General features: G+C 41.1%; 6 protein-coding genes and 1 long non-coding RNA gene across 11 annotated transcripts in view; 5 read left to right on the top strand and 2 right to left on the bottom strand.

Moving 5' to 3' along the window:
* The first annotated feature begins 13,389 nt into the window (after nt 1-13,389).
* LOC146520462 (uncharacterized) lies at nt 13,390-14,139 on the top strand. Its single transcript, XR_014873873.1, has 3 exons — nt 13,390-13,660; nt 13,765-13,851; nt 14,028-14,139. It is a non-coding gene; the product is annotated as an uncharacterized LOC146520462 (long non-coding RNA).
* A 5,328-nt stretch (nt 14,140-19,467) lies between these two features.
* Nucleotides 19,468-24,456, bottom strand: bud31 (BUD31 spliceosome associated protein). The gene is made up of 4 exons (XM_085157515.1): nt 24,133-24,456; nt 23,556-23,678; nt 22,144-22,310; nt 19,468-19,937 (listed from the first exon to the last, which is right to left on the bottom strand). The coding sequence occupies exons 1-4, from the start codon at nt 24,224-24,226 to the stop codon at nt 19,887-19,889; spliced, it is 435 nt and encodes a 144-aa protein (XP_085013641.1). The 5' UTR covers nt 24,227-24,456; the 3' UTR covers nt 19,468-19,886.
* Nucleotides 24,457-24,702: 246 nt separating this feature from the next.
* Nucleotides 24,703-29,306, top strand: pdap1b (pdgfa associated protein 1b). The gene is made up of 6 exons (XM_085157513.1): nt 24,703-24,848; nt 25,115-25,206; nt 25,858-25,962; nt 26,100-26,221; nt 26,501-26,652; nt 28,597-29,306. Exons 1-6 carry the CDS (start codon nt 24,836-24,838, stop codon nt 28,659-28,661), a joined length of 549 nt encoding a protein of 182 aa, XP_085013639.1. The 5' UTR covers nt 24,703-24,835; the 3' UTR covers nt 28,662-29,306.
* Nucleotides 29,307-30,923: 1,617 nt separating this feature from the next.
* Nucleotides 30,924-36,937, top strand: shmt1 (serine hydroxymethyltransferase 1 (soluble)). Of its 3 annotated transcripts, none has more exons than XM_085157512.1 (12): nt 30,924-31,141; nt 31,779-31,921; nt 32,060-32,212; nt 32,311-32,419; nt 32,528-32,688; nt 33,417-33,498; nt 33,648-33,860; nt 33,982-34,095; nt 34,187-34,309; nt 35,619-35,735; nt 36,203-36,313; nt 36,401-36,937. In XM_085157512.1, exons 2-12 carry the CDS (start codon nt 31,829-31,831, stop codon nt 36,571-36,573), a joined length of 1,449 nt encoding a protein of 482 aa, XP_085013638.1. In that variant the 5' UTR covers nt 30,924-31,141; nt 31,779-31,828; the 3' UTR covers nt 36,574-36,937. The 3 variants fall into 3 exon arrangements, with proteins under 3 accessions (XP_085013638.1, XP_085013637.1, XP_085013636.1); XM_085157511.1 differs by having other exon boundaries at nt 30,931-31,141; nt 31,792-31,921; nt 32,060-32,205; nt 32,304-32,419; XM_085157510.1 differs by having other exon boundaries at nt 30,932-31,141; nt 32,060-32,205; nt 32,304-32,419.
* Nucleotides 36,938-39,794: 2,857 nt separating this feature from the next.
* On the top strand, nt 39,795-43,419 carry cpsf4 (cleavage and polyadenylation specific factor 4). Its single transcript, XM_085157179.1, has 8 exons — nt 39,795-40,222; nt 40,364-40,414; nt 40,867-41,019; nt 41,120-41,215; nt 41,351-41,444; nt 41,677-41,749; nt 41,904-42,062; nt 42,813-43,419. The coding sequence occupies exons 1-8, from the start codon at nt 40,120-40,122 to the stop codon at nt 42,879-42,881; spliced, it is 798 nt and encodes a 265-aa protein (XP_085013305.1). The 5' UTR covers nt 39,795-40,119; the 3' UTR covers nt 42,882-43,419.
* Nucleotides 43,420-43,518: 99 nt separating this feature from the next.
* Nucleotides 43,519-46,342, bottom strand: atp5mf (ATP synthase membrane subunit f). 2 transcript variants are annotated; one of them, XM_085157180.1, is made up of 4 exons: nt 46,304-46,342; nt 45,275-45,382; nt 43,744-43,860; nt 43,519-43,631 (listed from the first exon to the last, which is right to left on the bottom strand). In XM_085157180.1, exons 1-4 carry the CDS (start codon nt 46,317-46,319, stop codon nt 43,603-43,605), a joined length of 270 nt encoding a protein of 89 aa, XP_085013306.1. In that variant the 5' UTR covers nt 46,320-46,342; the 3' UTR covers nt 43,519-43,602. The 2 variants fall into 2 exon arrangements, with proteins under 2 accessions (XP_085013306.1, XP_085013308.1); XM_085157182.1 differs by lacking the exon at nt 46,304-46,342 and adding an exon at nt 45,770-45,958.
* Nucleotides 46,343-67,194: 20,852 nt separating this feature from the next.
* The window catches only part of slc29a4a (solute carrier family 29 member 4a), a 21,097-nt gene continuing 18,466 nt past the window's right edge, over nt 67,195-69,825 (top strand). Inside the window, exons 1-2 of one of the 2 annotated variants that reach the window (XM_085157178.1) lie at nt 67,195-67,450; nt 69,214-69,579. In XM_085157178.1, coding sequence (XP_085013304.1) covers nt 69,357-69,579 — 223 coding nt within the window. In that variant the 5' untranslated portion in view covers nt 67,195-67,450; nt 69,214-69,356. The remainder of the gene's footprint in view (nt 67,451-69,213; nt 69,580-69,825) is intronic. The other variant, XM_085157177.1, reaches the window with a different exon arrangement.

Here is a 69,825-nt window from a genome sequence, read left to right as displayed (position 1 = left end):
CCCCGGGGCCTCCTCCCAGTGGGACATGCCCGGAACACCTCACCCAGGAGGCATCCTTGTCAGATGCCGACAACCTCAACTGGCTCCTTTCGATGTGAAGGAGCAGCGGCTCTACTCTGAGCCCCTGTTGTGGTGAAACACAGAAAATACAGGATCAGTCTCCTGCCCTTCTTCAGCCACTTTGGCCAAGCTATCTCAAAGTACGTTAAAGTAGAAAGTACAGATATTTGTTTTAAAATGTCAGGAGTAAAAGTAGAAGTTGTCAAGAACTACTCAAGTAAAGTACAAATACCTGAAAATTCTACTTAAGTACATTTCCCACCTCTGTAAGTTCCTCAAAATCTCTTGGTTGACCTCGTCACAGTGTTGCACACTGTCTTTCGCCTCCCTTGTGGCTAGATGTGCGACCCTACTAAGATGGAGGGGTGCTCTTTTGCCCACCCATGCTCAATGGTTGAGGGACCTTATGTACAGGGGTGCACATAAGTGGTCCGCAGGTGCGCGTGCACTGTCAAAATAAAACATATCTTAATGTACATAAGATTTCCTGGAGGAGACATTTGTTTAGAACTGGGGGGTCCAAACAGCTGCGTTCCTCCATCCCCAAACCTTGAAGTCAGAAGAGGTGGAGGTTCAATCTCACATGGTTGTTGGGCGATTGTCCCAGTCCCAGTTTTTCTGTTTGCCCTCGGCATCACCCGGACCTGCCGGTTAGTGTGTGATTTCCTAGCGTAGCTGTAATGGGAGATTACTGAGTGTCTTTGAGCAAAATGTTTCTCGAGGTTTAAGTTTAAGGTTGTTTCACCTTGCAGTGTTTCTCCTCTGCAGACCCTCTTGCAAACATGAGACTCTAAGACTGATCCGCAACTTGTAACACCACTCACTGTGTTGCGACTTTCATCCGTAAATAAAGCCGCGGCCGGCTGAGTTGGTTGTGTCCCTGTGACGCGCCTCCAATAATCCATAATGAGTCGTACTTGTACTTTGCGCATTTATTTTAAGAACGAAACAAAAACAAATGTTTGCGCTTTCAATCAATTAACAAATAGCGCATGGATTAACTGATGTGCCAAACAGACACAGGTAAGGCTATACACCTGTGCCACCATAACAAAAAGGCAAAACATAAACATTGACTTTGGCTCTTACACACTGATACTCACTTTTAGATGCATATGAATAAAAGAAGGAGTAATATAAAAGTGACATGCTGAATGCTGCCACTCTAAATGAGAGCCGTTAACTTGCTCCTTGGTTTTTACAGTAAAAAGGGGCTCGTTTGTCTATTTTCTTAACATTTAGTCTTGTTCAAATGATCTAAAGCTCATCACAAATAAAAGCACCCTCTTTCATTGCTCTAGCTTTTCTCTGAAGTGTGAGTCCACACAAGGATGTGAAGCATTAAGCACAACAAGGAAAGTGAGTGAATCAACTATGTGATGCATGCTTGGATGAGTTACTATGCATTAGAGTCAGGCCAGCTCCTTATGTCCTCGAAGCCACAGTTGCCCCTTGACGACAGCTAGGCAGCTAGACTTCTTCACCTCCGCCCAATAGTTATGTGACCTACAAATACAAGCCGAGGAGGGTCACCGCACTGTTCATACATTTGTGTTTTATTCTGATAGTTAAAAACTACCAAATGAAAACACCTGAAAATTAAGATCTATCAATATTATATAGTATGATCAATATTATCTGTGATTTGGCTTTTTAAAACTACATTTCTTCACTTTCACTGATGACTTGACTTTTCATAGATGTCTGTAACCAGAGTTTTAGCAGCAAGCAGCAAATCAGATGATATTGCTTATGAAGGCATTGTGTGGCAGCATGTTTGTTTTGTGCTCAGGTGTGCTCTGTGTGGTCACACTTGTGCTTCTGAAATCACTTTCATGAAATTGAACATGAACTGATGTTATTTCATAATGCCGATTCTCCTCTCATTAAACTTGAGTTTGTTAAAGAAAACAGTGGAAATCATCTGCAGTTTTTTAATCACCAAGTTTAAAACTTCTTGATCTTTACAATGTAAAGAGCAAAATAATAAAGATGGCATTGAGTCACTGCTTTGTGTTTCCTTTGTTAAAGTCTGCACGTAATGTCCATCTTTTAATTCAACAGGACAAACCCAAGTTACAAAATGTTATAGTGTCAGTCACTCCTTATTTCTTTGGAATTTTCTAGAAAAATTGGAAATGGATGCAGCGATTTATTGAAACAGCCAAACATACATGGACATTTGTGCTCAGAGCAATTAGTATACTGAATAATTAGATGCTCTGATATGTTTTTATCATTGTATTGAAGTTTTGTAATGACATTTTTTGTACATGTATATGTGGGTTGATATGAAGTCACTTGATTGATTTATAACTTGGTGAATCAAAGAGAATTGTCCATTAATAATAAATTGTGGATAATAAAGTTATTCTAAATAAAAATAAATGTGGGGTGGCTCAAGATTTTTGCACAGTACTGTAGGCTTCTGTTGGAATCTTGCATTTCTTCCTGTATTGTGCTACCAGTGTATCTGTTTATGTCTGTGTATAGGAAAATTATGCCTAAATCTCAAAATTAGGTCTTTCCTTGTGCAAGAGCTCCTTCGTGAAAAGGTAGGACTACAACTGGATTTATTTATTTATTTTTAAGTGGGCTGTAAGAATACAGGAACATTAACTTGGCTCTTTTAATAAGCCAGGAGTCAAACAGACAAATACATTCGATCAAATCTACAAATACACTTATTTTAACCCCGTTTTCAAACATCAAAATGAATAAAGCAAGTAAAATGTGGCACCACTATTATATAAAACATTAACTTACTTACCTCATTTTAATGGACAAATTGTTGTCCATAAAGAAATATGGACAAAGGTACACCTCCCCCTGGTGGGCCTTATCTGGTATTGCAAGTTTTGCATTTGTAATTCAGTTTAAAATTGCATTTAAAAAAGAAAAGTAAGTAAGAAAGCTGTGACATTTAAAAATGATTAATTTTATGAGCTACTTGTGATCCTGAATTCTGATCCTGAATTCTCAGCAGTTTTTTTCTGTAATTTCTGTGTCACTGTTGGAGTAAATATTTTTTTATACATAAATGATCTCCGTACCTGAGGGACCTCTGATAATATGAAAAAGATTGTGTGTGTAAGATTGTGTCATATGTTACATGAGCTATATTTCCACTATAGTGTGCCCACTATATGACACCCTAATAGTGACTTCATTATTGGATCACAGTTATTGTTGTTTTTGATGTGTATGCGGGTGTATATAATGCATAATCATAATATGTTTGCCATAGATTATTAATCTGAAGTCGAGACACAGCCTGGCATTTTGAATTATTAAAAGTTCACTGATAAACTTAGGTCTTGATTTAATTTGCATTTAATCTTTACTTCCATAACCTTTAAAGCTACATGATTGTGGAGCTTTGCGTCATTGTAGCGATGAAACACATACAAAATATTACATCAATATTTTATACTTAGAACATGCAAATGCAAAGTACCCATCCTCAATTATCCAAATCTCATTTTTATGATTACACACGAATCTTTGAGACCTTAGGCCTTTCGGGGATTTATTTTAACACGACAAACAGAATCAGAACTTGTCCTCAGCAAGCTATTTACTTAAAATATACTCTTCTTCAGATGAAGACTGTTAAAGTCTAGATTCTATTTGATTGACAAACAAAACAAAACACACAACTCCACCCCCCCCCAACAACAACAACAACAACAAAAAAGCAAAACAAGACAGCAAGACAATCTGAAACACTTTATTTAAAACTGCACTATAACAGTGATGAATCCTAAGCAAATTTAAACACCGCGCTTTAAATGAAACAAGCACATTAGAAATGACCTCCACAGTGGCTGTCTTGCTGGAATGACCTGACCCAGAAACAACCGGTCTTAAGTTGGTTCTTTTGGAGCTGCAAGCTTTAGCGAGATATTTAAAAAAGACAAAAACAAAAAAAACAACGCAACAGAATATTAATATACTCAACACGGCCCCTCTTGGTGTATTATCATTTTTCCACTGTTTTTCCACCCTATAATGGCAACTCAAGGTGATGGATGGGAAAATGACAGATTATTTTACATGAAGGCGACTCCAAAAAGATAATGTTGCTTCAAGGTTCTGACAGAAAAATCATAAGTCCAAAAATACAAGTAAGGGTTAGCCAGAACATCCTCTACATCCACAGTGATTCAATGATCCTTCCCTGCAGGGAAAAAAGACACAGCAGAGGTCAGACGGGTATTTATAACTCCAAATTCTTGCTTATTAAAATACATAAATATCATCAAGTCTCCTGACATATCTTTTTTTATTTTAAAGATTTACATAAAGACTACACCTCACAAAAAACATGGAGTCAAGTAGGATATTTATCTGGGCTTTTATATTGGTTCAAACATCTTGCACAATATATTCCCATAACTTGTTTTTTGTGTAATTTTCTGTAAAACTAAGCAAAAATGTTTTTTAATAGAAGCAGATCATAAGCTACTTCTTTCTGTCACAAATGAAAGAAAAACGAGAGGATCATCCTTTCAGCATCTTTTCATACTGGCTATTTTATATACAGTGGCTTGCAAAAGTATTCGGTCCCCTTGAACTTTTCCATATTTTGTCACATTACAGCCACAAGCATGAGTCACTTTTATTGGAATTCTACTAAAAGACCAACACAAAGTGGTGTACACGTGAGAAGTGGAACGAAAATCATACATGATTCCAAACATTTTTTACAAATAAATAACTGAAAAGTGGGGTGTGCGTAATTATTCAGCCCACTGAGTCAATACTTTGTAGAACCACCTTTTGCTGCAATTACAGATGCCAGTCTTTTAGGGTATGTCTCTACCAGCTTTGCACATCTAGAGACTGAAATCTTTGCCCATTCTTCTTTGCAGCTCGAGCTCAGTCAGATTAGATGGACAGCGTTTGTAAACAGCAGTTTTCAGATCTTGTAAATGTAACTCGTTACTACCCACCTCTGGTTTCACGCAACATCAGACACGCCGCTTTGCTAGCTAAAACACCGGTGTCGGCACATAAGGACGCTGTCATAGCCTGTCAACGACGTTAAATAGTTGTGCATCACTGGCTGGAGCAGCCAGTCACCGGTCACTACTGAGTCACACTGCAAAACAGAATAAATTATTAACGTATTTATTTTAATTTCAATTCAGGTTAGATTTGTTTTGTGCACAACGCAGATTTTCTGTGTGCGGAGACCGTTGTTGTTTTTTAAAAAAAAGAAAAAAAAAAAAAAAAAAAGGAAAATAACAAAAAACCAACGCAAGAAAGCGATTACGTCACAGAACGTGGTGACGTTTAATTGACATTACATCACAGAACGTGGAGGTGTCATAGTGACAGTCCTTTCATCCTTTGATGTTCAAAAGTCCTTAAATAGACCACGAACGTGTCAAACTGAATTGATTAAGCTATCGTTTTGTTGGAGTGATACAGCACATAAAAAGCAGAAATGAGCTCAAAACCTAAGAAAGACAGAGATGTTAATTTCTCTAAAACAATGGTTAACAAAAGTGAAAAAGAAAAAGAAACATATGCCAGATTGTTCGACCAAAGACTGCATCCAATGATTGATCAAGTTGAAAAGCTTAAAACAGAGCTTGAATACTTCAAAAAACAGCATACAGTCCATAAGAAACAGATCGAGGATCTAACAAAAGAAAAAAATGAACTTTGGCAGAATAATGAGATGCTGGGTTTGGTCTTGGAAGAAAGGACAAATATCTCAGAGAGGTTAAACTCGATAAAAGGTGACCATGAAGCTCACATAAAGTTCCGCGCAGAGATGGAGAATACTCTGGCTGAACTTAAACAAAAGAATGAGGAAGAAGTCAAAGCCCTGCAAGAACTGCTCAAAGCAGAAAAAGAAATGGTGGCACGTCAGGAATTTCACAACAAACAAATTGTTGAATTTTTACTAAAACGCCACCAAGAGGAAAAAAATAAGATGCAGCAATATTACGATGAAAAGACTAAAAAACTCGAAGACAAAGCTAATGCTGCAGAAACAAAGTTAGTAAAGGTCATTGAAATGTGTGATAACCAAATAGAACAGTTTGAGGACAGAGTAAAAATTTGTACAGGTGTGACCGTCAATGCAGTTAAAGAACTCGAGCAGGAACGTAAATCCTCGCAGTTTTGGATTAAGGGTCTTCGGAAACAAAATAGAAAGTTACGGGACGACAATGAATTAATGGATAAAAATGTGAAAGCGTTAACAGACGAGAACGATCGAATGGGCAAAGTAATAGACGACCAAAAGGCCCAGAATATGGAGATGAACTGCAAATGTCAGAGAAATATTAGGGCTCTGGCCTTGGAAAAGAAAATAAAGGCTATGGTCGAAGATGAAGTTGATTCTTTGAAAAACAAAAATGAAGACCTAAAAAGGGACCTAAGCACAGAGAAGGAAAAACACACAAAGACAGCAGTGGACGGAGATAAACTAATAACGGAACACAAGCAGGCACTGGCTGAAAAGGTGGCGCTCGAAGTAAAACTGCGCTCCACAGTAAAGCAACGGGACAAATTTATAACCAAAGTGAATTGTCTGGAGAAGAAAGAGCGCCACTTCCAAGAGGAATTGTACAAGTGCGTTTTGTCCTTTGAAAAGGCATTTCCACGTGCAGTTCACTTCAGAGAAAAAGAAAAGGTGGAATTTAGGGATATGTTCCTCAACTTGAAAAAGAAATACGTAGACGGTGTGGAAGGCATCCCCTTTATTGGAACAACGAAGGAGGTTCTTGAAAAACAGCTGAACTGTCTACGTACCAGATGCAAGGCTCAAGATGCAGCTTTACTAGATAAAACACGGGAGCTGAAATCATTTGAAAGGAAGTACAAGGATATGGTAAAGTCTTCCGAATACGCTTTATTCAAACAAAGACAGGAGCTCATTGGACCAGTGAACCAGATTATCCAAAAGGCTGGCAATGAAGAAAAAGAGATAGGTCATCTAAAATCTAGAGTGAAAGACCTTGAACTCGAGCTTAAATTAGAGAAACAGAAAGGACAAAAGCTCGCATCATTGATCCATAGAAGCACGATGGGGAGATGTTATGAGGAGACTCCGACTCCGTCTCAGATTGATCCTCGTCCACTTCCAGGGAAATCTACATTTATTCAGGTACGTCCAAAACACTCTGGCAGAAGTGCAGGTATGGCTTCCCCAGTGTATCTCCCTGTAGAGTCTCCATCAACACCACCTTTCCTCAATTCTGATGGTGGATTAGCACCAGTTGATTGAATTTTTAGCAGTTAATTTTTAACAAACGGGTATTGACGCATTTAATAATTTCATCAAAAATAATCTAACAGGCCAGGGGTGGCCAACTCCAGGCCTCGAGAGCTGGTGTCCTGCAGGCTTTAGATAACATCCTGGATCAACACACCTGAATCAAATGACCAGTTCATTACCAGAGGCCTGGTAATGAACTGGTCATTTAGTCATGTAAATCAGCTGTGTTGGTTCGAGGACACATCTAAAACCTGCAGGGACACTGGCCCTCTTGGACTGAGATTGCCCACCCCCCCCCCCAACCGGTCGCAGCAGATGGCCGCCCCTGCTTGAGCCTGGTTCTGCTGGAGGTTTCTTCCTAAAGGGAGTTTTTCCTCCCCACTGTCGCCCAGTGCTTGCTCAAAGGGGATCATTGGATTGTTGGGGTTTTCTGGCTTTTACTGTAGTGTTTTCACCTTACAGTATAAAGCAGCTTGAGGAGACTGTTGTTTTGCCATGATGCAATATAGTATTAAATATTACTGAATTTTAAATACATCTATTATAGCATCAAAGTAAAACAACAAAAAAAAAGTATACTTCAATGAAATTAATCAAAATGTCTAATCTAGCAAAAAAAGAAAAGAAAAAAGGTTTCACCTTTAAATAAAAATCCAAATCACAAACACATTCTGATTTTTGTTGTGTGTTTTTTTTTTGTTTTTTTTCCTTTTGTGTTGTCAAGTATAAAATTTTTGCACTCTGTCATGGTCTCGGTGTCTGCCCGGCCGGCTCCGCAAGGCTACATATGTTTATCGTGTTGCTGCTTTCTTCCACTCCTCATTCTGCCTGGGCGGAGCTCAGGCCCACGCACCTGTCTGCAATTACGCTGCAACGTGTCCTGTCTGTATGGAGACTGAGAGCTGCCAGATTAATAATGTAGAACATGTATGTTCCGTGTGAGACAAAGGTATCTTTACGAAAACAGCAATGTACAAGCTGCTTATGTTCGACACTTTTAATAATTTTAGCTACTTTTGATTAGTGTTTAGATGAAGTAGTTTATCTGTGCATTAATAAATTAGAAATGTGCAGTTTACACGAAATAAACACACGTAGGATGACCTTATTTTGATTTCCAAAAAAAGAGGACACTCGACCCAGTCATGATAAACTTTAATAATACTGTTTTCTTGAAGAAAATAAGATAATTTTAACACATTTAAACGATGCCTTCTCGTTGCGGTTAATGCAGACCTTCCCAAAGTGTGGAGCCCGCCCAATAGGGGGTGGGGGGTGGCGCAGAGCCATTGCAGGGGGGGCGGACAACAACGCTTGGACACTGGTAGCACGGGGCGCCTACACAAATGCAAAGCAGGAGATGAAGCATCGCTGAATATGTTTCCAAACCAACTTCATTCTAAGCCGAAGACTAGAAAATATGGTGAAGCATATCTTCCCTTTGGTTTCACCTGCACAAGTGCCGAGGTAGGTCTCCCCTGCAGAATTGGCTTTCCCTTCGTCAGGAGCAGCACTGGGCTGTTCAAATCACGGACAAACAGTATCCCACATTCATGATTTTTAGTTCACAAACACATCTCATAATGACTAACTACTCCTGACATTTTGGAGATGTTAGCTCTTTATACAGTAAACCATAGCTGGACTGGCCATCGGGCATACCGGGCAATGGTGATTTTTCATTTTTATGGGCCAATGGGTTTTTTTATTTTGTTTTTTTAAACACTAAAAGGTGGTGGATTGGCCAGATGAAGGGAGATGTGTAAAAATAACTCAGTTGTTTGGTGGTGGCTATTGCGGAGCTTCCACAGATTCAATAACATTAGCAAGTGATGGAGGCCAACTCCACCTAAACCAAGTTTAGGTGGAGTTTATTTTCGTTATGCTGACTTTTTACAGTCTGTTACAATAACTCGTACTGCGTACTACCTAGCATGATGGATTTTATATACTGCTGGGCGGTTGCTATGATATTATTGATGTTGAACTTGTTTTATCTTATTTTATTTATAAGGTTAGTTATTAGAGTTTCCAACCGTCCCGTAAAAAACGGAATCGTTTAGTATTCAGAGAAAATATTGTACATTTTGTATTGAGGTGAAAAGGAACACAGTTTGTCCCGGACTTCAGCTACAATGAAAAAGACACAAAGCTGAATTTATTCTGCGTCTTTGCTGCACAGCTGCCTCTTCTTCTCTCATTCTCTCCCCTCCCTCTCCTGTTTCTACTTCAATCATGAAACGAATCAATGATCAGCTGATCGGCTTTTCTCTCTTGTTTGTTTTTCGCCCACTTTGCGCCAGAAAGAAGAAACCAGCGGATGTCGCGCTAAACAACAGCAGCACGTTTAAGCTTGATCAGCTGTTGTTAGAATTTATTTAATATTAATTTCTAGTATCAGCTGATGTTTGCTGGAGCCACAGCTGTAAAAGCTGCTGGTCATGATATCGGTTTGGATATGTGGTGAGAGGGAAACATGAGGATGAAACCAGGAGATGTCCTTACTGAATCATCAGAGCTGAACAGGTGATGGAGAAACAGTTTTACCTTTCAGGTGACATGAATGAGTTGAAGGGAAGTTATGAACTGTTTCTGAGAGACTAACAACACCAGGATCCTTTTCTAAGTAGCTGACAGCTGGTAACTGTGCAGGGGCAGCTCTAGCAAAGTTTTGCCATGTAGGGCATTAACAGGGAGAGGGGGGCACAAAGAAATACTTTACTTTGTTATGTCATTTAAAAACTTTGAATAAATAATTATCTGAATCTTACAACAAACGTTTTCATCTGATGTAAAATGTATAGAAATCCATTATTGTACATAGTAATTTTTTTGAGGGTCCCAACATAATTTTGTCAGAAGTAGCTAAGTACTGTATATGATGCCAGTATTTTCCCACATTTTCTAGATACTGTACCAGTACTGTGTGTAAAATGCCATCAAAAAGTCAATTAAGTTTTATTCTTTCTCACCTGTCTTTCGATCTCCTTTCACTTTTTAAAGGTTGCCATGTTAGAAAAAATATTTTGCCCTGTCATGCTGTTTATTGATGTGGCAAATGAATGGTTTATGAAAATATATCTAAATCTGTCATCAGTAATCAGTAATGATCATGTCTCACCTCTAGTCTCTTCTGTCTTAATTTCAGGTTTTCACCATGTGTTGTAGATAGTTCAGGAGGCTAACTCGACCAAGCAGTCTACTTTTGGGTACTGTTTAGAGTACCAGAATAGGGAGGATGGTGTAGGTTTAAGTTTATTAGATTGATACATATATACCAACAAGACAGTGTACATCCCTGTGACAACAGCGTTTGCTTTCATTCAAAGGCTTTATGGTTTTTCCTATAATACCTGGTGGGCCGGCCTCTAGTCAAAATGCCCGGGCTAATTTTTTGTCCCAGTCCAGCCCTGCAGTAAAGTTACAGAGGGATACAAATAACATCAGGCTGATCCTGCCACAATTTGTTCCCCCTGTCTAAATCACGGACAAACAGTATCGTACAGCTGTTTATGTTTTTAAACCCATTTTACACAGAGGGGCATTTTTTGAAAAATGTATGGATAGCAATAATGATTATTATTATACAGGAAAAAAACAACTACACGTAAGATAATTTCACCGTGACGCCTGTGCCTTTCTAAATGGTGGGACAGTAACTGCGTGTGTATATATTCAAAAATACCCGTGTAGGTGTGGACGCAGCGTAAAAGAGTTAGTAGTTTATTTTCTCACTACCTGAAATTTATTGCAGATTACTTGTATTTGCTTAATTGTTTACTAAATGTTTGAGGCGTGAAATAAACCGCAATGGAGCAAAATATGGGTGTGTGTGGTTGGAGGATGTGTTTGTGCGTGCGCGTGTATGTGAGCGCGCGCGGGGGAGGGGGGGGGGACGCGAACATTTTTCTTGTAGAACAAAGGGGGCCCAGCAAAACAAAGTTTGGGAACCACTGCCCTAATATATGTTTATATCAATAAAGCTGGATTGAATGCAGTACGTGCAGAGAGCTGTGCTACAGAGCAGAGGTTTAGTGAGATATCCTGAGGGTTAACCTGGATTTACAGATTTGCAGAGGGGGTTCACATAAACACGGTTATGTGCCTCACATCTAGGCTGTATCCTTGGCTGTATCCCAATTCAGGGTCTGCAGCATTAAAGGCTGCATATTAAGGCCGATTACGTCACAGCGGCGCGCCGAAGGCTGTCCCAATTTAAAGGTTGCTCAAAATGCAGCCCTCAAATGCGTCCTTCATTTCCCTGAATTTTAAGGCTGTGGCGGTGTAGACTTCGTGGCCCAACATATCCCACAATTCATAGCGCGGCAGTCGGTGTGGATAATTTTGCCGCAGACGGTAGAGGCAGAGCGGCCGGAGAGTAAACTGTTAAAAGTAAATGCTGAATATTATGTCACTTATTTATGTGCGAATGTTTAATAATGAAGAACATTAAAACATTACTGTTGGCCACTTGTTGGCAAAGTTATGTGACATTAGCCATGTTTGTACTTTCAGCGTTTACTTGGTTTTAAAGCCTTTAAAATATACGCCATTCAATAGTCGACCTTAATCTTACAGAGAATGTGATGATTTTGTGGATAATTAAAGTCAGTCATATATCCACAAACACAACAGGCTGAAAGTCAGTGATGCTGCTCGGTTTGCAGTCCTGAATATCACGGCACAAGCAGGATCCACTACACTGTTAATGTTAGCTATGTTATATTGCTGCCTCTGTTCGGCGGTGTCAAGCCAAATGGACTTTAACGTGTGTTTGAACGAGCTGACAGTTCACTCCTTAAGCTGAAAGAAAGATGCTTTAATCACAGGAGTCACACATGTGTCCACTGTACCATCTGGGAACTCTTCTTGTTTCGTAATAACACAAACACTAAATCCTCCTTCTCTTGTGCTGTTTTGTAGCAGTGTGTACACCTGAGACTGTCACCTGTGTGTCTGTCCTGCACTCTCTCTCTGTTTCTTTCTCTCTGATTGTGGAATGAAAGTATGAACATTTATTTATAAGTTACACTTGTGTTTGAATCCTGCAGCTCATCACACATTTGATTTCCATGTGTGACAACTGCAAGTGTCCAGAGTGAGGACAGACTGAGGGACCCACTGCTGCACATCATCTGTGAGGAATGTGTGTGAGGAAGAGGAGGAGGAAGAGCCAGCAGCAGCTGACAGATGGAGAGAATAGACAGACTGTTCCCTGTTTGTGAAGGACTGCTAGGGAAGTTTAGAATAACTAATTGTCTGTCCTGAATCAGTCTTATTAGGTGATGTTCAAATAATTTGATCATTCCAGTGTTTTCAGTGTGGGAGAAAGTACTCAGGGCCTTCAAGTTACACACTATGAAAGGCAGCAACAAGTTTAATATTCAGAAACCTAAAGTATGTATCAGCAGCAGAATGGAGCTAAAAATAAATGTTTGTTTCAGTTCTATGAAGCTTTGAGTATTTTGGATTAGTAGCACTGCTGTGTTTGTTGCATCATATTGCTGTAATTGTTTATATGCTTTATATATTCTGAGGTAAGTTGATCTATAGTGTTACATCATATTCTATAAGGATGTTATGTGTTTGGATACTTTCTGCCCAGTTTGACCCATTTAGCAGAAGTCAGCCTGTTTAAGGCTCTGATATCTATTCTGTATGACTTAAAGCAGTTATGACATGGTCTGATTTTCTCACCCAATAAAGGAATATTTAATATATCAGTCTACTCTTCATTCTATCAGAAACAGTTTTCACAGCTCGTACATTTTTTTTACACATATATATGTAAGCACTGAGCCAAATTTAGTAATGCCAACATATTAAGCGAACAACATTTGTCTCTTATATATGATACACCTGTATATAAACTGTCAGAGATACTTGTCTTTGAATGAAGATTTAAGGTGATAGCAAATATAAATAACTGCAACTTGAATCTTTACTGAAGCTCAGTATTTGAGACAGAGTTCAAGTTCACTGCTGTAATAACTAATAATGATTAATATAATAACTATAATATTGGCCATATTATATTTACATTACCAAAGTGAGATGACTTTAGTCTCATGAGCAACATAATCAACAGTCTCTTTAATCTGTGTCACTAGTTGAAATTCCAATGATGACCAGGAGATGGAGACATTACAAAAGGAATACTGTTTGCTAAGTGTCAGCTCATATGTCACCTTTTATTGCAGAATGAGAAGAACAAATTGTTACCCCTGTACTCATTAGTGTGAGCTCCCCCGTTGATGTAGTGCAAGTCAGTCTGTTCATCAGTGGAGAAGTACAAAAACTGGCAGCCCCTGGCAGCTTCCAGTAACAGTGATAAAGCCGTGGACCCTCTGGTTAACCTCAAGAGTAAGTAACACTCTGACTTGAGCTTCATCCATTCTGGCTTTCGTCTTTCCCTCTTTAAATCTTCACAGGATCAGAGTTAAAACCACAATTTGTTTTTTTTCCAGGTTTCTCCAGATTTCAAAGCAGGAGTTACAGCTTTGTCAAACATCCTCAAGATACCGCGTCATGACGACTACCTGGTTATGCTTAAGGTGAGAGTGCTCTAAAGGGCGCTTTAATACTGTAGCAAAGCTCAGAGAAAGAAAAAGTTGGTCAATAATCGGTATAGTTGGTGAAGTTTGTGTTTGCTTCACAATAAAAGCCCTTAAAATGCCTTTCATGTGAGCTGGCAACACGAGTAAAGCCCTAATTTGTTCTTTGAATGCAGATTAATGGTCAGATTGATAACAGAGACAAAAGTTGGTATTCTGATTCAAGAGAGACTTTCTCCAGAAGCCACCGCTAAAGCAACAATAGAGAGGTAAACCTAAAACATCCATCCATCCATCCATTCATCTATCTTCTTCCGCTTATCCGGGACCAGTTTACAAGGGCAGCAGCCTAAGCAGAGAAGTCCAGACCTCCCTCTCCCCAGCCACCTCCACAAAGGTGTTTCCAGGCCAGCTGAGAGATATAATCTCTGCAGCGTGTCCTGGGTCTGCCCCGGGGCCTCCTCCCAGTGGGACATGCCCGGAACACCTCACCCAGGAGGCATCCTTGTCAGATGCCGAACCACCTCAACTGGCTCCTTTCGATGTGAAGGAGCAGCGGCTCTACTCTGAGCCCCTGTTGTGGTGAAACACAGAAAATACAGGATCAGTCTCCTGCCCTTCTTCAGCCACTTTGGCCAAGCTATCTCAAAGTACGTTAAAGTAGAAAGTACAGATATTTGTTTTAAAATGTCAGGAGTAAAAGTAGAAGTTGTCAAGAACTACTCAAGTAAAGTACAAATACCTGAAAATTCTACTTAAGTACATTTCCCACCTCTGTAAGTTCCTGAAAATCTCTTGGTTGACCTCGTCACAGTGTTGCACACTGTCTTTCACCTCCCTTGTGGCTAGATGTGCGACCCTACTAAGATGGAGGGGTGCTCTTTTGCCCACCCATGTTCAATGGTTGAGGGACCTTATGTACAGGGGTGCACATAAGTGGTCCGCAGGTGCGCGTGCACTGTCAAAATAAAACATATCTTAATGTACATAAGATTTCCTGGAGGAGACATTTGTTTAGAACTGGGGGGTCCAAACAGCTGCGTTCCTTCATCCCCAAACCTTGAAGTCAGAAGAGGTGGAGGTTCAATCTCACACGGTTGTTGGGCGATTGTCCCAGTCCCAGTTTTTCTGTTTGCCCTCGGCATCACCCGGACCTGCCGGTTAGTGTGTGATTTCCTAGCGTAGCTGTAATGGGAGATTACTGAGTGTCTTTGAGCAAAATGTTTCTCGAGGTTTAAGTTTAAGGTTGTTTCACCTTGCAGTGTTTCTCCTCTGCAGACCCTCTTGCAAACATGAGACTCTAAGACTGATCCGCAACTTGTAACACCACTCACTGTGTTGCGACTTTCATCCGTAAATAAAGCCGCGGCCGGCTGAGTTGGTTGTGTCCCTGTGACGCGCCTCCAATAATCCATAATGAGTCGTAGGGGAGACCGGGGATAGTTGTAACGTGGGTCAGTTGTAACGCTTCCAGTATCTCCAATCAGGGCTAAGTTTCAAATGATGCGACTCATCCTGTGCATGCCCAATTCATTTCTGCTATCACATGTGAAAAATCAGCACATTTGGTCAAACACAGACAATTTAACATGAAAAAAAGTAATTTGTATACCAAAAAGTAAGTTTTTCTACTTTATTTCAATTTCTAATAGCATTATCTGCTTTGCAGTTATACTCATCAAACTTAAATTATGTTATTTGTATGTCTACGGGGATATATTCTGTGTAGGTCTTTAGTGCTAATGTCTTAGCCGTTGGCTGTAATGTTAGCTAGTTCGTGGCTATAGGAGTCTGGGTCAGTTGTAACAGCAACAGTCTGGGTTAGTTGTAACTATAATGCAGATGTTAAACTTACCACACTATTACTTTAACTTATATTAAACAAGTTTGGGCAACGAAATCAGCAGAGAGAGGTTCACTGGACGCCTTTGTATATGCGGTTAATGCCATTGGCAACACAATTCCTCCACTGTTTGTGTTCCCACACATACGTTATGCAGACCACTGTGTCAGAGATGGACCAGTAGGAAGTACTGGTAGTGGAAATAAATCAGGATGGGTGCAAGAAACAGATTTCCTCATCTTTCTGAAGCACTTTGCAAACCACACCAAGGTAAGCCATGATAAAAAGTAATGGAATTGCGATGCTGGTGAACAACTACATTTTTTCAGCTTCATTGTTATGTTCATTGGTGCGAGAGTTGTAGGTTATAATGCCCACTGAGCCAATGAGGCCAAACTCAAGGAAGACCAACCAAAATTAATGAAATATTCAGTTGCAGAAAATTCCATAATTTGTCTTTTTTGGGGGGTTGGAATATGTTCAAAAGCTAGATTTCTGCATTCTGTCACACACACACACGTAGCTACATAAATGGCTCTAAGTGCATTCATGTGTTGAATAAACAAAGATTACATGTTAATGTTTCGTTAGTACCCTTATTTCATTGTGTTACATTTCACCCCAGGATATGTTACAACTAACCCAGACTATGGGGTTAATTGTAACATTTCACTCTTTGTGTTTGGGACCATACCATGCAATGGGTAATTGTGCTGCAGAGAAAATAGCTGCACTATTTAATAGCCGAGACATGTAAATACTTTGCATTACATTTTGAATCCACTACCTTAAAAGAGCTCTAATTTACAGACAGAAATGTCAAAAATGTTACAACTATCCCCGGTCTCCCCTACTTGTACTTTGCGCATTTATTTTAAGAACGAAACAAAAACAAATGTTTGCGCTTTCAATCAATTAACAAATAGCGCATGGATTAACTGATGTGCCAAAAAATGACGGTCAACAGAAAAGTTTGCCCACAAACCACTCACCCAACAACACCTGCTGCGAACACCGAGATCAGGTAAATAGACTGTGACCACACCCACATGCCATCACCGGAGACACAGGTAAGGCTATACACCTGTGCCACCATAACAAAAAGGCAAAACATAAACATTGACTTTGGCTCTTACACACTGATACTCACTTTTAGATGCATATGAATAAAAGAAGGAGTAATATAAAAGTGACATGCTGAATGCTGCCAGTCTAAATGAGAGCCGTTAACTTGCTCCTTGGTTTTTACAGTAAAAAGGGGCTCGTTTGTCTATTTTCTTAACATTTAGTCTTGTTCAAATGATCTAAAGCTCATCACAAATAAAAGCACCCTCTTTCATTGCTCTAGCTTTTCTCTGAAGTGTGAGTCCACACAAGGATGTGAAGCATTAAGCACAACAAGGAAAGTGAGTGAATCAACTGTGTGATGCATGCTTGGATGAGTTACTATGCATTAGAGTCAGGCCAGCTCCTTATGTCCTCGAAGCCACAGTTGCCCCTTGACGACAGCTAGGCAGCTAGACTTCTTCACCTCCGCCCAATAGTTATGTGACCTACAAATACAAGCCGAGGAGGGTCACCGCACTGTTCATACATTTGTGTTTTATTCTGATAGTTAAAAACTACCAAATGAAAACACCTGAAAATTAAGATCTATCAATATTATATAGTATGATCAATATTATCTGTGATTTGGCTTTTTAAAACTACATTTCTTCACTTTCACTGATGACTTGACTTTTCATAGATGTCTGTAACCAGAGTTTTAGCAGCAAGCAGCAAATCAGATGATATTGCTTATGAAGGCATTGTGTGGCAGCATGTTTGTTTTGTGCTCAGGTGTGCTCTGTGTGGTCACACTTGTGCTTCTGAAATCACTTTCTTTTGTTCATGAAATTGAACATGAACTGATGTTATTTCATAATGCCGATTCTCCTCTCATTAAACTTGAGTTTGTTAAAGAAAACAGTGGAAATCATCTGCAGTTTTTTAATCACCAAGTTTAAAACTTCTTGATCTTTACAATGTAAAGAGCAAAATAATAAAGATGGCATTGAGTTACTGCTTTGTGTTTCCTTTGTTAAAGTCTGCACGTAATGTCCATCTTTTAATTCAACAGGACAAACCCAAGTTACAAAATGTTATAGTGTCAGTCACTCCTTATTTCTTTGGAATTTTCTAGAAAAATTGGAAATGGATGCAGCGATTTATTGAAACAACCAAACATACATGGACATTTGTGCTCAGAGCAATTAGTATACTGAATAATTAGATGCTCTGATATGTTTTTATCATTGTATTGAAGTTTTGTAATGACATTTTTTGTACATGTATATGTGGGTTGATATGAAGTCACTTGATTGATTTATAACTTGGTGAATCAAAGAGAATTGTCCATTAATAATAAATTGTGGATAATAAAGTTATTCTAAATAAAAATAAATGTGGGGTGGCTCAAGATTTTTGCACAGTACTGTAGGTTTCTGTTGGAATCTTGCATTTCTTCCTGTATTGTGCTACCAGTGTATCTGTTTATGTCTGTGTATAGGAAAATTATGCCTAAATCTCAAAATTAGGTCTTTCCTTGTGCAAGAGCTCCTTCGTGAAAAGGTAGGACTACAACTGGATTTATTTATTTATTTTTAAGTGGGCTGTAAGAATACAGGAACATTAACTTGGCTCTTTTAATAAGCCAGGAGTCAAACAGACAAATACATTCGATCAAATCTACAAATACACTTATTTTAACCCCGTTTTCAAACATCAAAATGAATAAAGCAAGTAAAATGTGGCACCACTATTATATAAAACATTAACTTACTTACCTCATTTTAATGGACAAATTGTTGTCCATAAAGAAATATGGACAAAGGTACACCTCCCCCTGGTGGGCCTTATCTGGTATTGCAAGTTTTGCATTTGTAATTCAGTTTAAAATTGCATTTAAAAAAGAAAAGTAAGTAAGAAAGCTGTGACATTTAAAAATGATTAATTTTATGAGCTACTTGTGATCCTGAATTCTGATCCTGAATTCTCAGCAGTTTTTTTCTGTAATTTCTGTGTCACTGTTGGAGTAAATATTTTTTTATACATAAATGATCTCCGTACCGGAGGGACCTCTGATAATATGAAAAAGATTGTGTGTGTAAGATTGTGTCATATGTTACATGAGCTATATTTCCACTATAGTGTGCCCACTATATGACACCCTAATAGTGACTTCATTATTGGATCACAGTTATTGTTGTTTTTGATGTGTATGCGGGTGTATATATATATAATCATAATATGTTTGCTATAGATTATTAATCTGAAGTCGAGACACAGCCTGGCATTTTGAATTATTAAAAGTTCACTGATAAACTTAGGTCTTGATTTAATTTGCATTTAATCTTTACTTCCATAACCTTTAAAGCTACATGATTGTGGAGCTTTGCGTCATTGTAGCGATGAAACACATACAAAATATTACATCAATATTTTATACTTAGAACATGCAAATGCAAAGTACCCATCCTCAATTATCCAAATCTCATTTTTATGATTACACACGAATCTTTGAGACCTTAGGCCTTTCGGGGATTTATTTTAACACGACAAACAGAATCAGAACTTGTTCTCAGCAAGCTATTTACTTAAAATATACTCTTCTTCAGATGAAGACTGTTAAAGTCTAGATTCTATTTGATTGAAAAACAAAACAAAACACACAACTCCACCCCCCCCCCCCCCCCCAACAACAACAACAACAAAAAAGCAAAACAAGACAGCAAGACAATCTGAAACACTTTATTTAAAACTGCACTATAACAGTGATGAATCCTAAGCAAATTTAAACACCGCGCTTTAAATGAAACAAGCACATTAGAAATGACCTCCACAGTGGCTGTCTTGCTGGAATGACCTGACCCAGAAACAACCGGTCTTAAGTTGGTTCTTTTGGAGCTGCAAGCTTTAGCGAGATATTTAAAAAAGACAAAAACAAAAAAACAACGCAACAGAAAATTAATATACTCAACACGGCCCCTCTTGGTGTATTATCATTTTTCCACTGTTTTTCTCCCCTATAATGGCAACTCAAGGTGATGGATGGGAAAATGACAGATTATTTTACATGAAGGCGACTCCAAAAAGATAATGTTGCTTCAAGGTTCTGACAGAAAAATCATAAGTCCAAAAATACAAGTAAGGGTTAGCCAGAACATCCTCTACATCCACAGTGGGTGCATTCAATGATCCTTCCCTGCAGGGAAAAAAGACACAGCAGAGGTCAGACGGGTATTTATAACTCCAAATTCTTGCTTATTAAAATACATAAATATCATCAAGTCTCCTGACATATCTTTTTTTATTTTAAAGATTTACATAAAGACTACACCTCACAAAAAACATGGAGTCAAGGATATTTATCTGGGCTTTTATATTGGTTCAAACATCTTGCACAATATATTCCCATAACTTGTTTTTTGTGTAATTTTCTGTAAAACTAAGCAAAAATGTTTTTTAATAGAAGCAGATCATAAGCTACTTCTTTCTGTCACAAATGAAAGAAAAACGAGAGGATCATCCTTTCAGCATCTTTTCATACTGGCTATTTTATATACAGTGGCTTGCAAAAGTATTCGGTCCCCTTGAACTTTTCCATATTTTGTCACATTACAGCCACAAGCATGAGTCACTTTTATTGGAATTCTATGTGAAAGACCAACACAAAGTGGTGTACACGTGAGAAGTGGAACGAAAATCATACATGATTCCAAACATTTTTTACAAATAAATAACTGAAAAGTGGGGTGTGTGTAATTATTCAGCCCCCTGAGTCAATACTTTGTAGAACCACCCTTTGCTGCAATTATAGCTGCCAGTCTTTTAGGGTATGTCTCTACCAGCTTTGCACATCTAGAGACTGAAATCCTTGCCCATTCTTCTTTGCAAAACAGCTCCAGCTCAGTCAGATTAGATGGACAGCGTTTGTGAACAGCAGTTTTCAGATCTTGCCACAGATTCTCGATTGGATTTAAACACCAGACAGGTCAGGGATAAAGTTATTGAGAAATTTAAAGCAGGCTTAGGCTACAAAAAGATTTCCCAAGCCTTGAACATCCCACGGAGCACTGTTCAAGCGATCATTCAGAAATGGAAGGAGTATGGCACAACTGAAAACCTACCAAGACAAGGCCGTCCACCTAAACTCACAGGCCGAACAAGGAGAGCGCTGATCAGAAATGCAGCCGAGAGGCCCATGGTGACTCTGCACGAGCTGCAGAGATCTACAGCTCAGGTGGGGGAATCTGTCCATAGGACAACTATTAGTCGTGCACTGCACAAAGTTGGCCTTTATGAAAGAGTGGCAAGAAGAAAGCCATTGTTAACAGAAAACCATAAGACGTCCCATTTGCAGTTTGCCACAAGCCATGTGGGGGACACAGCAAACATGTGGAAGAAGGTGCTCTGGTCAAATCAGACCAAAATGGAACTTTTTGGCCAAAATGCAAAACGCTATGTGTGGTGGAAAACTAACACTGCACATCACTCTGAACACACCATCCCCACTGTCAAATATGGTGGTGGCAGCATCATGGTCTGGGGGTGCTTCTCTTCAGCAGGGACAAGGAAGCTGGTCAGAGTTGATGGGAAGATGGATGGAGCCAAATACAGGACAATCTTGGAAGAAAACCTCTTGGAGTCTGCAAAAGACTTGAGACTGGGGCGGAGGTTCACCTTCCAGCAGGACAACCACCCTAAACATAAAGCCAGGGCAACAATGGAATGGTTTAAAACAAAACATATCCATGTGTTAGAATGGCCCAGTCAAAGTCCAGATCTAAATCCAATCGTGAATCTGTGGCAAGATCTGAAAACCACTGTTTACAAACGCTGTCCATCTAATCTGACTGAGCTGGAGCTGCAAAGAAGAATGGGCAAGGATTTCAGTCTCTAGATGTGCAAAGCTGGTAGAGACATACCCTAAAAGACTGGCATCTGTAATTGCAGCAAAAGGTGGTTCTACAAAGTATTGACTCAGGGGGCTGAATAATTACGCACACCCCACTTTGCAGTTATTTATTTGTAAAAAATGTTTGGAATCATGTATGATTTTCGTTCCACTTCTCATGTGTACACCACTTTGTGTTGGTCTTTCACATGGAATTCCAATAAAATTGATCCATTGGTGTGGCTGTAATGTGACAAAATGTGGAAAAGTTCAAGGGGGGCGAATACTTTTGCAAGCTACTGTACATTGAACGTGTTTGCTTGATCAAGAAAATAAGCTCATATTTTCTTCAATTTGTCAGCTTTCTAGTCTCCTTTTCTGTTTCCTTTTTGTGTTTTCTTCATACAAACACACAAATTCTGTCTAAACAGAAACAAGCTCAAACCGATGTTTCCTTGTAAACTGTTTGAAAAGACGAGTCTAGCAAGAAATGCTAAAATACTGCCAGACTTACAACTTCCAGCTTGCTCTTGGGGACTCTGCAGATGCAGTTGGTTCCAAAGTTGGTGTCTCGTGTTTGGATGCAACGCAGGCAGCACAGATTCTCGTAGCCCTGCTTCTTCCACTTGGCAATGAGGTTCTTGTCTGCGTAGCCTTCCTTTATACAGTACTCGTATAGCTCTGCAAGGACAAAACACAGTAAAGGTTTGATATCTTGTACATTCCAGTACAGGAAATGTTAAGAATAAGATACCTTTACCATCTCCCATAGAAGAAACTCGTCCTGGATCAGGCAACTGTTGCATCAATAATTAGACATCAACACAAATCAAGACAAAAACCCTAAACAGGCATACACACTTTAGAATGAATAACAATTAATAATTAATAATTATCATTTGAAATATTCACCTCAAAAACCACTTCTCTGTCATGTTCATTAATTGATTTAACTAACAGAAGAACAAATGAGTATAGTGGTTAGGCTTACATGAGGGAATCCTGTACCTCCTACCAGAGTTTGTCAATGTACAAATTACCTCGGGGAGAGAGGATTATTGTTTCAGTGTTTTTTTCCCCCCAGCGTTTTAATGTTATTTAAAAAAAATTTTTAGCTTTAGCCTTTACTGCATTTCAAAACAAGCTGCTGATGCCATGACATAAGTTTCTTCCCAGCCACCAATGCCACGAGTCTCCGGACCAAATGAAGACACTGATGGCTTTTCATAGATGCATTTTCCACATGTATAGTCCGAGTAAGTGCACTATGAATGCGTATACCTAGACCAGGGGCCACTTTCAGCCTGTATATTGATGTGAAGAAATATAATGCAATTTGGCCCTTGAAGTTCCTTTTTGGTTAGGGAGGATTTGTTTGTTGTTGAGTGCAATGTTAAAACAAGTTCTTTAAAAAGCAAAAAATTATTTAATACGAAGGCAAAATGAGCAGAGTACAAACATGTTGAGGGATTGGCTGTGAGTGTTTCAGTGAGAGAGTTATTTGTAAAGAAAACTATTTTCACTAGCATTCAAAAACTATTGTGTACACTTATGTCTATATTTTATTGTGTTAAATACAAACAAAATAGTAGCAGAAGTGCTGTCACATGTCTGGCCAGAAAGAAAGTACCAATTTGTTTATTTGGTAGTTCAATAGAAGGCTTCATTTGGAAGTTAGAAAAAAAATTGTGTTTACTTGTGCAGTTTTGTTTTGTTATACAATATCTGATATTAAAAAAAAAAAACAAACAACAAAACTACATTTCTGAAATATTTTGTGGGCGTTTTCTTGTTTGTTTGTTAGGGGTTTTTTTGTAATACTTGAAGACTAAAGTGGTCCTCCAAGGAGAGGAAAGTGCTAGCAGTGGTCCATAGCTGCCCTAAACACAACCTGTGTAATGGAACACTTCAGCTGGCTATGCCCACCTCTACTGATGGCTTTCCTTTTGTAGAATAGGTCATAGATGTATCGACTCCGCTGATGATGCAGCCTGAAAATGGGCCAGAGGGACTCCACCTTTCGCTTCCCCTCGTGCGGCTCAGTTTCAGCTAGAACACAGAACAAGATTCAGGATGGTTAGCTTTGATACCAGGAGCATGACATCACAAGGACTACCTGCCTTGGGGAACTGATACAATGCAATGTATTAATGTATTAATGTGGTGAACCCACACAGGATTTTGGCACCTGTAAGCAGAAATATGATGGGCCAGGTGAGCTTCCCATTTCTTCCCAGTTACCGGATGTAGCTGATGTGAACAGGAAATCCAGGAAAACCACTGCCGCCGCCCCCACCCCACCTCACCCCAATTTTTTACTGTGGGTACATCACATAACTCAGGTGAGAGCCAACTTGTGTTTCAAATATAAACATGCACTGAAACTGAATAACCCGAATCCATCAGTGTGGGGAGACCATGCTGCTTCACAGTGTCATACACAGGACGCACTTTGCGCATACAGCCCCACGGCCGATCACCCCGAGAAACTTCCCTGACCTACCTTCTCTCATTTTCTGATCCAGCTCGTCCAAAGTGGGCTCAATGAGCTCCCAGCCGTCTGGGGGAGGCTTTCGACTCCTCTTTACTTTTGGCATTTTGTCTCTGTTTAGCTAAAAATGCAACAAAACGCTCTAAGTATTTTCCTGTTTGTCTTACGAGCCCCTCTCTGGCGCGTGTATATGACGTCACATGCGGGGGTTGATTAAAAGGCCTTCCGTCTCTCGAACGACGTCATTGCGTGAAACTTAAGATAACCTCTTTATAAAGGCGTTAAGTAACTTCTTAAAACTTGTCTCAGCCTAATAAACTATGCAAGTTCCCCTAAAATACTTATTTCGTACGGTTAAGTATGTTTTACTGTCGGGCCTGGTCTATTGCATCACTTTAGCAGTCTTACAAATTGCCTTACATTTAAGGGCATTATTTAGATTTCTACACTACGATAGCCAATGTTATTTGGAAAAATAACTAACACGTTTCTTGGAATATTTTATGTGTGGTTCATAGCGGCATACGGGCTTACCAAAAAACCCATGTGTTCACTATTTATGAACCGGCATATCCTTGGACAACTCAAAATATACTGCTGCTGATCGCAACTGTGAGTTTAGCCAGCTGTCAGTTTGTGTCGCTGCCGCCACATTTATGTTTTCTGTCAGTGTTCACTGGTTAGGGACTTTATAGTAAAGACTTCGTTTGTTAAAATGCCAAAAGGAGGTAAGAGTGACTCTAAAAGTTGTTTGAATGGACTGAAATATTTTTTGTATGTTTGTTTGTCCGCTGTTAGCCACCTAATCGACATGTACCTCAGGGGCGGCATTCTAACTCGCATAACTACGCTCTGAATGATGTTTCAGCATTAAGCAGGCCTGTGCCAGCATGTCTATAAACTGCTCAGATTCATCTGATGCCTGTCTGTCCGCTCTTTCTTTCGTGCTCTGTACAAAATGCGATTACATCTGTGTTTTTCGTCGTCCTTCCAGGTAAGAAAGGTGGCCACAAGGGTCGGATGCGGACGTACACCAGCCCCGAAGAGATAGATGCCCAGATGAAGGCAGAAAAGGAGAGGAGAAAGGTTGGTGGAGTGTACACTCAGTCATGTCCCACACAAGTAGACCGGCTGGAGACTACACTTCCCACAATGCAACGCGAAAGCAGCTGAAAAGAATAAAACATAGCCGGATACATTTTTGTTAGACACTCCTGATTGAAAGTTATCCTTGTTACGTCAGAGATGTCAAACATAAGGCAAGGGGGCTAGAATCGGTCTAGCAAAGAATCCAGTCCGGCCCACTTTTTTCATAGGTTTTCTTATTGAAAAAGAAAAGCCAGCCCCCCCCCCCCCCCCCCTCCAATAACAACTCATACCGAACCAAAGTGATTAAGTAACAGCTAAACAAGTAAATGACTGAAAAGTTACAGTTTTCACCATCTGCTATAGAACCTTTTTATTTAATGAGCTACCAAAAAAAGGGAGGGGGTTATGCCATTTTATAAAAAATATATCATGTAGAGAAATTGAGATGTATTGTTGAAATTGAAATTGCACTTCTTTTTCTTAAGGTATCTCAGCGATTAGATGTTAATGTTTAGTTAAACATCTTTATTATGTAAAAAATAACAATAACATCTTTATTATGTAAAAAATAACTACATAATATCTAAATAATAATAACTAAATAATATCTTTATTATGTAAAAAATAACAGTCATTTGTGTATTGTAGCAAGAGCAAGAAGAGCAGGAGCAGGAAGGTGCAGCTCAGAATGACACAGCAGAGGAGAAGCTACCAGGTTCTGGATCAGAGGACAGCGATGATGAAGATTCCCAGGTACTGCCACAGCTTTTCCATCATGTACATAAAGGCCAATGTGTTATTTAATGTGCACACTTAAAGCACTTCTTATGATCTCAATATGTTGTTAGTGTTTGCCTTGCACTGTATGAGATGTTGGTGTTTGTCTGCAGAGGAGGAGAGCCGGTGTCGAGGGATTGATAGAAATTGAGAACCCCAACAGAGTGGCTCAGAAGTCCAAGAAGGTGACGCAGATTGAGCTGGAAGAGCCCCGGCAATTGTCAAGGAGAGAGAGGTGTGTGTCATCAGCCTGTCACCTTGTATTAGTGCCAATAGGGGACTTTACTTGAAAGTATAGTATTAAATGAAATCTTTTTAATGAGCTTATGACATTTGGACTATTGTGGATTATGAACCTGAAGCGCAAATTGTTAAGTTTGAGAAAAAGCTGTTTGGTACACACAAATCTAATCTGAGTTGACTACGTGTCATAAAGGCTTTTTGTGTGTAGAACATTACAGCAAAACTGAACTCTTGTCATTCCTCTAACCTTGAAACATGTTCTTCTGCACAGAGAAGAGATCGAAAAGCAGAAGGCCAAGGAGCGTTACATGAAGATGCACTTGGCCGGCAAGACAGACCAGGCCAAAGCTGACCTCGCTCGCCTCGCCATCATTAGAAAACAGAGAGAGGATGCGGCGAGAAAGAAAGAAGAGGAGAAAAAAGGTAAGTACCTCAGCTGTGCAGGCATTTCATAAGTGGTTATTTAACAGCACAGACTGAATTAAACAGCAGGTGGTAAATGTTGAGTTTCCTGTGAGGAAAACTGGCAATGAAAGTGAATTCTTTACATTTATTTTCGGAAAAACTGCACTGTTATTGGCACACCTTACACCCTATTACTTTTTTTAGTGTTCAGCATTCTTTTCGATGATATCTTAAGGGCAGCTGGAGGAGTGAAAATACATACTATTTTTAATAGTATACAGTATGTATTATATATTTATTATTGTAACAGGTTTAGTTTACGATATTAGATATTAAAAGGTGCTTAGGGTTAGATAAAAGCACTAATTTGTGTGTGATTGTAGACCGCCGTTTAAAAATGGAAAGGTGCTATAGGAGTACCAGTCCCCTTACCGTTACCTCCGAACTTGTTTTATGATGTTTTTACTCATCTTATCTCCAGTTTTCAGTTAGTAATAAATATGTTACTTTCCTCACTGACTTTCAGCAAGGAGAGGCTCTCACAATAAAGTGTTTTTTATGTTTACTAAATCAATTAAAATAATTTACCTAAAACCTTGTTTTTCTAATTCAATACTCAATGGCAGTCATACAACATAACAATATATGTCTTACAGTTTAAAGTGGTGATAAGACTTAGTTGAGGGACAAATCACTGTCCTGTTACATTGTACAAAACCTGAATTAGTGCCTTATTTTGCAAGTGCTATATGTCCCACTTCTCTCCCATTAGCTCATATTTGTTTTTCTTGTGTCTTATACCAAGTGGAGGACAAGCACGATCACTCTGCACTTTTCCTGAGGAGTTGCAGCAATGGTCAAAGTGTTATTATTGGTGTTACAAAGCCAGATTGTCACAGTTATGGCAGTATTGTAATTGATGTTTGCCATACTTGTATCTCCCGGCATTGATCTGTTACGCTTGTTTTCAGTTCCACTCCTTTAGAATAGCTTTGAATGATTCCCATTTCAAAAGGAATCCATATTTCTCATACTAGTCTTTGGTTGAGCATTTCGGTATGTCCTTTGTCTGCAGTAGGCTGTTTTAGTGTCTCCTCCTTTAAGACAAACCTTTCTCTTGATTGGCTGTCCCGCCCAGCCAGCAGGCTTGAAACAACAGGTGGGCGAGGCTTCTGTGCTCATGCCAGAGCCATCTACCTGAAATGACTATGTTCATGATCTCTGCTCTAATTCATGTCATACAGAGCCAACAGTAGAAAAAAACCCTGTCTGACACTGAGTGTTTGGAGCAGTTTAAAGCCTGAACCTTTCGCTCTCAGAGACTAATCGGAATGATCTAACTTTTTTTTTTTTACCGTTGACCTTGATAACATGAGTGTCCACAGTTGATACAAAAGTCAGAAAGAGCATATTAGGTGTACTTTAATAAACTTGTTAGTGTTGATAAATCTCTCTTGTCCTATACAGTGTGTGCATGTATTTCTGTGTGAAAGAAGTCTCCTGTTGACTCTGAGTAGGAAAAAAACAGCACTTGTTTACACTGGCAGAACACAAAACACAGTTGAAGCTTATTACATTTTGTCTCATCCTTGTGCTAACAATATACTCACTTATTGCTGTCAAACAGACCTTTGACAATAATATCCAGTTGTTGCCATGTGTAGGTACATTTCTGATAGACAGGTCAGGCTGTGACTTGAGTCATGCACACTGAAGTTCAGAATTAAATTAAGAAAGCTGATAAAGTACTTAATCCTGCTTAGTCCTCTCCAAAACGATTGTGATTCATGTGACTGATTTCCTGCTCTGAGATGGTCTATTAAGCATGTAATGATGTCTAGTCTGATTCCAGAAATGTATTGACACAATCCCAGCATTTGCAGTAGTCGTGGATTAGTAGTTAATCAATCCTAGGTCCACTACAACAACTGGTTGTTTTCATCTTGAATTTTCTCTTTGCAGCAAAAGAAGCGGCGGTGGCAGCAGCAGCAGCAGCTAAAGGAATAAACTCCCTATCTCTCAAATGATGCACAGTATCCGAAGCGTTTTCACTTGCGCATGGACTGAGGCAATATAGCTTTGACTATTTTTAAAGGAAGATCTATGAAGAGTATTTGATATTTACTGTAACGTGTGACCGTCGGAGAAGACACCAGTGAAGAGGGGTTGTGTATATTTTGGCGTGGGAATAACGGCCTCGTTCCTTCCAGGAAGTAAAGCTACAATTGAAATCAAATTCACGTACATTGGGATGAACCCCTCGATATTGAACATGGTAAACTCATCATTGTACAATTTCAACTTTCCTAACTGAGCTTTGCCACTCTTTTTTTTGTTTTTCGGGGGGGGGGGGCACTTACATTGTATATAACTGACTCATGAAAATATTTCAGATTAATAAGATGAACCAGTGAAATGTGTCTGTTCATTTATTTGCTTCTTTACCGGTATGTCCTGGTGTAGACGAGACTTTTGGAACTTTAGGTGCAAGAGTCCACGTCTGGGTCCGCTGATATGGAAGTCAGATGAGTCACTATTGCTGATATTTACTTTGTGGAGTCTGCTGATTCACTGCAGGTTTAGACAGCATTCATTAGGTAGATTTAAAAAACCAAATAGCTATCAGTTAATGTAACTGATAAATTAAAATGAGTAACATATGGCTTTGGAAGTGTGGTAGTCATTGGTATAATACATGGAAGCGTTACCTGCAACCCAATAATTAGGAGCATTTAAATAAAGGTTTGACCGGTGTCCCAGATGCCACACTCATTCTATGACATGAAAAAGCTCATGGCACGATGGGTTCAGTGCATGTATTACAAATTAAAGTTTTAATCTAACCCTTTGTCGCTATCAAATTATGTTTATTACAATAAATTAACTTGCACACAAATAGGATAAATGGTTTCTTTATCTGAGACTATCAACCTAAATTGGACTCGCATGAAAAACGAAGACGAAGTCCACCCTTACCCTCTTAATTCTGTTAGAAACAGTAAGTAGCGGCAAGTTCTGCTAATCAAATGAACTTGATAAACTGATCATCAGTAAGTGTGGCCACCTCCATAAAAACAGGTTTTGTCAGTTTGCTGGGCTGTGTGTATGTTAACACAAACAGGAAAGACCTCAGAGGAGGAATTGTTGTTGTACATTAATCTGGGAGCATTATAAGGTCATTTCTAAACAATTTGAAGTCTGTCATGCTGCAGTAAGAAAGGTCATTCACGAGTTAAGAAGTGGGCCCACACAAATTCCACCACAATGATGTGAGAGACTGATAAAGATGCACAAAAGCCAAATAACATTTTACAAGCTTCAGTCAAACCACAGATGCAAAATAGAAAAATACAGAACTGCATTTAAATACACATGAGAAGATGCATCAATGAAAATATAATTTATTTCTTTGGGAGTTATACATTTATAATGAACTGAAATGGCTGAAGCTATTAATCACATTTATCTATCCTTTGATCTTAACTGTGGACAATTTAATATGTAATTAATGTGATTTCTGTTAGATGTGTGTTTGTGGTGGCACCAACAGTCCAAAGTTAGATATGAGAAGTGCCATTTTACAGCTGTTCTTCATCATGATATGCATAGATATACTCTCACTGGCCACTTTATCGGGTACATCTTTTTAGGTACTCATTAACTTCAAATATCTAATCAGCCAATCACTTGGCAGCAAATCAGTGCTTTTGGGAATGCACTGATTCTTCCACATAACCATCTTAAGGGTTTACAGACACCGGTCTATGTGAGGGACTGAGGAGTAAGGCACAAGGACAAAAGTAATGTTTGTTTTAACTGAATATAAAATTGTACATTAAAAATCCAGAAATCCAGCTACTAAACATGGCCAATGTGAGGTAAGTAAAAAAAAACAACAACAACCCACAACCCCTCCTATTATTAATGACTACATTTATAAGAAATAAAATTCTTTGCAAAGTTTTCCGCTGCAATGTCTCCTGCTTTCAGTCCACCGTAAGATTCCTATGGTGGAAGGGGGTTAGCTGAACTGCTGCTCACTGGATATTTTCCCCTTTTCAGATCATTCTCTGTAAACTCTACATATGTTTGTGTGGGAAAATCCCAGCAAATCCTCAGAATTGACATTTAAATCACCTTTCTTCTCCATGCTGATGGTTACTTTGAACCTGATCTACATATCTAGAGATGCAGATGAGCTGTCATGTGATTGGCTGATTAGATTTTTTAGTTAATGAGCATGCTAATAAGTGTGCCTAATAATGTGTCCGGTGAGCTGATCTCCATTTTTCCTCACAGTCGTCTTCATGTCTGTGCCCGTAGCACAGGGTGGCAGTAAAGAATGTAGCACGCAGGATAAAAAGCAAACGAAGAAGAAGCGATGCGCTGATTGGTGGGAAGTTTGGCGGACTTTACCCTCCGCTGTGAAGCAGATATTACTGTTGGCGCTCAGGGGCTCGAACTTCAGCTCAGTGTACGGCTGACAGCGCGGGAGTTTCCACAGACGGTGAGCTGGTTAAAGTTTCACACACAGAGGACGGTAATGTTAATGCGAGCAGGGAGAAAATATGTGAAGAAATAAATGTGTTTTGCACTTTAACCTTCATTAAAGCAGATTAGCTCTGCAGGTAGAAGTTTTCACGTTTTGTGTTTTTTAAACTTGGTGATGTGTACAGGGGTCCTCTCAGTTCAGGTTTAGCCAGCGTGTGCACTGAACAGCTGTTGCTGTCTTTCTGGGTCAGTCAGGAGATGGTAAGAGTAATGAGAAGCATGCGCTGCACAGATACATGACTGTCATGAGGAGAGACAGTCTGATAAAGATCTAGCAGCTGTGCATTTCATGGAGCAGTGAGCTTGTTATCTGGGTTACAAAATAACCAGTGATGCGGCTTATTGTGTAGTTCAGTGACCTTTTTGGTCTGTGCGACGGTTCAAAGTTTAGCTGATGAAGCCTTATCACCGAATACTGTAGCAGGGGTGGTGTGCTGCTGCATATTCACTCTTTGTCTGAGGCTTTGTGCTGCAATAATGGAGCATCTGTAGGGCCAGTTTGTCAGCAGCGCTGTCTGCATGCTGTATCATCACACACAGGTGTTAATTTCTTTCAAATTGATATTGTTTTTGTTTTTATGTCTGTGTAAAATTCTCATCTTTTAGATTTCCACTTTGTGAGATCAAGAAAAAAACAGCAATCATGTCTTTATCTAACGCCCATCATATAAGCAAAGAAGAATGGGAATCGCACAACAAGATGCTGCTGGAGCCGCTGGCAGTCAACGACTCAGAGGTTTGTGTTTAGTGGAGGTAAAACATCAAATTACCTAATAAACGTGTACCTAATAATGGGCCTTTGAGAGTTCCCACCTAACAGAAATGTGTGTGTGTGTGTGTGTGTGTGTGTGTGTGTGTGTGTGTGTGTGTTCAGGTGTTCTCCATTATTAAAAAAGAGAAGCACAGGCAGACGTACGGTTTGGAGCTGATAGCATCTGAGAACTTTGCCAGCAGAGCTGTTCTTGAAGCGCTGGGTTCCTGTATGAACAACAAATACTCCGAGGGCTATCCTGGCCAGAGGTACAATCTAGTTAAAATTCCAACTGGCTCGATCTCATTAGTGTGGCATTAACATTATGAACGTTATTTGTAATGGTGAGCATGATTCATGTGTACAGGTACTACGGTGGTACGGAGCATATCGATGAGCTAGAAAGACTTTGTCAGAAGAGAGCACTGGAGGCCTACAGTCTGGACTCGGAGAAATGGGGTGTCAACGTTCAGCCATACTCGGGTATCAAATATGGATGCATTTAAATCTCAGTCTGACTACACCTGTTGGCATGCAACATCTGCCGTGCTCCTGTCACTCACTGTCATACCGTTTGTGCTTCTCGGTAAGGGTCACCTGCAAACTTCGCCGTCTACACGGCTGTTGTGGAGCCCCACGGCAGGATCATGGGGCTGGATCTTCCAGATGGAGGTCACCTGACGCACGGCTTCATGACTGAGAAGAAAAAAATCTCAGCAACCTCAATCTTCTTTGAGTCCATGCCATACAAGGTATGTATGCGCACGTATGGTCAAGAAACAAAAGGCTCTGTCGGAGTTGGGAACAAATTTCTCAAAGAAGCGATGTGCTCTGGTATTTCCTCACGACAGCTGGGACAAATCACAGAATCAAGGCGGTTATTTGAGTTACTGTTCCCTTCCTATCAGCTCAAAGCAGTTTGGCCATTCTTCTCTGACAGTGACAGGGCTTTTTCATCAGAGAACTGCCGCTCACTCAGCAGTTTCTGAAACACTCAGACCAACAATCATACCACACTAAAAGTCACTTAAAAGACCTTTTTGTCCCCATTCTAATGCTCAATCTGAACTTCAGCATGTCGCACTGATCATGTCTACATACTTAAATTCATTCAATTAAAGTCATAAATATTATAGATATTGCTGTTTAAGGTGGTGTATAAGGTCAAAGATAATTGACCTTTTTTTTGGAAACAAGTGAGCACACCATCTGTAACACTAGTGAGTACTTCAGACTCAATGAACTACACATCTGTGAAGTTTGACTGAATCTCCCATGGGTTGTGATGCCATCCATGCTGAAAAAAAAATATCGTCAGATTTATTAAAATTGACCAGTATCTGATGTGGCAAAATCAAAACAACTAATTTCACTTTGGTTCAAGTTTTATCCAAAGTCCAACTATGTGGTGTTGTCCTCATCTTGTGTATAGCAGGTGTTATATTTTGGTTATGATGTGGTCTGCTGCTTCTCTGTCCAGGTCCATCCAGAGACTGGCTACATCGACTACGACAGGCTGCAGGAAAATGCACGACTCTTCCACCCTAAACTCATCATCGCAGGTAGTTCATCCCTCCTATGTTTTTATCTTTTTACTTTTATGCATCAGTGAGCAGTGACTGGGAACTTTAAATCTGAGGGTATTTGTCGGGAGAAGAAAATAAAATCTCTACACTTTGTCTTTGTTTTTTGTTTTTTTTGTCTTTCTCAGGAACGAGCTGCTATTCTCGCAACCTTGACTATGCCCGCTTGAAGCAGATTGCTAATGAGAACGGTGCCTATCTGATGGGAGACATGGCTCACATAAGTGGATTAGTGGCTGCCGGAGTGGTGCCCTCACCCTTTGAGCATTGTGACATTGTTACCACGACGACGCACAAGACACTGCGTGGCTGCCGTGCTGGGCTTATTTTCTACAGAAAAGGTATAAAAGGGACCTGAAGCTTTTGCCAAAAACGGCAAAGAAAACACTGAACTTTTTCTCCCTTTGTCTTGGTATGTGTTTTTATTTGACCTTCTCCTCTTTCTCTTCTTCATCTCTTCAGGAGTGCGGAATGTGGATGCCAAAGGAAAAGAGACTCTGTACAACTTGGAGTCGTTGATTAACCAGGCCGTGTTTCCCGGACTGCAGGGAGGACCGCACAACCACGCCATCGCAGGTTGTCATTTTCTTCCACTTTTGCTTTTTACTCAGTTTCATGTCTCTCACTGGGGTCATGTTTTGTTTGTTTCTTTTCCTACAAATGGCAGGTGTTGCTGTAGCTCTGAAGCAAGCCATGACACCAGAGTTTAAGGCCTATCAATTGCAGGTTCTCGCTAACTGCAGGGCTCTATCCAGCGCTCTTATTGACCATGGCTACAAGATTGTCACCGGTAAGTACTGCAGAGCACCATAATAGACAAGTGGAAGAGAAAACTGCCATGACAGCCAGCTGAAAATATACTGAGTGGGAGAAGAGCAATCAACATGGATGCAAAAAGTATAACTAAGCCCCTTTACTTTTTTATTTTTTCAATCTTCAGAGTAAAAGAGGCTTGAAGTTCCCAATCCTGCAATAACTTGACCATCCATCCCTGCTCAATCTTATTTGGTTGATGTCATATGTGAACATGAGACATGGTGCATGCGATGCTTTATAAAGCCTCCCTTATATATAGTTCAAAAGAGAGGGTTGTTTATAAATTTCAGAAGGCCAGCATGTTCATGTGTGTTTGCATGGCAGTAAAGATCCTGTGAATGTTTCGGAGGATGTCGAAGACGGAGAACGCCGTGGATGCCCAAGAACGAGAGTTCGAAAACAAATCAAATGAAGGCGTCAGAATGATTGCAGCAATGTGTCCACCAACAAAGAGACTGTTAGGGAAATCTTTGCACAACATGAAGAAGGACATTTATGCAAAGGTTATCCCACGGTTGGGATAAACTCGTGAAACAAATTGAAGCAAATCCGGTGTTTTTAATTTTTGGAAAAATATGTTCATGAGACTTGTATCTGGAGAAGGTTGGACATCACCTGGGTTGCCAAGGATGAAAGAGTTCAAGTTCAAGGCTGTGTTAACGGTTTTCTTTGACATTAAGAGCATAATTATGGATTAGAGGATGGGGTTCTAGAGGAATTAACAAAAGGGATTGAACCAAAACTCTATTATAAATGGGTTCTTGAACATTTTCATCTAAGGGTGAAGAAAAAGAGGCTACAGCTGTTGGAAAATGGTTCCCTCTTTCATCAGGACCCACACTGCTCTCTCTGAAAGGTTCTTTGGCCCACACCACACTCTGTATTTGCCTGATCTTGCACCATGTGACTTTCTTTTCCCTAAAATTGGATCTACTCTCAAAAGAACTGATTTTGAGTCTTTTTCAGAAGTGGAGAAGAAAATGATAGCTTTTGAGATGCTTAATGAAAGATCGGCTGCACTGCTTTGATTGGAAGACGAGAGCGCAGCAGCGTGTAGGTGCAAAGGGAGAAAATATTGATTCATTAAAATTGAATTACAGCATCAGCCTCATATGGTCGTTGACTTAACTGAGGATCCTAAGCCTGAGTGAGCCTGAATGATTGACCATCTCTCTGTGATGGAGTGTAGCGCTCCACAATCTCAGTGGGGTTAAAAAGGTGGATGGAGGATTTGTAGCTTCGTGCTCATCTAATGTTCCTTTTTGTAATCTCTTAATGTGCAGGCGGCTCTGACAACCATCTGATCCTGCTGGACCTGCGCAGCAAGGGAACCGATGGAGGACGAGCAGAGAAGGTCCTGGAAGCATGTGCCATTGCTTGTAATAAAAACACCTGTCCAGGTATTGTGTGTGTGTGTGTGTGTGTGTGTGTGTGTGTGTGTGTGTGTGTGTACCATTAAGGCAAAGTAGTTTAACATACACGAGTATGGCAAGTAAGGCACATTTCATATTTAAGATGAGATAAGAAGAACTTTATTTATCCTGAGGTAAATTCTTTTGTCATAAACATGCTCAATGCAGAAACAGAAGCAGAGGAATAAGGCAAGTTTATTTATATAGCACAATTCAACAACAAGGTGATTCAAAGTGCTTTACAGAGAAATTTAAAAACAAAAACAATAAAAACCATGATTTAAAATTTATTTAAAAAAAAACAGTAGATAAAATCAGTAGTTAAAATGTAAGTTAAGTGAAATTTAAAGATATACAATAAGATTATTATTTTTTTTAAGTAGATAGATCCCATTTTTGCTTGCTTGATGTCTCTGTAAAGTCCCATTCTTAGTTTTTCTCGTACATCTTTGTAGGAGATAAAAGTGCTTTGCGACCTAGCGGCCTGAGGTTCGGCTCGCCGGCTCTTACCTCCAGAGGCTTGGTGGAGAATGACTTCAGGAAGGTGGCTGAGTTCATTCACAGAGGTAATTTATTTCTTTAAAGGGGGAATTGGTGTAAAAAGATTTCTCACAAACAAAATGTAAATAACCCGTGCTTTCATTCTTCCGCAGGCATTGTACTGACTGTGGAGGTGCAGAAAAGTCTGGATCCCAAAGCCACTCTGAAGGAGTTTGTTCAGGCATTATCCCAGGGAGAGAAGTTCCAGCAGCGGGTAGCGGAGATCAGGGCTGAGGTGGAGGCTTTCGCCGGACAATTCCCAATGCCGGGTCTACCTGAGCTGTAGAGCACAGTTCGGACTCTAAATGCAGCTGAACGGATGATTCAAGAAGATTAATACGAAGGCATATGATGCTGGGTTTTTGTTTTTCCTTTATTTTGACTGTCGACTCACAGTTCGCATGGATAGACACGATTTCTGTTCAAACAGATTCAATACCCATCTAATTATTCTGTGTTGTTACTGAGCCTTTCCCATTTTTACGTGTTTTCCATTTAGCTTCAGGGTCGGGTGTTACAATCATATTTAAGCTTTGAGCTCATCAGAAATCTCACTTTCATCTGTATTAAGGTTACAGTTCAGAGGTTTTGTAGCAAACTACCCCATTTTCAGTATATAGTATACATATATAGTATCTTAAGTACAACTTGTTAATAATTGCATTCTGAATAAACTAAGAATGAAAGAAACCTCAGCTGTTATGTTTTGTTTTGCTTTATTTTTTCCTAAGTACGTCAGTGCTCTGAACTCTGATTACATTAAGTAGATATTAGAAGCTTACAGTGGTTTAATAATCTTGATTTAGCAGCAATAGAAAAACAGCTGACGCCGGCTGGAATGTCATTACAAGAGCACTGGACAAATAAAAATTCTGGTAGAATAAAAGTTGAGGGGTCATTAAAATTCAAATCACCTTGATGAGAATGAGTCCGTGGAGAGTCGAATATCCAGACTCTGTGTTCCTGTGAAACCTGGACGTTGGTTTCAAAGGGTGAAAAGTTTTCTCCAGTAGACATTTTTTCTTCCTAGTAGAATTCTCAGTGAAGCAATATCCTGGACTTGGATTTTCACTCAAACTGGATACTGCTGTATGAATCAGTATGTGCTATAACATAGTCTCTTTCAGGAAAAACGGTCAGTAATCCTGAAAGAACAGGTGATACAGGACATTAGAAAACAGTGAAACAGCATAGCATGCTGCTATCTAAGAATATCTAATTTTCTACCTTTCATGTGTTGCTTTTGTACCAATTTTAAATTAAACAAACAACCTTATTTACATTTTACGTGGTGTCCCAATTTTATTGGAAACAAGGATCTGATATGTTTCTACTGAAAACTACAAATGTTGGTACAATCACTGGTTTGGGGTTTTTAAATTTTTCTTAATCTATACATTTGATTATTTTAGATTAGAATCTCGTTTGGCTCTCGGTGAAGGCAGTTGCACTTTTCTCCTCTCCTCCTTCCCCTTATCTTCCCTGCTTAGCGTCTTGTGTCCTTGTCTTGTCTCGTGTGTATTACTTTCCCTGGAACACTCTCTCACAGTCTGTTCTCTAAAACCTAAAAGAGAATTATGGATTTGATCAACTGGTCTCTGAATGCTATTGACACCCTTTTCTCAACGAGAAGTCTGGGCTCAGGAGAGCCTGAGTGCCCTGGAGGGACTTTCCTTGCTGGATACACGATGAACGGGTGGCAGACATGGAGGATTGTGTGCCTGGCGGGACTGTTGATCGAGGACACTGAAGATATCTACCTATTCGGAACCATTATAACAGGGTTCTTGCTGATCGGAGCTGGCGCTTGGCCCTGGCTTATCGGAGAATTAAGAAAGCGGAACTGGCTGTTCAACACCCCCCCCCCCCCCAAGGCTGACCGCTGGGATTGAAACGATGGGATGAAGCGCAACTTCTCAGAATGGGCTCACTGAGTGCAGCATGGATAAGACCTTGGAGAAGCTTACGACTGCCATGAATACTCAGAATAACACCTCTGAGCGAAAGTTGGATTACATCGTGGAATAGCTCACTGCAGTCGTGAGTTCTCAGAATCGGCTCTCTGAGCACAAGAATGACAAGACCACGGAGCGCAAGTTTGATAACATCATGGAGAAGCTCACGGCTCTCCAACGGGAGATTGAGAGACCAGTGTTGGAGCGTTAAAGAACAGCTTTGAAATTCTCATGAGCTGCTCGCATAAAAGAAAAATCAACAACATCAACAATATAATGCGGATATCCCCTCGGCACCAGCTGTGGGCTCAAGGCTGGAGCCGAACAAAAACTCCCTGATAACGACTGTGTGTTGACTGTTCTTCCCACTCTATGCAAGGCCACCTGGGTTGGCTGGTAGACTGTTTACTTAGCCTGGTAGGGCGGAGGACACTGTCTCAGCTGAACTATGGACACGCATACACATACATTTACACTGATAAGCACTCACACATCCCCCCTCCCCTTCCAATGCCTTCGATGCTTGTTGCCTCCTGGGAACACGAGGGGTGTCTAGGCCTGCGCTGGAGAGACAGCGCAGTGGCCAGATGGCTGCTGTGTTGCCTGGGATTACTCCTCATCCCCTACCCAACCCTGTTGCTGGCCATGTGCTCTATAATGTTGTACTGTGGACATTTATGTACAGAACTGTGCAGAGGAGTTTTTTTGTTTCCTGTTCTCATGCTGTCCTCCTATAGCCCAGTATGAGTAGAGGTCTCTTTTTTTCCTCTTGTACTTTCCCATTGTAGTGTACATTTCAGTGGTTTTTCTGTAATGCAACCGTTCTCTGACTTGTATCCCCATGTGATATCTGTGTTGTGTGTTTAAGGTCGGGGGCAGGTTGCCCTGCATTCCACTGCAGGGCAACCTGCCACTGCATGTGGCGAATAAAAGTTGAACTTGAACTAAAATGTAATATTTAGTTCTCCATCAACAGACAAGCTCGGTTTGAGAAGTGATTAGTGTTTGGGTTCAAATGACCCAAAAGCAGGTTTTGCTCAACATGAAGATCAAAATAACACATCCCAGTACCCTCAGCTTTCAAACTGAGAAGCTCTATAATAATCATAATAAATGCACAAAAGCAACAGCGATGGATTTTATAAAGAAAAAAAAAACACTTCAGTGAAGCTGAATAAAACCTTGTCGGGCCTCTGAACCACACAGACTGATATAAAATATGTTTTGTACCAATGGTGTCAGACATAAAGGGGCACCAGAATTCAAATGTAATCAGTTTTACATCTTTTCCTTCCAGCTCCCCCCTGGCTATTCATGCTATGCTACAGTAATTTCTGATTTTAATGCTCTTACATTCAGATTACAAATGATCTACTATAGAAATTTCTGTTTTGGCTCCACAGTTTTTTCCTGTAATTTTTCTAATTTCTTACAGTTTAAGCCCAAAGAGAAATGCTGACAGATTTTACTAAAGCAGCATTCCTTCATCATGTGGAAAAACTGAAACTTACTGTTGAGTTGTGGATTTAACGAAGCGCTCTGCGATCGTTTAGTCTTGTCTGATTTTGTCAGGTCGGAGGTCAGCCTGCGCGCCTCCCATCATCCACACAGAACAAGGAGTAGTTCGGGAACATACAAACATTTACGGGCCGGTCGTGTCCATGGCTTGTCTTTAAAACCGACATTAGAGCTACAAACTACGGCATCTGTTGTATTCTCGGTATCGGAGTTTGGAGTTTGGTGCTAACTTATCAGTTAGCTTGGCTAGCCGCCTTAGCAGGCTGAGAGGGAACTTGGTAGCTAGTAGCTAGACCTCGAGCTAGCTTAACCGAAACAGACATTTATCTGATCGGAGGAGTGAACAGACTGCAGCAGACATGCAGGATTTACTGGCCAACGTGGACCACATCAAGTTTGACCTGGAGATTGCGGTGGAGCAGCAGCTGGGAGCCCAGCCGCTGCCTTTCCCCGGCATGGATAGTAAGTGCTGAGATGCTAGCTGGTACTAAGCCCGCTGCTGGTTAACCTTAAGCGGAATTAACGGTAAAAGTGACGAGGGGAGAGTTGACCGCCACTGACTACTTATGTTCATTGACCCTGTGATCGTGTGTGTCTCTGCAGAGTCCGGGTCTGCTGTGTGTGAGTTCTTCATGAGAGCTGCGTGTCAGAAAGGTAAAATCACAACATGGTCTCAACTCTGTGGTGATGTCACTGCAGCGTGAACGGCCCCAACAATGAACTCTTTAACTTCCGTAAAGTTAACACTTCACGCCACTCAAACGCACAGATCGGTGCTGGTTGACCTTTTTCTAAATACAGCCTTAGATATACTGTTTACGCACGGCTACAGTAGCCTGCACCTCACTGATTTCCAAGAATAGCCCATTTTCATAATGTTGTGAATTATATTACTCCTCTTAATAGCTTCAAGGGAAATGACCTTTCCCCCCATCTTTATTAAGCGCTTTTGTAACCATTCCAATCCCTGCCATTAGGCCAGTCTCTGCTGATCTCAAAATGTCCAAATTTAAAGTACTAAATTGTGTTTTAAGTGATCAGCATGACACTGAGAGCCATGTGTGTCTTAATGAGGATAAGGTCACAGAGCGCACTGTGTCTCACAGGTGGGATGTGTCCGTTTCGTCACATCAGTGGAGAGAAGACAGTGGTGTGTAAGCACTGGCTCAGAGGTCTGTGTAAGAAGGGAGACCAGTGCGAGTTTCTCCACGAATACGACATGACCAAGATGCCTGAATGCTACTTCTACTCCAAGTTCGGTGAGTTGACGTCATGAGTGCATTTATTTGGTTAAACTTTGCACAGATCTTGTCAGATGAATGCCGTACTGATTAATGTTTTGTTCTGCGACCCTCACAGGTGAATGCAGCAACAAGGAGTGTCCTTTCCTACACATAGATCCAGAGTCCAAGATCAAAGACTGTCCCTGGTATGACCGAGGCTTCTGCAAACACGGTAAGGTCAAATTCTGGTACTAATACCACAAACCCACTGCTTATAGACGTAGCCTGTCTGTTCTGTGGTTTAAATGGAGAAAAACACAGTACGTCTTATTATGTCCTCAACTGTGTCTCCGTCTTCTTACCTCAGGTCCTGACTGCCGACACCGACATACCAGAAGGGTGATCTGTGTGAACTACTTGGTGGGCTTCTGTCCAGAAGGAAAGTCCTGTAAATTTATGCAGTAAGTAGTCCTTTTACATTTACTTCCTACACAACAGGTATGATTCCTGATAGGACCTCTGCTCCACATTAAGTTGGTTAAATCTGCCAAGCAATTGTGCAGGAATTTCATTACATTTCACTCCAGTATAAATGGTCTTTGTTTGATTTTATAATGATGGATAGCTGGATTAAAAGCTTCTTGAGACTTCACCCTGCAGTGACATAAATTATACGTTGATGTTCCTCCACAGCCCCCGATTTGAGCTGCCTATGGGCGCTTCTGAACAGCCTCCTCTCCCACAGCAAAACCAGAACCAGGCAAAGGTAAGAATGCACTCAAATGATGCATAACCCGATGCCGGCGTGGATCCATCTCAGAGGATGAATCAGCATGACTCTTGGTGCTTCTATTTAACTGTTCGTTCCTGTTGCTGAGGTGCACAGTGAAAACAGTCTCTATACTTGCCTCCTGCCGCAGCCCGTGCCTACCATTGGTCGCTCGTCGCTCTCCTTAATCCAGCTCACCAACTCCATCCCAGCCCAGCGGCAGCAGAACAACACGACCACTGTGTCTCAGCAGAACAATCTAAATGCCAACAGAGGGCCTCGTCCGCTGGACCAAGTCACCTGCTACAAGGTGAGTCGGCTGTACATCTGTGCGATTAAAGCTATGCCAGTCTCTCGCTTTGGTCGTAATTGCAATCATTAATCAAACTGTGGTTGGTTATATTGCCAAAGCATGCACCGGCCATACATTTAGATCATTAAAACCATAATTTTCTCAAGTTTAGATGCACTTGTAAGGTTTTACCTATAATACTGGTTTCCTCTGCGTGGTTGCAGTGAGCCTTGAATAAGATGGATCACTGGTGCTCTTGTGAATTTATTCAGCTTCTTAAAGGGGAACAATTTTCTGAATTTCTTGGCTCTCCACAGTGTAGTACTTTACACATTTGCCTAAAAGCAAAAGGTGGAAACACAAATCTCTTTGGGATGAAAAATGTGCACAAGAGTCTGGCTCCTCAGTTCAAACACAATCTGGAATCATCAGTTTTAAGTTTGCTTCCCACTTTTTTTGATTGGCTGTCTCTTGCAAATTGTATGCTGAACATGTATGAATGTGGGTGGAGCAGCTGTTCCAACAGCCTGGGGTTTTGGGTCATAGGGTTTACTTGGACATTCACTGATATCATTATTTAAAACCTTGTACACTTTTAACAGAGCCACCAATCTCAAGCACATATGACTGTAAATAAAGAAGGGAAAACACCCCTAAAACAATCTCCTTTAAAAATAGATTTGTTCTTTTTTTCTCGCTACTGGGAACAACTGGAACATGCAGTAAATGTCGTTAATTACTTCATTTCTGTCTTCCTCTTGTTTGCAGTGTGGCGAGAAGGGCCACTATGCCAACAAATGCACTAAGGGCCATCTCGCCTTCCTGAGTGGTCAGTAACCTTCAGCCGAACACCTCAGTGCTGTAGCGCACCACCCCTGATGTGAGCAGAAGAGAGAAGGGGGAAGACTGCTCTACATGCTGGTGTTTCTTAAAGACTAACTGCCGCCCGACAGACACGGACAGTGGGAGGGGGGCCTGTGGACACATGAAAGTGACAAGAAAAAAGGTCGCCCGGCCTGATTTGCTGGGTTTGTACAGTACAGGTGACTTTGAAGAGTCACTCCCAGGGTCCAGACTGCTGCAAACACCAATACAGGTGCTGTTGCTCCTCGGGTCATGTGACTGCAACTGCCATGTTCCAAGTCTGACCGTGAAAAAAAAAATTGAACAAATGTGATAAACATCTTAGGAATGTAATTTAGCTTGTACTCAGTGCCCAAATCCACACTAGCTACAAAGGTCTCATTCTGGACATTTCAGCCTCGGTTTAGCAGCTGTGTGTGGCAGGTACGGCAGTGCAGAGCAGCTGGAAGAGACGCTTTGTTGACAGTCTGAACATATTCTGTTTGTACAAATAAATGTTCTTGTTTCAGATCATTTATTGTTTTACCCCTCACACTTCTGATCTTCTCATAGCCACTTCTGAGATTTACACAGTACACTCACCCCACACAATACACAACATAACAGTAAATCCTTATCCTTATTTTTATTGGTCACAACAATCACATATGAACAGAGCCGAGGATAGAAAGAGCTGACGCGTTCCTGAAGGGGCTCAGTGGTACTTCCTCCAGCGATCGTGTTCTACAAGAGAAGAAGCAGAAGTCGTTTAAAATATTAGCTTTTTTTCACCAGTGAGGTTAACTGACAGGAGTGCAAAGAAAGAAAAGAGGCTCTGTAAGCGAGTGTTTCTTACTGATGTGGTCGTATTCCCACAAGTAGCTGATGGCCACGTAGCCCACAAGCAGCATAGCTACACCACCGATGCCCCCCTTCTTCACATTGATGTACTTGTTGTAGTATCTGTCATGGCCTAGAAGAGAAAACAGCATGGTCAAGTGTCCTGTTTAGTATTCAATACATGCAAGAGGAGCACTCATTCTGTGACCTTAATTACTACTGAGGCCACATTCTCAAATTAGTCTCCAAGTATAAGTAAAGCTACTAGTACAGGGGTCAGCAACCTTTACTTTCAAGAGACATTTTTCAGCAATTTGTGATTCCAAAAAAAAAAAAAAAAAAGACCACAAAGCATGAGCCTCATGTAAAGAAGGATACTGAAATTATTAAGTGTAAAGTCGCCTAAAGGAGTAGATTCTTACTCTCCAGTGGGCTATTTCTGATTATTTTGTACTTCAATTCTGGATTTTCACTTTATTTTACTTATTACTAACAAGACAGAAGAAAAGTGGAGTTAAAAAATTAGCATTTTTAAATCCACTTTGAGACAGAGCAGGTATAATTTTCAACCCAGGTTTCTGTGCAAATCAATTTTAAGGGGCCCCAATCAGACAATATATCAAACAAAGTGAAATAATCTAAAAACTTTAAAACAGTCAATTTTCAACATAATTTTAACTTAAGTCCAGCTTTAGATTAAAAATTCTTGGTGAAAGTGAAGAAATCATTCCATTTTCCCCTCACACTTTTTTGTTTTTAGATCTGGAATCCATACCAACTGGGAGTTAAAACTACACAGCCATGCTAACCATTTTTACTGAGGTTCAGCAAAAATCAAGGTGATAAACATGAGCTATGATGCACATTGTAAAATATTTTTTAAGAATCTGTGTTTAAGGACACAATTGTACTGCTGGTAAATGTAAAGAGTGCTTTAGATCAGGGGTGTCGAACTCCATGCCGGTGTCCTGCTGAGTTTAGATAACACCCTGGGTCAACACCACTGAATGAAATGATTAGTTCATTGACAGGCCTATTGAGAACTTCAAGACATGTTGAGGAGGTAATTTAGCCTTTAAATCAGCTGTATTGGATCAAGGACGCATCTAAAACTGCAGGACACTGGCCCCCGAGGCCTGGAGTTGGACATCTGTGCTTTAGATCAATGCCAAAAACTGAAATGTTCACACACAAAGCCATTGTTTATTTTTATACTGGAGAGGTTCAGGACCCCTGTACTAAGGAAGCACCTAGCCAAAGGCAGAGCTGAGCCCTCATAAATAACATATTCCTTACATAACATAGATGCTACAGGTGAAACAGTAAAGATGCAATAAGCTGAAGTAGTTAATGTGGTTGGGTTTAAATATGTGGGGGTCAAACATCCAAAGCAACCGACAATGCACAAGAGAGGTGAGGAAGAGTGCAAGCTGAATATATACATATATAAATAATCAGTGTTTAAAAAACAAGCTCCAGTAGGTAAAAAAAAAAAGAAAAAAAGTTTCCCCTGCCCACCAGAAGTAGTCGGAGCAAGTTGTACTCACCCCTGCGAATGGCTGAGAGGACGCCATTGGGAGTAAAGTCTCGACCTCCAAGCCAGGCTCCCAGCTCGTTGAGTTTCACGTCCATCAGCCGCTTCTCAGCTAAGGAAACTAAAAACACGTAAAAAGAGCGTCATCACTGAAAATGCACACTGTCAACAAAGAATAAAAACATGCCACTGAATTACAAACATTAGCAATCTAAAAACACGTTTAAACCGCTTGTCTAACAAGGCAAAAAAAGTGGCAACATCGTGTACCGAGGACAAAAGTGTAATTTTCCTACATATTTTCTGACTATTTTTTTAATAGCCAATAAACTATTAACCATTCAAATAATTATCAGGCTAACAGTTACGGAGACTAAGTAAAAAAAAACCGAAGCTCTTAGTTCAGAAAAATAATTAACAACTTGTTAACAAGTTTTCAGTCGTCGCAGTAATTCAATTCAACTCAAAACACAGCAGCCGACTCGCTAGGAGCTAATTTGACATTTACCAGGTGCGTGTAGCCGATTGTAATGACATAATGGATGAAAGTTTGCTGGACCGCTTTTCAAAAACACCATAAAGTACACAACAAGACACCCAAGCTTATTTTAAGTTCTTCTTTATGTTTTTTACAATTAAAGTTGGTCAAAGAGACCATCCTACTTTGTGCTAATCGCACCGTATTTGCGTGCTACCGAGCAAGCTAGCTAAAGAAACCGTTATATAATTGACACGTTTATCAACAGCACGATTATTAGAGCTTCATCCAAGCTGAAGGTCACTCTGAAAGGTGCAGTTAAATGTAAAAAAGCGGCTTGCAGATTTATTGTCACAGTAAATCCGCCAATGACACGCAAAGTCCTTGACGTGACTCAAAGGGTTTAGCGAGGCCTTCAGTCCGAAAAAGACCTTCAAGTGACGAATTCACGGCTTGTCTGATAGAAAACACCCCTCAGTCCCCAAAAGCCTCATTATATGCCAAGATGATGACATATAAAACAAAAATAGGACAATATTTTTGGGAGAAGGCACATTACGGTACCTGCTCTGTCCGCCATCTTGACCGGTGCAGAAGATTTGCTGCAGGGAATGATGGGAATAAAAGGACAAAGTGCATTATGGGAGGTCATGTAGTTTTAAAGTGAATCCACTAGAGAGCGGCAAAAGCAATAAAACCAAACATCATCATTATTATTATTATTATTATTATTATTATTATTATTATTATTATTATTATTATTATTATTATTGTTATTGTTGTTGTTGTTGTTATTATATTAATTTTTTCCTAAATAAATTAATTTCTTCTATTTTATCGTAATCTGCTCTGAATAATACATTCATGTCTATTGACCTCTTAATTTTTTATTTATTTTGGTGTAAATTTGTATCTATTCATCCTCCCTCACTTTTAAAAATCTAGAATGAATCATTATTCAGATATTTTTAATGTTACTCCCGGTTGTCTGTTTACGTCTCTACATGTGTTAAAAAAATCGGAACAAACTTGTCAGGCACGCCATAATTGAAGCAACACTTTTGTTAAATGTTGTGCACAAATTTAATTAGAGTGAGATCTGCCCTTTATAACTTATTTATTGAGCAGAGACTTAAAAGATTAACTTGCATACTTGCAGAAGCCTGCTTTTGTTGCCAGCTTTCCTTCCTGACTTTGGCTACAGCACCTGTGCTGCTGATACCTTGTTAGGATTACAGTTTTGCCCCACATGTGTGAAATTGGCACTGCAGATGCAAATAGTTGTACACAGCAAATTCAAAAGTGTTAAATGTTTTGGTGTTAGTAGTCTTAGAGTTAATTTTACTCTAAGTAGAGTCACATTCTTTTAATGTAACTCTGAGGTGTAAAATGATAGTAGTTAAAATCGAGTGTTAAAAGTGGGCGTTTCTTTTTCAAATCTGGAGGTGTTACAATGGAAACATTAACTCTTGACCTCTTAACTCTGAACTCCTACAGGGACTATGACACTAATAGAGTAAATTCACAGACTCCGCCCCCAGCACGGCTCCGATCGAAGCTGAAGTGAAGCCGTTTCAGAACATTTTGCTCTACATATTTGAGTTGTTTACCATGCTTGGTAAGTCATTTTTTCAAAGATTGTTTCAATTATTATTATTAGCTTTTACTTCTGTGGCTCTTTGGAGTTGAGACAAAGCTGTGTGAAAGGCATTAGCATGTTGCTCGCTGATAGCATAATATTCTGTTTTAGCTAGCTGAAAGGTATTGTTTGCGGCAAATACCACAGCCTTGAAAAAAAGCTTGCATGTGAATTTTCAGTCAAATTTTTGGTCAAATACACCTAAAACAATGTCTAGAATGTGAAATGTTGGTATAATGGTGCTACTTGAAGCCTGAAAATGATCTCCCATAAAAAAACAAGCAAACAGCAGTAGCAGATGTCCTGACTGAGTTCTACGTTAGCATTTAGATCCCTCCAGAGTTTTGTGCACACGGTTTAGGTAAAAATGAAAAAGGTTGAGGTTTTACATTTAGTTCAGTATTACCTGTTGCCTATGTCCTTGTCTTTTGAGAAAATACTTTACACAAGTAATGTCTGAAAAAGGATTCCTTTTTTTTTTTTTTTTTTTACTGTGCTGCAATTGATTTGTGCCATTAATTAGTGTCAGCTAATTTTCATTCAATCTCCACATAGGATATGCTTGTGAAGATGGAATATGGGGGAGAGCAGAAGTGCGTTGAAGTTCCACAAAGTGATGAATGAAGGACATGCATATTGTATTTTGTATTTATTGAAATAAGTGATGAGAATGCTGTTATTTGCATTTACCAGCTCACCTATGTCTGACCTTTTGATAAACAAAATTGAAAGTGAGAACATGTACACTGTCACATCTTTCAGAAAATGTTTTGAAATTGTGGTGCACAGTTCAGAATAAATGTTTTTCAAAAACCATTGCATCTTTTTAGTAAATGTTTATTTCCAAAAGAAATTTCTAGAAGTTCAGAACAGTAAAATTCCCGCTTTTTAGAATTAATTAGAAGATAACTCTTACGTAGTTAAACTAAAATACTCTTTGAGAGTTAATATATAAACTCTTAACACCAAGTGTTAAATTATCAACTCCAGAGAGATTTGGTGTTTAACACTAAATCAGAGTTAACGTACCAACTCTCCAAAAAGAGTTAAATTAACACTCTCTGGTGTGGACCCATATAGACACTTTAAAAGTGTTGAAATCAAATCTGACAGTGTTAATTTGGACATGCTGGATTTGCTGTGTATGCACCTCCTGGAGGTACTGATTTGTGCTCAGTGGCCTGGTCACAGCTCTGGATGGGAGTTCTTAGCTTGGCCGCTGTTGTGAGTTAATTTTTCAAGTGTGCATCACCTCAGGGAAGCCTGGTCTGCTTTGTATATCAGATAAAGATTTTGTCTGCCTCAAAGAGAGGAAATGCCGCATTTGATAGAACACCTGCACACTGGAGTTGGATTTCAAACAAACAGTAGGAGAAGCACAAGAGGCAGGACACGGAAGGACCGTAGCAACTGTCAAAGTGGCCATTTGTGTTTTGGAGTAAGACAGAGCATGACTTAATGTCTCAGTTTCATGCCAGCAAAGGTGCATTGAGCCCCATGCAGGGTCCTTCCCCTGAGCTGTCTTCCCCCATTAACTTTAGGACACAAGTGCCTTGCTCATGCCTGGCGGTTCTGTTGCATAGTTTGTCCATGTGGTGATCAAAAAGATCCTCACAGATGAAGGGCTGATATGAGAGAAGAGGTCAGTCCAGTGAGTTTGGAAACCATTGGAGGGAAAAACAGCACATGTCTCAAACAGTCTCCTCTTATCTGTTCTGAAGGGCTCATTCGGATGGACACCACTGGAGCAGTGTTCATATCATTGATCAAGCCACTTCAAGGTCACTGGAGTCCCTGAAAGAAACCTGAAGGCTGCTGATGTGAGCTTATAACTGTTTTTCATCCTTTAGGGCAATGCAGCTCACAGAGTATTTCTCAAGGCACCTTAAACATTTTCTAAGGTTAATTGCTCAGCGTGGCCTCTGGGTCCGTGCTAGCTCTGGATGTTCTGTCATTAGCCAGTACAAGGTGATCAGCGGGTGGGAATTGTGTTTTTGTAAGATTGTTGGCTGGGATGAGTCATCAACCTTGTTAAGTTGCGAGGGAACAAAACAGCCGCACTCGTCTCTGTGAATCTTTCAAGGCATAAGGATTTTGAGAGGCCGGTTCTAGGCTACCACGTGGGATTTTGTTGTTCCGTTTGTGAAAGATCTGTGATTCACAGAAGCAGAGTTACCTTTGTAACGTACAGTTTAGGGTGAGCTCACAGCTTTCCCCCTGCAGCAGATGAAAGAGCAGGACTTCCATCAGTGCTGCACAGCGACGCTCAAGCATCCACATGGAGCAACACAAAGAGCTGAACTGAGAGGGACTTCCATTATAAAAGAGCCTCTTACTTATTTATAATAAAAGGACTTCATAATACATTTAAAAATGTCAGGACTACAAACCCTGATTTTCCACAGCACACGTGGCAGGGTGAAATAAATAAGGCCCATTCTTCTTACACTGAAATGCTGTGCTGGGAAACCTTGGGTCACTGTGTTGACTGCCTAAACTGGGGAAGTAGGAAAGTAACCTAAAAGGCAAAATAATCCAAGTAAAAGGTTTTTATTAATAATAAAAATGTAAAAGATGCAAATTCTGCTATGACTTTGAAAAAACGAGAGAAACAAAATTAACAGAGCCCAGAAGTTGGCCACCAAACAAAAGAGTAAGTTATGAAGGGTAAATCACCAGAAGACACACAGCTCATAAAGTGCAAATTATGCAAACCTGGGGAGTCCGTGGCTCAGGGGGTTGGGAAGCGTATCTGTAACCGGAAGGTTGCCGGTTCAATCCCCGGGCTCTCTGTCCTGGTCGTTGTGTCCTTGGGCAAGACACTTTACCCTACCGCCTACTGGTGTTGGCCAGAGGGGCCGATGACATGATATGGCAGCCTCACCTCTGTCAGTCTGCCCCAGGGCAGCTGTGGCTACAACTGTAGCTTGCCTTGAAAAGCGCTATATAAATCCAATCCATTATTATTATTATTATCATTATTATTATTATAATCAAAACGGCTCTCTGGCACCAGCGTGCTCCTCTCTCTGGCATTAAGTTCTCTGGCTTTATTGCTGAGTCAAGTCAGACGTACAAAAGGGAAGCAGCTACACCTGGAGAAAGAACAGAACACACCCACCGGGTCAAATCACAGCAGGCCCTGCTGGAGTCAGAGCACAGACCATCTTGTGGCTGATCAGTAGTGCTATTTACTGTAACCTGTGCAGAATTTGAATGGGTAATCTGCAGACTTATTTATCCAGGATAACCTGTGTATGGTTCTTGTGCTGGCTGCTCTCCACATTTTCTCACATTTTCTTTCTCTCTTTTTTAAAGGATCAGTGCTCATGAATTCTGAAATACTGACCTGAAGGGTTTACTATTGATGTCTCCCGACACGCTATCAGACAGGTCCTTTTTATTTTGGTTTCAGAAAAGGAGCCGATCAAAGAGCAGCACAACAACAGCTTGTAGCACTTATACATAATGTACCTGAAGATATGGTCTCATTCAGAGCGGGGTTTGTGTTAGTGGGAGAGGAGGTGCTGTGGCGCTTCAGGTCCCTGCTAAACACACCCACCAATCAATACACCCCTGTGTATCAACCCCACCCCTATGCACACACACATACCACTAACTAAATTATGCTTAGTGTGTCTCTGGCCTTCATCCAAGACTCAAGACTCAGCACCAACCTCTTTCCTTTATTAGACTGATTTTCCTGCTTCTCTCTAATGACTTCTATTAGATGGACGACTCGCAGAGATGTCCAGCACCCACTATCCTTAGCTCTGCTTCTCCTTGCTGTAGGTGGATACATAAATACACTGTGTGTGTAAGAGAGAGAGAGAGAGACTCTTTGATGTTTGATGACTGAATTCTCTTTAATGCATGTTAACCCAAATGCCATGGAAGTACAGCTCAGTTTTTATATTTTTGGTACAGAAGTATCTCTCTCATGCATGTTCAACAGATCAAGAGGAAGAAAAAATATATTTAATGAAAACATTAAAGACATAATCATAATTTTTATATGAGGTGCAGAGCTGTATGCTGTATGGTAATTTGGTTCACTAAAATCCAAAGAGAAATAACATGTCAGTTATACTTCTGCGTCAGATCTTAGGCCATAACCACGGCCCCATTTTAATCCTACGTCGCAATCGTCTGCGTATCTTGCTGTGTCCCTCCGGAGAAACACATCGGATCAACACACCAGGTAGATGCATACCACAGAAGTCCTAATCAAGCTTAAACTTTTTAGCATCATTCAACCCCTTGTTTTGGTTTTACAGTCCGCATGTTTAATGGTTTATGTTGATCCTCCATGATGTAGTGGTTAGCACCTTCACCTTACATGAAAAAGATTCCCAGTTTGAGACCTAGGGGCAGACGCAACCCCAGTCCAAGGAGTTATAAACTAAAGCACGCCTCGTGCAGGCTTCAAAGTCCCCATAAAGAAGGTTGCTTCAGGAAGGGCATTAAGTATAAAATCTGCACCAAATTAAACATGAGGGACCAGCTGCTGTGGTAATACCTTTGGAAGTTGGGGAGCAGCAGAAAGTACCTTATACAATTCTTCATAATGAAGTTTTAAAGAGCTCCCTGCATTACCTGGGCACAGAAATAACAGAGGAGCACTAAACCATGCTCGCCTCACGACCAAAACACAGTTACATTGTGAGTATTGCAATTATTTACCGAACCCACACACCACTTTAACACTACACTTTTATCATACTATTGCTCTACTGGATTGCTCAGTATGCTGACTAATGATGATGCTGAGTACGTACTGTGTTCACGGCTCACGTCTGGTGCTTGGACTTTATTATTTTCATTATGAAGACTTCATATGAATGTGGAGGTGTGTGCCAACGAGCACCTAAAATTACCAGTAACAAGAAGCACTCAGTGAATGCAAACCTCCGCCAAGCCAGCTCACTCTCTGGACAGGATTTACTTACTAAGACAAAAGCATCAGGGTGATCGTGGCTCAAGAGTTGGGAGTTTGCCTTGTAATCGGAAGGTTGCCGGTTCGAGCCCCGGCTTGGACAGTCTCGGTCGTTGTGTCCTTGGGCAAGACACTTCACCCGTTGCCTACTGGTGGTGGTCAGAGGGCCCAGTGGCGCCAGTGTCTGGCAGCCTCGTCAGTGCGCCCCAGGGTGGCTGTGGCTACAATGTAGCTTGCCATCACCAGTGTGTGAATGGGTGGATGACTGGATATGTAAAGCGCTTTGGGGTCCTTAGGGACTAGTAAAGCGCTATATAAATACAAACCATTGTGGTTTGTATCCAGGTTCTTTTTAAACATCTATTAAGTAGTTTAAAGTAAAAGTGAAAGTACAATGTACAAAGTACAACGCGTCGCCTCAGTGAAGGTTAGTGATGTGCCAGCTGCACAGTACCCAAAGAGTGAGGTACTTGTGTCCCATCCCAAGGCAAAACAAAAGTGTTTTTTCTGTTTTAAGCCTGACCATTTAATTGCAAATTGTGAGGCCTACAAACAGAAACAGTCGGTCTCAAGGGCTAGGAGTGTGCCAGCTAACAATGCTAATGCAGGCATGGTTTCAAGATCCAGAGCAAAGCTCTGTTTCTTCTGCCACAAACCTGTCCACCTGGTTGCTCACTGTTCGAAAGACAACTCAAAGCAAAATTGATCTGCTTTCAAAAGAGTGAACTGTGGTTCACAAACGGACAAAGTTGCCAGTCCAATGCGACAATTGGAGCATAATTGCTCGGTGGTGTCATTTGGTCACTGTCAGAGATCGACTAATTGTGGTCCGCCACCTGTTGACCGTCTTTTAGGTCCAGAAGACCTGCAGTGTGACACATTGTGTACGACACAAACATTCAAACCTGCACCTCTGGCTAACCAGCATACTTGTCGCCATGATCTAGCGAAGAAGCGTCTGAAAAGTGTTTCGGAAAGGCCTTCTAGCTATTTGCTGGGTTCTCCATATGTGATGGCTCAAAAAAACATCTGGCTGTCACTTGGGACACTATGTTGAGGGACTTGAGCCAACCCCATTCAGTGTTTTCAACCCATCAAAAAGGTCTTGGCAGATTTGGCAGGGTATGCCTAACTGTTATTATGGTGCGTGGTAGGTGATATGTTTAAAAGTTGGGTAGGACGTTCTGTGACAAACTACTGGTTTGTATTTATGGGAGGGGTTGTTACAGCCCTAGCTGGGCCTCCTGATGGGCTGGATGTGGGAGGGTGGCTTTCTCTGGTGTCTCCGCTTTGAGTGCTAGGTGTGTGATTGTCCTGCCTACGGTGTGGAGTGGTAGGAGCAGTGGAAGAGGCTTCTGGTGGAGTTCCTCTGTGCTGGTCAGTGTGTGACTCTGGTCTAGGTGTGGAAAAGACCTGCTGTGTGTGTGACCAGCCCCACTGTGCGTGGCTCTTTGTGAGTAGCTCTTAACTGAGCAGTGGTTTTGCTTAAGTGACGGCGGCCTCCATTATTTGGTTTGGCCTGCCAAGTTATTGCTAATAGCGGCGTTGCTGTCTTTTTCTGTTGAAGCCTTATAGTTTTCTTTGTTGAAGTGGTCACCATGTCTTTGGGTTGGCCTGTCTGATTTATCATTAAAGCAGCATTGCTGTCTCTTTTTGTTGTTACTGTGTATATGAATATTGAGTTAATTGATTATAACAAAGATATATTTTGTGTTAACTACCTCTGCCTGGCGTTCTTTTCATTTCAACCCGGATCCAACTGTTACTGTCCCCCACCCTCTTCGTCTAGCTTTCATGTGGGGACGTAACATACAAAGTGAAGCCTTTTGTTATTTACCCCGTTGAACCAATTTTAATATACTTAACATAATTTTGAGTACAATCACTTTAAAATTAATTGTGTGGATTTAGTACATGTGTAGCACTGATTTCTTTGTTTATTAAAATTAATTTAAATGTTTAGAAATAAATATCAAGTGTAAAGAGTTTTTGAGATCACTTCATATTTTGTATAAAAAAGTATTCATGAACATTGTGCATGTATTTAAACGGTTATAACCTGTTACTATTCTGTACATAAAAAAGTCTTAATAAAATAAATGATGTCAAGACAAAAAGGCAGCAGAAATTGATACATTGTTTTAAAGATAAAAGATGTTTTATGAAATTCTGACCTTATCTGAGCTTGAAGAGGTCAGAGGTTAAAGTAACTTACATCTCTGTTTATTGTTCCCTGTATGTCTATATGTTGTCGATACAAACAACTGAAGTAAGAAAGATTTAAATAGCTCTGTGTAGAATTATCATCAATGACCTTCAGATTGGTCTGATCTTGAAAGAGAAGTCAGTGTTCAAAAGTGGGATGATATTTTAAATCTTTATATGCTACTTTAAATATGTTGACAATACACACCGCACTTATGAGAATTATAGTTTCTCAGTCACGAGGTTTTTGCTTATTGTTAACCTGACCGCACTCCACACCTCTACAATGTTTGATCACAATTGACTCAAATTTTTGAGCTATTGTTTACAGACAGAATGATGACACATGCACACGCTGCCAAAAACGCTTGGAGGTAGTCAGTAACGGAAATATGCTGTCTCCTAAATCCAAACTGGGAGCAGGTTCCGCAGGAGAGTGGCCTGAGAGCTGAAGGCTCCCATACTACCTGTAGAAACTTTATAGAAAGTCTAGGAATGACAAATAAGTCAGAAAGATATGATGAGGCCTGATCGTTCAGGCCTTTGAGTCAATGAAGACAAGCTAAAACAGGAGCAATATGATGGATTTTTCTCGTCCCAAGTCCCTGTGAGCTTTTGGAACTAGATGGTGGATTAATGTGAGAGTTAAAGGACATTGTTTTGGCAAAGTTTCTACAATTTGGGTTATTGTAGGCTCTTTGTCTTACAATATAAATGCCGCTGTTTTGATCTATTGCTATATAAATAAAATAGAATTGAGCGTCTACTTTAATTAAATGTGTCTACTATACTATACAAAAAGTCAATTAACTGTGATGTCTGCAGAAAACGGCTCAGTCTATCCAATTCGCTCTTCTCTTCTCCGAATGAAGGTCAGATTCAGTCACACACTCTGTGGAACCAACACCTGTGTACATTTTACACAGTGTGGGCCAGAACCTCTAATCCAATGTCATCCTTTGACACTGAGAAGCCGGCACCAACCTCCAGAGCAGCATTTTCCCAAATGCTCTCATCAAAACGCCTACACACACACACACACACACACACACACACACACACTGATTCACGCATATGTACAATGGCAGACTGGCACACTGAGCAACGGTGCAGCACAAACCCACATGTTTGCTGCACTCAAATTTCATTTGGGCTCTGAGGGTTACCAGCGAAACTGTAACGTAATCTCATTTAGAGAATGAACCCAGAGGCAGAAGTGACCCCGCGGCCGAGCTTCACCTGCTTGTTTATTAGTTTTGCTTGTTTGCTGCAGCGCTGCTGCCCAGCGGCCTCAGTGCACTTCAGAGGAGTCTGCACTAGCTACACACACACACACACAAAGGCACTAGGGGACGTATGATTTTATTCCACCTCAAGAGGCAGGTGCCCTCGAGGTCTGCCACAGAGACAGCTCTTTGAAGTTGATGGAGGGAGATAGAGGGAGAAAGAATGGGAGATGGTGGGAGGGGGGCTGGTTCGTGTGAGGGTGAAGAGTAGGCAGGCAGACAGCAGCGAGCGAGGACGAGGGGCTAGAACAGAGATATTACAAAAGGAGAAACTGGCAGCGGAAAGAAAATGATGGAGGGAGATGAAGGATAAAGAAGAGAAAAGAGGAGAGGATGGAGCCCCGTGTCTCTGCACACGGCTCTGTAATACACATGACCTTTAAACAGCCACGCTGCCACTCTCTGCCTGTTCATCCATCCCTCACCAGGCACATCCTTTTAGGTTTTTTTTATCCATGTTTTACTTAAAACGGCCACTTTTTTTCCTCCTCTCGGCTTTGCAAGAAATTCCTCCCTTCCCCCATCTGTAAGTGTCACTCACTTTTTTGCTCATTTCCTCTCTTTCTTGTCTTTTCACATCGACCTGTTCTTCTCCACATTGTTACAGATGTCCTTTTCTCATTGTTCTCCTGCTGACCCGGATGCTTTTTCCCCCCTTCCTGACACCCTGAAATGTAACAAAGGTGGGATGGTTAGTGAGCAATAGATTTAAAAGATTTTCCATTACTACAGTAGTGTCATTAGAGATATGCAGATCATCAGGGGAGAAACTAAAAGGTCTAAAAGGCCTGATGAAGGTCCCACAGGAAACTGGTGTGTGTGTGCGTGCGTTAGAGAGTAGGTGAGCCAGCAGGGTGGAGGGGGATGGATGCTGCATGCACAGAAATGCTCCACAGGGAATATATTATTCATTGCAGTGATAATGGCTTCATCCCCTAAATCAAACTTTCCCATTCAAATCCAATCACAACCTTAATTGTAAGAGGTGCTAATGGCAAGCGGACTAATCAAAGGCACACTTGTGGATGAACTCAATCACAGATGAGCACGTCATACATTTTCTAAGAGAGCTAAAAGCTGGCTTTCAGTTTACTGTCAAATTAATTGGCTGCTTTATTTACAACGTGGATCCCGAATGCTTGTCAGCATTGCTTGTTTTCATTTATTTAGGACAGCACCCAGCTGACTGCTCATTTAACCTTGAAGAATAATTCATGGTTGGAAAGCACGACGCCTCTGAATTTCATCACAATCCATGTTTAGTCGAGAAACAATTCAGTATATATTTTATTCTGCATCCATGTTTTTCTTCACAGTTACTGTTTATTTAGGCTTGTATCTGTGGTTTGCTGTGCTTTATGTGACTGAACCCTGTGTTGTGGATGTAAACACGTGGCTAGCCTCAAGGGCTGGGAATTAACAAAAGCTATAAGATCAGTTTGACTCTCTGTAACCATGTTCAACTGCATTGTTCTACTGCAAACTTTGAAGTAATATTACAATCTCTATCATACTTAGTTTGATATCCTGAACTGCTAAGAAAGAAATGCATTTTTACTTACAACCCGAATTCCAGTAAAGTTGTTGTGCTGTGTAAAATGGAAATAAAGACAGAAAGCAGTGATTTGAATCCACATTTTATTCACGATAGAACATGGAAAACATATCAAATGTTGTAAAGTGAGGCGATGAAATGAAATTGTGAATGTGATGGCAGTTTACCACTGTGTAATTCAATTCAATTCAATTTTATTTATATAGCGCCAAATCACAACAAAAGTCGCCTCAAGGTGCTTCATAGATACAGAGAAAAACCCAATAATCATATGACCCCCTATGAGCAAGCACTTTGGCGACAGTGGGAAGGAAAAACTCCCTTTTAACAGGAAGAAACCTCCGGCAGAACCAGGCTCAGGGAGGGGCGGCCATCTGCTGCGACCGGTTGGGGTGAGAGAAGGAAGACAGGATAAAAGATGCTGTGGAAGAGAGCCAGAGATTAATAACAGATATGATTCAATACAGAGAGGTCTGTTAATACATAGTGAGTGAGAAAGGTGACTGGAAAGGAAAAACTCAATGCATCATGGGAATCCCCCGGCAGCCTACGTCTATTGCAGCATAACTAAGGGAGGATTCAGGGTCACCTGGTCCAGCCCTAACTATATGCTTTAGCAAAAAGGAAAGTTTTAAGCCTAATCTTAAAAGTAGAGATAGTGTCTGTCTCCCGAATCCAAACTGGAAGCTGGTTCCACAGAAGAGGGGCCTGAAAACTGAAGGCTCTGCCTCCCATTCTACTTTTAAATACTCTAGGAACAACAAGTAGGCCTGCAGAGCGAGAGCGAAGTGCTCTAATAGGGTGATATGGTACTACAAGGTCATTAAGATAAGATGGGGCCTGATTATTTAAGACCTTGTATGTGAGGAGCAGGATTTTGAATTCAATTCTGGATTTAACAGGAAGCCAATGAAGGGAAGCCAAAACAGGAGAAATATGCTCTCTCTTTCTAGTCCCTGTCAGTACTCTTGCTGCAGCATTTTGGATTAGCTGAAGGCTTTTCAGTGAGTTTTTTGGACATCCTGATAATAATGAATTGCAGTAGTCCAGCCTGGAAGTAATAAATGCATGAACTAGTTTTTCAGCGTCACTCTGAGACAGGATATTTCTAGTTTTAGAGATGTTGCGCAAATGGAAGAACGCAGTCTTACATATTTGTTTAATATGTGCGTTGAAGGACATATCCTGGTCAAAAATGACTCCAAGGTTCCTCACAGTGTTACTGGAGGCCAAGGTAATGCCATCCAGAGGAAGAATCTGGTTAGATACCATATTTCTAAGCTTTTCAGCGCCGAGTACAATGACCTCAGTTTTATCTGAATTAAGAAGCAGAAGGTTAGCGGCCATCCAGGTCTTTATGTCTTTAAGACATTCCTGCAGTTTAACTAATTGGTGTGTGTTATCTGGCTTCATGGACAGATAGAGCTGCGTGTCATCTGCATAGCAGTGAAAATGTATGCTATGTCTTCTAATGATGCTGCCTAAGGGAAGCATGTATAATGTAAACAGAATTGGTCCTAGCACCGAACCCTGTGGAACTCCATAATTAACCTCAGTGTGAGAAGAGGACTCTCCATTTACATGCACAAATTGGAGTCTATTAGATAGATATGATACAAACCACTGCAGTGCAGTACCTGTAATACCTACAGCATGTTCTAATCGCTCTAATAGGATATTATGGTCAACAGTATCGAATGCTGCACTAAGGTCTAGCAGGACAAGCACAGAGATGAGTCCACTGTCAGAGGCCATAAGAAGATCATTTGTAACCTTCACTAAAGCTGTTTCTGTGCTGTGATGAACTCTGACTGAAACCTGACTGAAACTCTTCAAATAAACCATTCCTCTGCAGATGATATGTTAGCTGTTTGACAACTACTCTTTCAAGGATTTTTGATATGAAAGGAAAGTTGGAGATTGGCCTATAATTAGCTAAGACTGCTGGGTCTAGAGATGGCTTTTTGAGTAAAGGTTTAACTACAGCCAGCTTGAAGGCCTGTGGTACATAGCCGATTATTAGAGATAGGTTGATCATATTTAAGATCGAAGAATTAATTAATGGCAGGACTTCTTTGAGCAGTTTTGTAGGAATGGGGTCTAAAAGACACGTTGATGGTTTGGAGGAAGTAATTATTGAAGTTAACTCAGAAAGATCAATTGGAGAAAAAGAGTCTAACTTAACATCAATGGTACTAAGAGTAGCTGTAGATAATATTACATCTGTGGGATGATTATTGGTAATTTTTTCTCTAATGATAAAAATTTTATTTGTGAAGAAGTTCATGAAGTCATTACTAGTTAACGTTAAAGGGATGGTTGGCTCAAAAGAGCTCTGACTTTTTGTCAGCCTGGCTACAGTGCTGAAGAGAAACCTGGGGTTGTTCTTACTTTCCTCAATCAGTGACGAATAGTAAGTTGTTCTGGCTTTGCGGAGGGCTTTCTTATAAAGCAACAAACTATTTCTCCAGGCTAAATGATGATCCTCTAAATTTGTGACACGCCATTTCCTCTCCAGATTACGAGTCATCTGCTTTAGGGTATGTGTTTGAGAATTATACCACGGAGTCAGGTACTTCTGATTAGAGACCTTAGTTTTCACAGTAGCTACAGTATGTGTAGCATCAACAGTCTGACGAATGTTGCTCCATTCATTCCAGTCTCATTTGGGAGATATATACCTCCTAGTTCAGTCTTCTACAAGAAGCTACGCCACTGTAATAGATGCAGTATGCAGTTTAACACTATCTTGCTGTAAAATGAAGAAGACTTCATCTGGATGTATATTGCACTAAAACCTGAATATACCATTTATGGTGCCTTTCCAGATGTGCAAACTGCCAATTCTGCAGGCACTGATGGACCCCCGTACCATCAGAGACTTTTAAACCGAGCGCTGGTAACAAGCTGGATATTTTCTCTCCTCTTTAGTCCAGAGGACACAATGTCCATGTTTTCCAAAAAGAATGACAAAAAATGACCACAGAGCAGTTTTGCACTTTGCACTCACTGTGTATGAGATTTGTAAATCATTGCATTCTGTTTTATTTAGACTTTACACACCACTGTGGATATTTTGGACTGGACTCACATTTATCTGTTTAATTTATGTCCACTATTCCTGTCACGAGGCAGGATGGACTCAAGCGCAGACTGAAAAGCACAATTCAGTTCCTTTTATTAACACACGACACCAGGTGCTTGTATATACAGGTGAGAGAGGGGAATCCAGAGGGGGCACAGGGGAAGTCCAGGAACAGGGGGTCTTCACACAGCTCCACTCACAGAAAACAAACGCCACACACAAGTCACTTTGCTCGCCCAGGACTCCAAGGAGCGGGAGACCTATGTACAAGAACAAGAGGTTAATCTAGTGAAACACGAAGAGAAAACTAGAAACATGTGAACGAGTGGCTTCACTAACGAAGGAACTCAATAGTCCAGAGGTGAGATGTTCTCAGCCACTGCCTTAAGTAGTGGACGCTGGTGAGGTAATGAACCACAGGTGCATTATGACTTACAGGTGTGAGGGCCAGGGGCGGGGAGCCCGCAACGAGCTCCGCCCAGGCGATGCATAGCTGGGCAGACAAAGCGACGATGACAATTCCAGCTTTTAGACCTGTTTTCATCTTCACTGCCTCCTGACAGAAATCCTCTGTTAGCAGGAAGTGCTCAGTCGCTAACTTTGGCTGCGTGTCGTTTGACGCTGAGCAAGTATTGATAGAGCTTTTCACTGAGATCAGCTACAGACGGTGTCTGAAAACCATCTTATGAGAGCTGAAACAATAGAGTATCAGAGAACCACGGCCGCCCTGTGCAGGAGATCAAACACAGATTGGTCCAATTGTTTGGCCGTAAAATACTGCAGCGGGGGGCAAAGAAACATAAAACCACAAGCCACACATTGAAAGGCACACAATAAAACACGCATGGTGTGTAGAAGCTCCTCGTTACATATCAACCTTTAATACACACAAGAGGGAGGCAGTGCTGAACTCTGACCCTCCCAGTGTCAGCGATACAGAGCACGATGCATGTTCACACACACACACACACACACACACACACACACACACACACACACACGCCTCTTGAGGAAAGAGAAGAGGGCACCCTAGCATTATCTATATATCTATCTAAGAAGCTTAAATCAGTGTGTGTGTGTGTGTGTGTGTGTGAGATTTGAATGCTTATGCATTGTGTCTGTGTGTTTGTTTCTCTGTGTGCGTGAGTGTGTTTGCATGCATTTTTGTGTTACATAAAGGGGAAAAAAAGAAAGAAAGCAGAGACTTGCTGGGATTTGCCTGTGTTGTCGTGTAATTCCGTCCCAGCACTGATCACTGCCAAACATAACAATAGTGTGGATTTACAGCAAGTGCTTTCCAAGTGCTCAAGGCACTCTCCAGTCTTCACAGCTTCCTAGTGTGTGTGTGTGTGTGTGTGTGTGTGTGTATTCTGTCTGAATGTGTTTTCATTGTATATGCCCCGCGAGACAATAAAGACACTGAGATAATGTTTGCATGTGTGAGAACAGTAAAGATTAGGAGCTCATGTTTCTGTTTCTTAGATGTGTGTGTATGTGTGTATGTGTGTATGTGTATGTGTGTGTATGTGCAATAGCCACAACCAGGCTCCTGAGACAACATTTGATTCCTACAACATACAGTAAATCGTTTTATTTTAAGCTGAAGGCCTGAATCATGTTCTTCTCATTAACCAAAGTGGGTTTTTCACTGTGGGAGCATCTCTGCGTGCAGAAAATATTTACTGAAGCTCCTCTTTTTATTACAGCCTTGTTATGGTGCATCTGTTGTTTTGTTGTGTTTTGATAATTGAAAAAAAAGAAAATCTGGCACCAACTTTTAATTTTCATTCATAGCCATTTTTAAGTCTTTTTTAATCCTGAAACATTAAATTCTAAAGTGTGGTTGAAATTAGCAGGCACTTCTAAAACACGTCATCTCGGACACAAATATGATATTCTTGTGCTCAGGATCATATGCACAAAATACTCCTGTGGACAAAGTGACCACTGTTAAAATAACTTTGAGTGTTGTACAGTGAAGTTCTTGCTCTTAGACATCTTCTTCTCATACTGAAGGACTGAAGGACAGCCTGTGCAGCAAATGATTCCTGCTGATAAATGTCGTAGGTCACGTTCAACAAGAATGCCATTGCATGACATTTTGTTTACGTTCCCAGGTGAAACAAAAGCTTGGTAGTTAGGAACTGTGTGATTCAAACGTTTTCACAGTCCTGTAAAAACCTCACTGCTTCCATTGGAATTAAGAGGATAAATAGCAGCAGGCGCTGATAACCAAATGCACTTGACTGACTGATCACCGGGAAGTATGAGCACCTCTATAAAAGCAGATGTTCTGAGGCATTCAGGTAAGTGTTAAGAAAACGCCGCAATCTTCCCGGCAAATTTACCCCCCGGCCTCAGCGCCCACAAGCAAAGCAAATATTTATCTGCCATTATTCACACACATTCGACTGTTGGAGCATTTACACAGTCTGTGATCATCCAAGGAATCAACACATGGTCTGTACAGATGTCAGGCTTTGGGTTGCACTGAGCCTGTTCTGTGAGGCTGTTCAGCTGAACTCACCTGCAGTGCTTTGATTTCCTTCCAGTTTCTCACACTTTCTACAGATTTGGGTGGCTAGCTTTGGCAGTGAAGCTTTAGATAATGAACATGAAAAAAAGAGCGGCGTTGTGAAGTTAAAATTCCTAATCAGGTCACAGCTTCTGAATTTGGTATTACCACGAGCGAGCAGTGAGTCAGTGCCGACCTCTCTCTCTCTCTCTCTCTAGTCCACGATGCAGCGCTGCGTGTCTGTTGAAAATCCTTCAATTTTCCTCTCTTTTCTCTCTTTGTCAGATCTCACTGGAGCCTCTGCAGAGTCAATACACTCTCTCTGCCTCTTTCTCCCTCCTGCACCTGTTCCTGCCTCTCTACTTTTCACTTTCCCTCCAAACTCACATCAACTGAGCGCCTCTCCTCTGTTCGCTACAGAAAAGCCTGTAGTCTCCACTTCCTGTACATGCACTTTTATTTTTGATTGAACTATCCTTTACTTTTCACTCCCTCTTCCACGCTCTCTCCTTCCTCAGACACAACAGCTATTCTCCCCTGCTCTCTCACCCTTCGATTCGTGTGTCTTCATCTCTGCTCGTGTGAACTCCCCACCTCCTCTTCCCGCTTCATCTCTCTCTTTTCCCCTCCTCGCTCCATCTGTCTCCATCTCCCAATGCCTCTGCCTTTTTTTTTGCTTCCACACCTGCTCTCTCCTTTCATCTCTCTCCTTCACCTGCCTGCCTCGCACGTCGCCGTCACCACCTTTTCTTCATATTTCTCGTACTCTTCCCCGCATGATAGGATGAAGGCCTCCATCTGTCTTTGATTGTGGGTTTTTTGGGGTCTTTTTAGCGTGTTTTGCTCTCATCTTTTTGCTGTCATCGTTTTCTCTCATTCGCTGATCCTCCTGCTTTTGTCTCCCTCCCTTACGCCTGCTGCCTTTCTCCATCTCGTTCTTCGGAGGTGAGCGGAGGTGGTGATAGGCAGGAGTACTATCAGCATGCAGAGTCATGGCGCTGTGGCTCTGCCGTCATTGATTGAACCAGGAGCTAAATATAGACACAGCAGAGGCTCAGCATCTTTACCAGGCTGGAAGGAGGGATGGATGAGCGGATGGAGGGACACACACACACATTGCTCTAAGGCAGTGTGGTAAAAAGCAGGATAAATATTGGATACAGATGATAAACTAGTACCACACATAGATACTACTGTCAGTGCAGCACCTCGGGCTATTGTTGGGAAGAAAACGAATTCCATCTGAGCAAAGGAGGCATAACATGCTCTGACCTTTTTACACATTCATGACAGAGAGCTACTGAGAAAAATATTTACGGAGCACACATACTCACTCACAAAGTGTTGCATCCATGATTTCGGAGGATATCACACTGACATTTACTTCCTGGAGATCTAGTCTCACCCGAACCCCCACCACAACTTTCTTTTAACAAAAAAAGGTATTTGCTTTCAAATTTAAAGATTTATATCAAGAAGAGGGAAGTTATAATGTGACTGTGCAAACACATTTAGGTCTTCCACAACATAAGTGAGACGTGGATGCCAACAAATCTACAGGAAGTCTTTTTTTTTTTGGACATATTGCTGTGGGCTAAAACAACACGGCGAGCCATTACTATTCAACATGCAGCATAAATCCAGAGATGTGAGCCTTCCTACGAGCTGAGCAGAGGGAGGCAGGCGCGCAGCCAAAACGAGAGAGCCGGTGAGACGGGCAGGCTGGAGACTCAGTTATAACCCAGGCAGACAGGCAGACGGGTGGAGGGAGAGGAAGACAGGTGCACAAACAAAACAGCCAGCTAAAGAGATAAAGCAGGCACCAGATCCAGGGTGTTTCACACAGATTAAATTCATCTTAAGAAAGCGTTTCTGGACCACCGTCAGAATGCCTGCTCCTCGGCCACAAGATCTTACGTGTCTTGTCTTCCCCTGTAGCTGTAACCACCGACTTTCTTTCCTTTCTCTGAGTAGCAACCTAAGAACTGAAAGGAATTCAGAGATAAAAGTTCAGCTTTTCAAATTCTCCAAGCAGTAAAGGATGCAATCAGGGAAACCCAACATTTTTTATAATTAGTTTGGCATGAAGTTAAGAAAAGAGTTGCCTGGATGGGTCCACAGGGGATAAAAGCCTCCTAAGAGCCCCTCTTAAAGTGAACCTGTTGTCTTTTCCCTTACTTTTGTGTCAGATACAGTACATACTGTTACAAATGGTACAGACTGAACTGCCTTTTCCATTTCAAATGTATTCTCTGCTCCTGGCTCTTTATGACATCAAACAGGACAGGCGGCTCTGGCTGTAAACACAACTGCCCTATCAATCTGCAGCACCAGCTTTTTCTTTAGGAGAGGCAGCCAATGAGAAAAAAGCTGTCAGTGAGGGGAAAGAGTGCCAAACTGGAGCAGCCAGCTCTGTTTTTTGAATTTGTTTTTCTTCTTTGAATGGTTTAAACATACAAGGGAAATGTGTTGTTAGTGAGCTTTGCATTTTTAGGCACAGCTGTGACAGAGGTATTGATCTTTTAATCTAACTCTGCAAGAAAACCAATAAGTCCCAGGGCCAGTCCTTTACATCTGTCAGATATATGTTCTGCTGTGTAAAGCGTACATACTGTAATTATGGCTCCAAAATTACACCCACAGTGTGATTCGTTTTGCTCATAATCCCCTGTCAGCACACAGGTCTGTGTATAAAGTGTGTGCAGTTTTTCTAGCACTGTGCAGCTTTGCTTTGAAAAGAATTAAATCTACAGAGGAGAACACCGAAGCTTGAAATTTAATGACAAGTGCGTCTTCTTTGGGGTATTTTAATGCTTTTCTTTTGTATATGCAGAGTAACACTGGTGTGGAAACACACAATGATGGGTGCACTTGTCTTTTTCATGACTTCAAATTGTTCATTTCTCAGAAATCGGTTTAAAAAAAACAAAAAATACACCTTGCTGTGCTGTGAGTCAGCGAATGCGCTCTTTGCACTGATGATGTAGCACAGGGCTGTAATTTGGACTCATTTCAGGTATAAAGTAAAGGTCTGTGTGATGCCATTATGAAAAAGACAGACATACGAAATCAGCAGCATCAAAAAGTACTTGCTATGCAGCTGTGATTTTCTTTTCTGTAAAACATGCTTTAGCACAGCTCCCACTGCTTCACTTTAAAAAAAAAAAATTCTACTTGTGTTCTTGCCCTGCGTCTTTTTAATTTGCGTGTCTTCTCTGAATTAGTCTGCCATGCACAGCATGTACCAGGGAGAAATCAGAAATAGAAATCCAGACTATCAAAGGTTTGCTCTCTGCACATAATCTTTAAGAGATCAGCAAGCAGCTATGTGCAAACGTGGCGATTACTAAAATTCACCAAAGGACAAATTCAGCATTCGAATTAGATCAACTTTTTGTTTGATGCTTTACAGCATTGGAGCTTTTCTGTGACCAGTGATTTTAAGCTTGGAGATGAGTGAGCTGAACTCTGCACGAGTGAAATCAGCGCTTAAACTAGCAAGCTTCAGAGTGGGATTCAAACCAAGGGCCTCACATCATGCACTGCAACAGCAGCAGAAACAATAACAGCAGCAACAGCTCCTGAGGCTGTTGCTGTGACACTGACAGCAGGCCCACACCTAACAAGGCTGCTATCCCATTTAGTTAATTCCCGCCTGGCTTGGCTCCTTTATGGCAGCAGTGGGGGTGTGCAGCATGACGGAAAGCTTGCCAGTAATAAAGCATTAGCATATTGAACTGAACTGATAAACTTGTCAATCACTTGGAGGCCCCACTGCCAGCATTGTGTTTGGTATGTAGGTGTGCGCAATTTATCCCCATTTCCTACCACCGTGTGTCTCATCCACGTGCTCTGGCGACACATGTGTATGCAGGTTATCACATCAGGCCAGTAAATGTTGAAAACAAGTGGGGGTGGAGGGACTGTTAAACACATTTATATATGGGTCTGTGATGCACAGAGGACTGTGGTCTGTGAAGTAAGTGCATAATGTCTGCATTTTCTCCCCTTTCTTCCACTGAAATATAATTTTTAGTTGTAGTTTGATGACTTACACCATGACTTATAAATCATTAAAAAACAAAGCAGCACTTTCAAATCTTTAAAGCAGGTGATTAAACTGGAAAGTTGTTGGCGACGCACTGGGATGAATTCTCTGCTCTATCGGTGCCTTTCAAAAGGCTGATTGCAAAAGATGAACAGCCACAGGCGGGTGCCCCCCCGCCCCCTCCTCCTCCCTCCTCCCCCCTTCGCTTTCCTCATCCATCCATCCGCGCTTCCCCCTGCCTCTGCCGCTGGATGGTGCGTTTTTAGGACCCCACGGAGGAGGAAACCCGGAGCTTTTCCCCTCTGTCTGATGGAGACGGCGCTGAGGAAAGGAGCGAGTCCGGTCGGCGGAGACCACCTCGAGGATCCTGCAGGAAGGACTTCGCTGCTGCTGTAGGAAGGCGAGCGAGAGGGGGAGAGGAGCGAGAGGGGAGACTTGGGAGGTAACGGGCCGTTAATAACCTGTTGTTGGTGTGTTTTTGTTTGTCGTTCTTAAAGAGGAGAGCCGAATGAGCGACGTGAGAGCGACACGTTAGCCGTGCTGGACTGACTGGGCTGGATTTCTAAAAGAGGAACTGGCATTATTATCTCTGTTTCGCCCTCCGCTCTAACGTCCTGCTCATATTTATTTTTTCATTAGATTTTATGAAAATCACGCGTTTTTCTATCAAAAGCAAATGATTGTGAGTTAATTTGTTCATTTGCCATTTCTGCAGGCGTACGCTCTTCAGAAGGCGTAAAACGAGATGTTAGTTTTATTTATTCCTTTTCTTTTCTTTCTTTTATACATTTTTTTGCTCATTTAAGTCAACAATAGAAACTGCAGCACATCAGACTGCAATTCAGTTACAGCAGCTGGCTGGAGCCTTTTAATTTAAAAGGAGAAGGGCTGCGAGCGCCGCCCGAAGTCTGGACGTGGAATCTGTACTGAGCGTAAACTGGGATCATATCTGATCTAGAACAGCAGCCCGGCTTTACTTCATAAACAGAGCTGTCACTGCATTGTATTTAATCACCTGTTCCTCTGGGGGGCCACCGGGCCCGTGATGTTACACAGATGATAACCTTCTTACATCATCTGATCCTACCAGTTTCCAGACAGCAGAGGATTAAAATAGAACATAAAAAGAAATAAAGAAGGGTTGTTCCGCACTCGGGAGCTTCGTGCTGTTGGCCTGGAGTGAAATAGCACTTGCAGGGCTCCAGAAGTGAGCAGAGAGACTGGCAGCGAGGCCGCAGGGTTGAATTGTTTCCTCCTCTTTGCATGTCCCCCGGTGTTTGCACAATCCTGCCGCAGGTGCGCAGAATAGAAGCGCTTTTGTGCTCTCTTTCTACGCCAGTTTGCATATTGAACAACATCAGCGGCCATTAATATTGATCCAGTTTGTAACAATGTTGACTGAAGTAAATGCAAACACGTATTGAACCGCAACTCAGCTGCTCTGATGACAGAAGGGACTAACTTACATTTAAAAGTGAGCAGGGGTTCCTCCGCTCCTCAGCAGGCTACACTTTCAGTCATAGTGCAGAGAATTTATTGGCGTGTGTTCTGACTGCAAATCAAGTTTCTCATTAATTGCTCGGCAGCAAAGGGCAGTGCTTATCTCATTTATAAGCCTGCAAAGTGACTAGATTTGGACTGTTGGCTACAAATAAAAATCAGGGTAGTGGTGACAACAAGAGATTCCAAGCGAGTGTTGAGGTGTTTTTGGTATTGCATGCTGCAACTGTGATGAGCATCGTGCTCTGTTTTCTGATCTTTGTAGACAAAACGATTCAACAGGTGAAAGAATACAGTGGGCTTCTCTGTTGAATTGTAAAGCTGCAAAAATGCAAACTAGTATAATGACTTGAATTGTAGATGACGGATATTTCTGTTAGTCGGCTTATTGATTTCCACTTGGACCTCTTCCTCTTTTCTACACTGCACAGCAGCAGCTCTCTCGGCGCCTCTTTACTGAATGCAGAGATGCATTTATGCTCACCTTGTCTGTCACTCAGTCATGCATCCTTTGTCATTCTGTTTCTCTCTGTTAATATGCTTCTCACACCGACACACATACACAAACAGGGGGGCCACATTTTTTTTTGCTGTGTCTAACCTTGAGTTTTGTTATTTTCCGGAAAGCACAGCTTGCGTTTTTTCTAGTCTTCTTCTGTCTTTTCTTATATTTAATTCTGTTTCCCGTTCTTTCATGCCCTGCAGATTCTCCATCATCAGAAGGCCTCCTGCATCTCTTCCAGGGCGTGCCTCTGTGATTGCGTCTAACATGCACGCTCACAAGAGCGCACAGCTTGTCTAATCAACCACAGTGCGTGTTTCTTCACGAGCGTACGTCAAGTGCAGGAATGGGTTCAGTGGGCGCGGAGCGCCGCAGGCCCACGCCGGCCCAGACGCCCGAGGAGAGGGACGTGTGGAGGGATGGAGGAAGATCTGTTTGGAGGGAGGGCTGGAGAGAGGGAAGAGAGAGCGGCATTGTGCAGAGCTACAGCTTCGATTCATACCAGCTGGAGGAGGAGGAGATCAGTAAAGACGCACCGGAGCGAGGAGTGCTGGCTTTGTCCGAGCCCGGTGAGGGAGTTTTTGTTCTATCTGTGCATGAGTGTGTGTAATCTACTATTTATAAAGAGAGAGGCGAGGAACATGGAAGGAAGGGGGTAGGTGTACCAACAAACAGCAATTTGTCAAAGTGAAAAAAGGCACATTAATATCCTTCTACTCCTAAACACCAGGAACAAAGTGTTTAGATACGTGGACAGAGAGAAAAGTGTTTGCCAATGATTTTCCACCAGGAAATTTAAAATGCACCTTCTTCAT

This window comes from Neolamprologus multifasciatus, chromosome 4 (assembly GCF_963576455.1).
Source record: "Neolamprologus multifasciatus chromosome 4, fNeoMul1.2, whole genome shotgun sequence".
In the NCBI taxonomy this organism is placed as follows: domain Eukaryota; kingdom Metazoa; phylum Chordata; class Actinopteri; order Cichliformes; family Cichlidae; genus Neolamprologus; species Neolamprologus multifasciatus.
The sequence above is the reverse complement of the archived record's forward strand: the minus strand, read 5'-3'. Positions and strand labels throughout refer to the sequence as shown.

Bases quoted from the DNA above. Each gene is read 5' to 3' on its own strand.
- shmt1 (XM_085157512.1), top strand. From the start codon at position 31,829: ATGTCTTTATCTAACGCCCATCATATAAGCAAAGAAGAATGGGAATCG. The intron at 33,499-33,647 runs GTAGTTCATCCC...TGTCTTTCTCAG, and splicing joins CCCTAAACTCATCATCGCAG to GAACGAGCTGCTATTCTCGC. The intron at 34,310-35,618 runs GTAAGTACTGCA...CTTAATGTGCAG, and splicing joins TGGCTACAAGATTGTCACCG to GCGGCTCTGACAACCATCTG.
- pdap1b (XM_085157513.1), top strand. The intron at 25,207-25,857 runs GTTGGTGGAGTG...TGTGTATTGTAG, and splicing joins CAGAAAAGGAGAGGAGAAAG to CAAGAGCAAGAAGAGCAGGA. The intron at 26,222-26,500 runs GTGTGTGTCATC...TCTTCTGCACAG, and splicing joins CAATTGTCAAGGAGAGAGAG to AGAAGAGATCGAAAAGCAGA.
- bud31 (XM_085157515.1), bottom strand. From the start codon at position 24,226: ATGCCAAAAGTAAAGAGGAGTCGAAAGCCTCCCCCAGACGGCTGGGAG. The intron at 23,679-24,132 runs GTAGGTCAGGGA...TCTGTGTTCTAG, and splicing joins GGATCAGAAAATGAGAGAAG to CTGAAACTGAGCCGCACGAG. The intron at 19,938-22,143 runs GTAAGTCTGGCA...TTTTCCCTGCAG, and splicing joins CCAAGAGCAAGCTGGAAGTT to GGAAGGATCATTGAATGCAC.
- cpsf4 (XM_085157179.1), top strand. From the start codon at position 40,120: ATGCAGGATTTACTGGCCAACGTGGACCACATCAAGTTTGACCTGGAG. The intron at 41,445-41,676 runs GTAAGTAGTCCT...GTTCCTCCACAG, and splicing joins AAGTCCTGTAAATTTATGCA to CCCCCGATTTGAGCTGCCTA. The intron at 41,750-41,903 runs GTAAGAATGCAC...CTCCTGCCGCAG, and splicing joins AAAACCAGAACCAGGCAAAG to CCCGTGCCTACCATTGGTCG.
- atp5mf (XM_085157182.1), bottom strand. From the start codon at position 45,839: ATGGTGTTTTTGAAAAGCGGTCCAGCAAACTTTCATCCATTATGTCAT. The intron at 45,383-45,769 runs GTAAATGTCAAA...ACGTGTTTTTAG, and splicing joins CAATCGGCTACACGCACCTG to TTTCCTTAGCTGAGAAGCGG. The intron at 43,861-45,274 runs GTGAGTACAACT...TTTCTCTTCTAG, and splicing joins CCTCTCAGCCATTCGCAGGG to GCCATGACAGATACTACAAC.